The sequence below is a fragment of the Nerophis ophidion genome, linkage group LG10, assembly GCF_033978795.1.
Source record: "Nerophis ophidion isolate RoL-2023_Sa linkage group LG10, RoL_Noph_v1.0, whole genome shotgun sequence".
Lineage (NCBI taxonomy): Eukaryota > Metazoa > Chordata > Actinopteri > Syngnathiformes > Syngnathidae > Nerophis > Nerophis ophidion.
In genome coordinates this window covers 46,902,852-46,974,940 of record NC_084620.1, presented here as the reverse complement: position 1 = coordinate 46,974,940, position 72,089 = coordinate 46,902,852, and the positions used below count along the sequence as shown (strand labels likewise).

General features: G+C 40.5%; 3 protein-coding genes across 5 annotated transcripts; 1 reads left to right on the top strand and 2 right to left on the bottom strand.

The window, feature by feature from the left end:
• Positions 1-18,353: 18,353 nt before the first annotated feature.
• LOC133560910 (uncharacterized) lies at positions 18,354-31,064 on the top strand. 3 transcript variants are annotated; one of them, XM_061913944.1, is made up of 5 exons: positions 18,354-18,583; positions 21,059-21,184; positions 23,695-24,335; positions 29,820-29,908; positions 29,984-31,064. In XM_061913944.1, exons 3-5 carry the CDS (start codon positions 23,732-23,734, stop codon positions 30,947-30,949), a joined length of 1,659 nt encoding a protein of 552 aa, XP_061769928.1. In that variant the 5' UTR covers positions 18,354-18,583; positions 21,059-21,184; positions 23,695-23,731; the 3' UTR covers positions 30,950-31,064. The 3 variants fall into 3 exon arrangements, with proteins under 3 accessions (XP_061769928.1, XP_061769925.1, XP_061769926.1); XM_061913941.1 differs by having other exon boundaries at positions 29,820-31,064; XM_061913942.1 differs by lacking the exon at positions 21,059-21,184 and having other exon boundaries at positions 29,820-31,064.
• An 8,582-nt stretch (positions 31,065-39,646) lies between these two features.
• Positions 39,647-56,960, bottom strand: LOC133560909 (large ribosomal subunit protein bL27m-like). The gene is made up of 4 exons (XM_061913940.1): positions 56,837-56,960; positions 56,569-56,697; positions 42,501-42,568; positions 39,647-39,917 (listed from the first exon to the last, which is right to left on the bottom strand). The coding sequence occupies exons 1-4, from the start codon at positions 56,871-56,873 to the stop codon at positions 39,711-39,713; spliced, it is 441 nt and encodes a 146-aa protein (XP_061769924.1). The 5' UTR covers positions 56,874-56,960; the 3' UTR covers positions 39,647-39,710.
• A 7,770-nt stretch (positions 56,961-64,730) lies between these two features.
• Positions 64,731-71,717, bottom strand: LOC133560908 (membrane progestin receptor epsilon-like). Its single transcript, XM_061913939.1, has 2 exons — positions 66,123-71,717; positions 64,731-66,039 (listed from the first exon to the last, which is right to left on the bottom strand). Exon 1 carries the CDS (start codon positions 71,326-71,328, stop codon positions 70,291-70,293), a length of 1,038 nt encoding a protein of 345 aa, XP_061769923.1. The 5' UTR covers positions 71,329-71,717; the 3' UTR covers positions 64,731-66,039; positions 66,123-70,290.
• Between the last annotated feature and the right edge of the window lie 372 nt (positions 71,718-72,089).

Below are 72,089 nucleotides of genomic sequence, written 5' to 3'. Positions count from 1 at the left end.
ATAAACACATGCTTACCTTAGCTAAAGCTAAATATTACTCAAATCTCATCCACCGTAATAAAAACGATCCTAAATTTTTGTTTGGTACGGTAGCATCGCTAACCCAACAAGGGACTCCTTCCAGTAGCTCAACCCACTCAGCTGATGACTTTATGCAATTCTTTAGTAAGAAAATTGAAGTCATTAGAAAGGAGATTAAAGACAATGCGTCCAAGCTACAACGGGGTTCTATTAACACTGACACGATTGTATATACGGCGGATACTGCCCTCCAAAATAGTTTCTCTCGTTTTGAGGAAATAACATTAGAGGAATTGTTACAACGTGTAAATGGAATAAAAAAGACAACATGTTTACTTGACCCTCTTCCTGGGAAACTGATCAAGGAGCTCTTTGTATTATTAGGTCCATCAGTGCTAAATATTATAAACTTATCACTCTCCTCGGGCACTGTTCCCCTAGCATTCAAAAAAGCGGTTAGTCATCCTCTCCTTAAAAGACCTAACCTCGATCCTGACCTCATGGTAAATTACCGACCGGTGTCTCACCTTCCCTTTATTTCAAAAATCCTTGAAAAAATTGTTGCGGAGCAGTTAAATGAACACTTAGCGTCTAACAAGCTATGTGAAACCTTTCAATCCGGTTTCAGGGCAAATCACTCCACGGAGACAGCCCTCGCAAAAATGACTAATGATCTATTGCTAACGATGGATTCTGATGCGTCATCTATGTTGCTGCTCCTCGATCTTAGCGCTGCTTTCGATACCGTCGATCATAATATTTTATTAGAACGTATCAAAACACGAATTGGTATGTCAGACTTAGCCCTGTCTTGGTTTAACTCTTATCTTACTGATAGAATGCAGTGTGTCTCCCATAACAATGTGACCTCGGACTACGTTAAGGTAACGTGTGGAGTTCCCCAGGGTTCGGTCCTTGGCCCTGCACTCTTCAGCATCTACATGCTGCCGCTAGGTGACATCATACGCAAATACGGTATTAGCTTTCACTGTTATGCTGATGACACCCAACTCTACATGCCCCTAAAGCTGACCAACACGCCGGATTGTAGTCAGCTGGAGGCGTGTCTTAATGAAATTAAACAATGGATGTCCGCTAACTTTTTGCAACCCAACGCCAAAAAAACGGAAATGCTGATTATCGGTCCTGCTAGACACCGAACTCTATTTAATAATACAACTCTAACATTTGACAACCAAACAATTAAACAAGGCGACACGGTAAAGAATCTGGGTATTATCTTCGACCCAACTCTCTCCTTTGAGGCACACATTAAAAGCGTTACTAAAACGGCCTTCTTTCATCTCCGTAATATCGCTAAAATTCGCTCCATTCTGTCCACTAAAGACGCTGAGATCATTATCCATGCGTTTGTTACGTCTCGCCTCGACTACTGTAACGTATTATTTTCGGGTCTCCCCATGTCTAGCATTAAAAGATTACAGTTGGTACAAAATGCGGCTGCTAGACTTTTGACAAGAACAAGAAAGTTTGATCACATTACGCCTGTACTGGCTCACCTGCACTGGCTTCCTGTGCACTTAAGATGTGACTTTAAGGTTTTACTACTTACGTATAAAATACTACACGGTCTAGCTCCATCTTATCTTGCCGATTGTATTGTACCATATGTCCCGGCAAGAAATCTGCGTTCAAAGGACTCCGGCTTATTAGTGATTCCCAAAGCCCAAAAAAAGTCTGCGGGCTATAGAGCATTTTCCGTTCGGGCTCCAGTACTCTGGAATGCCCTCCCGGTAACAGTTCGCGATGCCACCTCAGTAGAAGCATTTAAGTCTCACCTTAAAACTCATTTGTATACTCTAGCCTTTAAATAGACTCCCTTTTTAGACCAGTTGATCTGCCGTTTCTTTTCTTTTTCTTCTATGTCCCACTCTCCCGTGTGGAGGGGGTCCGGTCCGATCCGGTGGCCATGTACTGCTCGCCTGTGTTTCGGCTGGGGACATCTCTGCGCTGCTGGTCCGCCTACGCTTGGGATGGTTTCCTGCTGGCTCCGCTGTGAACGGGACTCTCGCTGCTGTGTCTTGGATCCTCTTTGGACTGGACTCTCGCGACTGTGTTGGATCCATTGTGGATTGAACTTTCACAGTATCATGTTAGATCCGCTCGACATCCATTGCTTTCCTCCTCTCTAAGGTTCTCATAGTCATCATTGTCACCGACGTCCCACTGGGTGTGAGTTTTCCTTGCCCTTATGTGGGCCTACCGAGGATGTCGTGGTGGTTTGTGCAGCCCTTTGAGACACTAGTGATTTAGGGCTATATAAGCAAACATTGATTGATTGATATATATACATATATATATACATATATATATATATATATATATACACATATATATACATATATACATACATATAGATACATATATATACATATATATATGTGTGTGTGTATATATATATATATATATATATATATATATATATATATATATATATGTATATATATTCTTCGCGCACTAATCTAGCACGCACTTGCCGCTGATGATATGAAGTTATAGATAGGGAAATGCATTTTTCGACAATATGATTTGCCTTAGGAGAAAAATGGCTTAGAAAAAACAGATTTAAAAAGAATTACAATTAAAAATTAAATAATATAATTATTTGATTTTTTTTAACTCGGGACTTCCCGCGTGTCCGGCCCGCGGGCCATAGTTTGGGAACCCCTGGTGTAAACTGTACTGTGCATTCTCTTCCTTTGCAATCTGCTCGTAAAAGTTTCAATCGATCAATCCAACAAACTCCAAATCAGATGAAAAATTCGAGGCAACATTGTTTGGGGGGTATTGATAATAAGCTGATAGGGAGAAGGTTTTATTTACACGATCAGTCCGCCAAACCCCTGAGGCCGACTCACCGAACCCCTAGGGTTCGATCGAATCCAGATTAAGAACCACTGCTAGAGCATATACGTGTAGTTGTCTGGGACAGTGATATTTTTCATTGACAAGTTGATGTATTTAGTCATTGGGCACACCAATGCTTCCTTATACTTTTTTAAGGAATCCGGCATCGATATTGTAGTGGTTCTTAGCTTTGGATTTCTACAAGGTGTGTGTTTGATAGTAAAATTATCTGTTTTATGAGTGAGAGTCTTTTGGGTATTAGTCATTCAATTACGAGTGAAAGGATGGGTTTTGAAACACTTTTGTATCTATTCCACAGGGCGCCAAAAGTATAAGTTTAGTTGTTCCGCTAAAAGAGCAGGGTCTTTCACCAGCTGATTTTCAGTGTTGGGATAGTTACTGAAAACAAGTAACTAGTTACAATTACTTTGTTTCAAAAGTAACTGTTATGATCCGCTGCCCGGATCATAGTCTGTTTACGTTTTCTCGTCACTTGTGTTTTCAGCACCTCTTGATTTTGTTTGTTTCAAATTGCACTCACCTGCCTCTGGTTAGTGTTCGGGACGCTCACCTGTTGTCCAGGCACTAATCAGAAGGCTATTTAGTCTATGCCCTGGCCTCACTCGGTCTGGCTTCCTAATTTGCTTTATGAAACAGATGACGACTTTTGATCCCTGGTACCTGTAGATCAGTGGTTCTCAAATGGGGGTACGCGTACCCCTGGGGGTACTTGAAGGTATGCGAAGTGGTACGTGAGATTTTTTTTTAAATATTCTAAAAATAGAAACAATTCAAAAATCCTTTATAAATATATTTATTGAATACTACTTCAACAAAATATGAATGTAAGTTCATAAACTGTGAAAAGAAATACAACAATGCAATATTCAGTGTTGACAGCTTGATTTTTTGTGGACATGTTCCATAAATATTGACGTTAAAGATTTATTTTTTTTGTAAAGAAATGTTTAGAATTAAGTTCATGAATCCAGATGGATCTCTATTACAATCCCCAAAGAGGGCACTTTAAGTTGATCATTACTTCTATGTGTAGACATCTTTATTTATAATTGAATCAATTGTTTATTTCTCAACAAGTTTTTAGGTATTTTTATATCTTTTTTCCATGCTAGTCCCCTTTGGTTTTTGCCGTCCGTACTTTGAGCACGTTTTGGTTTGTTCCCGTCTGATTTATTTTTAAAATAAATAATTTCCTACCTACACGCTGTGTCTGAAGTCCGATTGCATCCTGGGAGAACAAACCCCGCATCACCATGCGACCGGGTCGTCACAGTAACTCAGTTACTTTCACCAAAAAGTGAAACGTAAGAAGAGTCAGGTGGCAACAACGAGTTGAACGCCGCCCCAATTGGCGAGGCGTTCACCCATTGAACGACCACATCCGTGGCCGAAGAGAGGTTGGTGGTGCCCTCTGCTGGCCTCACCGGAGAGGATGGCGCCGTCTCTTGCAGACCCACCGAAGAGGATGGCGCCGTCTGTTGCAGACCCACCGAAGAGGATGGCGCTGTCTGTTGCAGACCCACTGGGGTGAGAAGTAGCTGTGCCTCCCCAGCTGCACAGCTACTCATAGCCCCCCCACCTCCAAGGGACGGATCCCAGACGTCACCAGATAGGCCTACGGACGACAGTGATGGGTGGGAGAGGTCTTGAAATGAGGCCAAACTATCTCTCAACTTAGCCATCTGGACATTCACAATATCATGTTAGACCCGCTCGACATACATTGGGGGTTGGGGGTCAGTGGGAGGGTTTCTCATGGTCATTTTCATCGATGTCCCACTGGTGTGAGTTTTTCCTTGCCCTTTTGTGGGCTCTGTACCGCGAATGTCGTTGTGGCTTGTGCAGCCCTTTGAGACACTTGTGATTTAGGGCTATATAAATAAACATTGATTGATTGATTGATTGATTGATTGATTGATTGATTGATTAAAAACCTGACACTGGAGAATAATACAATCTGTTGATCTATTTGACATGCATTTGTATCACTGAACTCTGCTAAGCAATGTGGTCTACATACAACACACAAATCAATCAATCAATCAATGTTTACTTATATAGCCCTAAATCACTAGTGTCTCAAAGGGCTGCACAAACCACCACGACATCCTCGGTAGGCCCACATAAGGGCAAGGAAAACTCACACCCAGTGGGACATCGGTGACAATAATGACCCAGTGGGACGTCGGTGACAATGATGACTATGAGAAACTTAGAGAGGAGGAAAGCAATGGATGTCGAGCGGGTCTAACATGATACTGTGAAAGTTCAATCCACAATGGATCCAACACATTCGCGAGAGTCCAGTCCAAAGCAGATCCAACACAGCAGCGAGAGTCCCGTTCACAGCGGAGCCAGCAGGAAACCATCCCAAGCGGAGGCGGATCAGCAGCGCAGAGATGTCCCCAGCCGATACACAGGCAAGCAGTACATGGCCACCGGATCGGACCGGACCTCCTCCACAAGGGAGAGTGGGACATTGAAGAAAAAGAAAAGAAACGGCAGATCAACTGGTCTAAAAAGGGAGTCTATTTAAAGGCTAGAGTATACAAATGGGTTTTAAGGTGAGACTTAAATGCTTCTACTGAGGTGGCATCTCGAACTGTTACCGGGAGGGCATTCCAGAGTACTGGAGCCCGAACGGAAAACGCTCTATAGCCCGCAGACTTTTTTTGGGCTTTGGGAATCACTAATAAGCCGGAGTCCTTTGAACGCAGATTTCTTGCCGGGACATATGGTGCAATACAATCGGCAAGATAGGATGGAGCTAGACCGTGTAGTATTTTATACGTAAGTAGTAAAACCTTAAAGTCACATCTTAAGTGCACAGGAAGCCAGTGCAGGTGAGCCAGTACAGGCGTAATGTGATCAAACTTTCTTGTTCTTGTCAAAAGTCTAGCAGCCGCATTTTGTACCAACTGTAATCTTTTAATGCTAGACATGGGGAGACCCGAAAATAATACGTTACAGTAGTCGAGGCGAGACGTAACAAACGCATGGATAATGATCTCAGCGTCTTTAGTGGACAGAATGGAGCGAATTTTAGCGATATTACGGAGATGAAAGAAGGCCGTTTTAGTAACGCTTTTAATGTGTGCCTCAAAGGAGAGAGTTGGGTCAAAGATAATACCCAGATTTTTTAGGGTGTCGCCTTGTTTAATTGTTTGGTTGTCAAATGTTAGAGTTGTATTATTAAATAGAGTTCGGTGTCTAGCAGGAACGATAATCAGCATTTCCGTTTTTTTGGCGTTGAGTTGCAAAAAGTTAGCGGACATCCATTGTTTAATTTCATTAAGACACGCCTCCAGCTGACTACAATCCGGCGTGTTGGTCAGCTTTTGGGGCATGTAGAGTTGGGTGTCATCAGCATAACAGTGAAAGCTAATTCCGTATTTGCGTATGATGTCACCTAGCGGCAGCATGTAGATGCTGAAGAGTACAGGGCCAAGGACCGAACCCTGGGGAACTCCACACGTTACCTTAACGTAGTCCGAGGTCACATTGTTATGGGAGACACACTGCATCCTATCAGTAAGATAAGAGTTAAACCAAGACAGGGTTAAGTCTGACATACCAATTCGTATTTTGATACGTTCTAATAAAATATTATGATCGACGGTATCGAAAGCAGCGCTAAGATCGAGGAGCAGCAACATAGATGACGCATCAGAATCCCTTTTTGCGAGGGCTGTCTCCGTGGAGTGATTTGCCCTGAAACCGGATTGAAAGGTTTCACATAGATTGTTAGATGCTAAGTGTTCATTTAACTGCTCCGCAACAATTTTTTCAAGGATTTTTGAAATAAAGGGAAGGAGAGACACCGGTCGGTAGTTTACCATGAGGTCAGGATCGAGGTTAGGTCTTTTAAGAAGAGGATGAATAACCGCTTTTTTGAATACTAGGGGAACAGTGCCCGAGGAGAGTGATAAGTTTATAATATTTAGCACTGATGGACCTAATAATACAAAGAGCTCCTTGATCAGTTTCCCAGGAAGAGGGTCAAGTAAACATGTTGTCTGTTTTATTCCATTTACACGTTGTAACAATTCCTCTAATGTTATTTCCTCAAAACGAGAGAAACTATTTTAGAGGGCAGTATCCGCCGTATATACCATTGTGTCAGTGTTAATAGAACCCCGTTGTAGCTGGGACGCATTGTCTTTAATCTCCTTTCTAATGACTTCAATTTTCTTACTAAAGAATTGCATAAAGTCATCAGCTGAGTGGGTTGAGCTACTGGAAGGGGCCCCTTGTTGGGTTAGCGATGCTACCGTACTAAACAAAAATTTAGGATCGTTTTTATTACGGTGGATGCGATTTGAGTAATATTTAGCTTTAGCTAAGGTAAGCATGCGTTTATAAGTTATTAAACCATCACTCCATGCTTGATGGTACACCTCAAGTTTGGTCGTGCGCCATTTGCGTTCCAGCTTTCTACATAATAATTTCTGAGCTCTAGTTTCTTCTGTAAACCATGGGGTGCGCTTTTTTGGAGCCTTTTTTAACTTTAGCGGTGCTATGTTATCAATGGTTTCGCGCAGGGCGTCGTTAAAGTTGTTAGTGAGGTTATCAATAGAGCCCTCATACTTTGGGAATGGTGCCATTACCGAGGGCAGTAGGTCAGCAAGAGTTGTCGTTGTGGCCGTATTAATGTTGCGGCTGCTATAGCAGTTATTATTATTATTAGTTTGACGAACATGCGTCTGAACCTCGAATTTTATAAGGTAATGATCAGACAATACTTTAGTATACGGGAGTATCGTAACTTTGGAAACGGTGATACCCCTGACAAGCACTAAGTCTATCGTATTACCGTTGCGATGCGTGGGTTCATTTATTATTTGTGTGAGACCACAGCTATCAATTATAGTCTGGAGCGCTACGCACGGTGGGTCCGATGGGGTATTCATATGGATATTAAAGTCCCCCATTATGATTATATTATCGGCGTGTGTCACTAGATCAGCAACGAACTCTGAGAATTCATTGATAAAGTCCGAATAGGGCCCTGGGGGGCGGTAGATAACAACTAGGTGTAGAGGCAGCTGTGTGACAGACCTCATAGTAAGCACCTCAAACGATTTATATTTATTATTTATGTTAGGACTAAGGTTAAAGTTTTCGCTGTATATTAGTGCGACCCCCCCACCCCTTTTAAGCGGACGGGCAATATGCGCATGTGTAAAGTTAGGAGGACATGCCTCATTTAGCGCAAAAAAGTCGTTTGGTTTAAGCCAGGTTTCGCTGAGACCGATGACGTTAAGATTGTTGTCTCTGATAATATCATTAACTAATAACGTTTTGGGAGACAATGATCTTATGTTTAAAAAACCTATATTATAGGTAGTGGGCTGTTTTAGGGAGTTTTTGATCAAATTAGCCGTAGTAGCAATATTAATAATGTTGTGTTTATTATGCCCAGTGCATTTAGTATAGTTACGACCATATCTAGGAATTGATACGACAGGAATTTTCCGATTGTTTGATTGTTGCTTTGATAAACTGCACGCATCATGGTTAGCCACTTCAGTAACGGGAATTTTCCAATTGTTTGTTTGTTGCTTTGATAAACTGCACGCATCATAGCTAGCCACCTCGTTAGAACACATGTCCAACTCTGAAACACTCAAAGCAGAAAAAACGTGTTCTAATTCAACTGACTCCTTACCCAGTCCAGTAGTCTCGCATTTTCCATTTAAATCCGTCTTCAGGATGGAGGGAAGTGGTGTTCTGTGGGGATTAGCCTTCTGCTTTGTTTTTAGCCCCGCTCGACATCCGCGTTTCCGATCACACCGCTGGCGTCTGCTCCGTAGACGGCCCCCGCTGCTACTATACTCCCCTGCTTCACAGGCCGCTGGATGTAGCCACCGACATATTCCCACGCTAGTTAGCACGTTTAGCACGCACGCGTCTATCAGTCCAAAACGGCCCGATATGTCCACATCCAGAAGTGTCTGGCGGTCGTACGTGATCACGGAGTGACCACGATGTGAGCCAGCCATAAAGTTTGTAGAATTGTCCGGTATTTCTGCCAAATTTTCCATCTTTAGCAAGAGCCCCTCGAGGATATGTTTCGAAGGGCCAATTTATTTCAGGCCAGGACAATTGAAAACACTATTTTGAATAGCTGCAACAAAACGTATATAAGTAACAAACCGCATAATAATAAGAATATAGCTGTAAACCTGGTTTTACCCAAGGAAGGTACACATAACATACTCAGGGCCTAACCAGGCATTTTTTTTTCTCTCAAGGAATTCGGAAATAAATTCATGTCTTCAAGAGATCAATTCTGTTCTGAAGCCCGGAACACTCGATGAATTTTCCCAGTTTTAGTTTAGAGATAAGGAAAGATTGGCCTGGCCCACGAGGATCCCTCTTTATGTTTGTGAACTTTATAGTCTATACATTTAGAGTGATGTGACAATCAAACACACTAGAAGTCTAGAATGAAAGAGTATATAAGAGAATTGACAGAGTGTGTGTACCTTCGGTGCTGAATGATGAGCAGAGGCAGAGTTTGGAGCGCTTTCTTTAGCTCACTTTCCATGTTTATGTGCTCACTGTCCACTGTGTCCAGCTGCCTGAAAGCGGGTGACTCCACTGTAGAAATAGCCTGCGGGAAGTCCTGTGGGGAGTGCTCAGAGAGTATGGGGTATCGGACTGTCTGATTGTGGCAGTCCGCTCCCTGTACGATCAGTGTCAGAGCTTGGTCCGCATTGCCGGCAGTCAGTCGGACAGGATTGCAGTGAAGGTTGGACTCCGCCAAGGCTGCCCTTAGTCACCGATTCTGTTTATAACTTTACGGACAGAATTTCTAGGCGCAGTCAAGGCGTCGAGGGGATCCGGCTTGGTGGCTGCAGGCTCAGGTCTCTGCTTTTTGCAGATGATGTGGTTCTGATGGCTTCATCTGGCCAGGTGCTTCAGCTCTCACTGGGTCGGTTCGCAGCCGAATGTGAAGCGACCGGGATGAGAATCAGTGGTTCTGGCCCGGAAAAGGGTGGAGTGTTATTTCCGAGTTGGGGAGGAGTCTCTGACCCAAGTGGAGGAGTTCAAGTGCCTCGGAATCTTGTTCACGAGTGAGGGAAGAGTGGATTGTGAGATCGACAGCCGGATCGATGCGCCGTCTTCAGTAATGCGGACGCTGAATCGAACCGTTGTGGTGAAGAAGGAGCTGAGCCGTAAGGCAAAGCTCTTGATTTACTGGTCAACCTATGTTCCCATCCTCACCTATGATCTTGAGCTTTGGGTTATGACCAAAAAGGACAAGATCACGGGTACAAGCCACCGAAATGAGCTTCCACTGCCCGGTGGCGGGTCCCTCCCTTAGAGATAGGGTGGGAAGCTCTGCCATCCGGGGGGAAGCTCAAAGTAAAGCCGCTGCTCCTCCACATCGAGAGGAGCCAGATGAGGTGGTTCGGGCATCTAGTCAGGATGCCACCCGAACGCCTCCCTATGGAGGTGTTTAGGGTACGTCCAACTGGTAGAAGGCCACAAAGAAGACCCAGGACACGTTGGGAAGACTATGTCTCCCGGCTGGCCTGGGAACACCTCAGGATCCCCCGGGAAGAGCTGGACGAAGTGGCTGGGGAGAGGGAAGTCTGAGCTTCCCTGGTTAGGCTGCTGTCCCCACGACCCAACCTTGGATAAGCGGAAGAAGATGGATGAATGGATGGCAATCAATCAATCAATCAATCAATGTTTATTTAGATAGCCCTAAATCACAAGTGTCTCAAAGGGCTGCACAAGCCACACCGACATCCTCGTTTCAGAGCCCACATCAGAGCAATGAAAAACTCACAACCCAGTGGGATGTCAATGAGAAGGACAATGAGAAACCTTGGAGAGGACCGCAGATGTGGGTGAACACCCCCTTTAGGGGAGACCGGATGCAATGGACGTCGAGTGGTTCTAGCATAATATTGTGAAAGTCCAGTCTATAGTGGATCTAACATAATAGTGAGAGTCCAGTCCATAGGGGCCAGCAGGAGACCATCCCGAGCGGAGACGGGTCAGCAGCGCAGAGATGTCCCCAACTGATGCACAGGCGAGCGGTCTGCCCCGGGTCCCGACTCTGGACAGCCAGCACTTCATCCATGGTCACCGAACCTGTGCCTCCCCCCCTTCAACAAGGGAGAAGGGGGCAGAGCAGAAAAGAAAAGAAACGGCAAATAAACAGGTCTAAAAAGGGGGTTTATTCAAAGGCTAGAGTATACAAATGAATTTTAATATGGGACTTAAAGACTTCTACTCAGGTAACATCTCTAGCTGTTACCGGGAGGGCATTCCAGAGTACTGGAGCCCGAATAGAAAACGCTCTATAGCCCCCAGACTTTTTTTGGGTTTTGGGAATCACTAATAAGCCGGAGTTCTTTGAACGTAGATTTTTTGCCGGGACATATGCTAGGGAGCATTGCAAAGTCCAGAGGATAGTAGGTGTAAAGCGGGAGTCAATGCATCTTTTGATTACCGCTCCACTGGCCTCCTGGACCTTTTTTTTTTTTTTTTAATGATTAAAAATGGAAAAAGATGGCGGGGGAAACATTTTTTTGTTTTTGTTTTAGTATGTTTTTTGTTTGAGGACAAACATGACACAATATGTCGTGTGTATGCTTACCTGATGAGAGCATTTGATGGACATCGTTTTGTCCTACTAATTTTGGCGGTTCTTGAACTCACCATAGTGTGGGCTGTGACGCAACAGTTTGTTTACGTATGAAGTTTGTCATATATAGAAGTAATAAATGTAATAAATATGTCATATGTAGTTTGTTAACATGTGAAATCTTCCACTCATTCTTTGTCTCATTTTGTCCACCAAACGTTTTATCCTGTGCGTGAATGCACAGAGGTGCGCTTTGTTGGTGTTATTGACTTGTTGGAGTCCTGATCAGGCATATTTGGTTACAGCATGACTGCAAGCTAGCCAATGCTAACATGCTATTTAGGCTAGCTGTAGCTACATATTGCATCATTATGCCTCATTTTGTAGGTATATTTGAGCTCATTTAATATCCTTTACTTTTATCCTCTTTGTATATAATTTAGTTTTGCATGAATGTGAGTGTGAATTTTGTCAATCTATCTGTGTCGGCCCTGTGATGAGGTCGCGACTTGTCCAGGGTGTACACCGCCTTCCGTCCGAATGCAGCTGAGATAGGCTCCCTTCTTCTTCCTGCTTGCTCCTTTTGTTTGGTCTTGTCTACATTTTTTTGAAGCACGTGACGTCTACTAAACCAGTTGTAAAAAAAATAAAAAATAAAAATAAAAAAATTCAAAAAATGAGGGTGCGGTCGGTGGAAGCTTCCGGAAGGAGAGACGCGGAACTACCAAACATTTGGAGTGAATTTGGCGGCGGCTAGAGTGTCTAGATCTGTTTTGGCGGTTGAGCATAAGCTGTTTTGTGACTGGATCGAGATGCAAGGGGATAGTGACGGGATGTATGAGGATAGTATGGAAATGGATAGGACTAGAGGGGAGAGAGAAAAGAAGGGGAGAGGAGGGAGTGAAGGAAAGTCGAGTGCTAAAAGAGTGCATGAAGACGATGAAGAGGTTGATAAGAGGAAAAGGGTTATGGTGGATGAATATAAGATAATGTATACATTTAAATCAAACCAAGATATGAATGACATTAGTTTGATGACACTGGTTAAGGGATTAAAGAAGGACATTGGAGAGGTGGAGATAGCGAAGGTGCTCAGGGACGGACGGCTGTTGATTAAATGCAAAAATGGAGAGCAAAAGAACAAAGCAATGCGATTGCAAAAACTGTGCAACAAAATAATAAAGGAAAAAATCGAAGTGGGAGAACGAAAGGGGGCAAGAGGAGTCGTGACAGGAATCCCAAGAGGAGAACATTTAGATGATCTGAAAAGAGAAATAAAAGGAGGAACTGTCACTATGATGAAAAGAATGATGGCATTTAAGAACGGTGAAAAGACTGAGAGCGAATCCGTGCTAGTGCAATTTGCAGAGGAAGTCCTACCAGAGAGAATCATGATTGGGTATTTAAGCTTCTATGTTAGAGCTTACGTGCCACCCCCAGTACGTTGTTTCAAGTGCCAACGCTATGGGCACATAGCTAGTGTTTTTCATGCTAAGATGAGATGTGGACGGTGTGGAGGGGAGCATGAATATGGACAATGTGGAGAAAATGAACAGGTCAATTGTTGTAATTGTGGCGGGAATCACACAGCAGCGTATGGGGGCTGCATCATAAGAAAACAGGCAACAGAAGTACAGCAAATCAGAGTTGAAAGAAATATTACATACGCAGAGGCAGTTAAAATAAGAAATCAAGAAAGTGCAGAACAGGACAGAAGTGAAAATAGTTCAAGAAATAAAAAACAAGAGGCAGCAAATACAGGAATTTCCATGGATAAACTAGTTGTATTCCTGGCTTATGTAATAAATTGTACAGAACAGGCTAGAAACAAGACTGAGAAAATCAAAATAATTGTCAAAGCAGGAGCAAAGTTTTTAAATTTAAAAGAACTATCCTGGGAACAGGTGCAAGATGAACTACAGAGAGTAGACGAGACCGAGTCATGTTACCACAATCCAACGCCATGTTAATTGTTCAGTGGAATGCCAGAAGTTTGATAGCAAATGGACAGGAATTAAAGGGATATTTTAATAATATGAAAAATAAACCACATATAATATGTATTCAAGAAACATGGCTGAAGCCAAAATTAAACTTTATAATAAAAGGATATATAACGATACGTAAAGATAGGAATGATGGGCAAGGAGGAGGATGTGCCATATTTATTAAGGAAGATATGCATTATTCAATATTAAAAGTAAAACAAGAACTAGAGATAGTAGGAGTAGAAGTATGGAATAATAAAGAAAGATACAAAGTACTAAACTTCTATAATCCATGCAAGAAATTAGAAATTCACCAACTAGAAACAATAATCGAGCACTGGAGTGGCAATATTATTTGTTGTGGTGACTTTAATGCACATAGCACAATGTGGGGTGAAAGGGATGACTGGAATGGGGATACATTGGAAGCACTTTTGGAGGAAAAAGAACTGGTGTGTGTGAATGATGGGTCGGGAACAAGGTTAGATGTCGTCACGGGTAAAGAAATAGCAATAGATTTAACACTAGTGTCACAAGGGTTAGCAGGAAAGGTGGAGTGGGAAGTAAATAAATACAGCACAATGGGAAGTGATCACTATCCAATCTTCATTCACATAAACATAAATCATAGGACAGAAAGCACTAGAATAGAAGGAAGACGGAAGTATAATCATGGTGACTGGGGGAAATTTAGGGAAATTACCGACATAACTTTAAAGGAAGTAGATATAAATCAAGATATTGAACAATTAAATACAGATATTACAAAGTGCATAATAGAAGCAGCCGAACAGAGCATACCAAGGAATAGTATAGGGAGAAGAAGGAAGATAGTGCCGTGGTGGACACAAGAGTGTACAGATGCAATACAAGAACGGAATAGAGCATTTAGAATACTGAGAAGAACACATAATTTCCAAGACATGATCCAATATAAAAGGCATCAAGCTAGATTAGATTAGATTAGATTAGATAGTACTTTATTTATTCCGTCAGGAGAGTTCCTTCAGGAAAATTACAATTTTCAGCACAATCCCATTGAAGATCAGACAAACATTACAGGGAGATAGAACAGGATCGCTGACGGGTCTGCCGGCTTCCAGCGCCCCTTACAAAAAAGATGACATACAGGTAAACATGGGGGGCGGGGGGAAGAAAAGAATAGAAGATTAAAATAAAATAAAAAAAAATCGGTCTTAGCCTGGGCCCTGGAGTGGGGGTGCAGACTGAGGCCAAGGGAAAAAATATTAAAAAAAAATAAAAAAAAAAAAATAAAAATAAAAAAAACAACAACTCATAGCCATAGTACACATCCCTCTTCCATGTGTGTAAGAGGGAAACATCAAAGAACACAGAGGACATTAAAGACATTAAAGCAGCAGATACAACCAGACACTTCTACATACAGCTATGAATAAAAAGTAAAATAAACATATACACTGTGGTGGCCTCTGCGGTGTTCCACGCCATTGTCCGCTGGGGAGGAGGGAGCATGGCCAGAGACAGGAGCAGACCCAACAAAGCAACCAAGACAGCCGACTCCACTCTCGGCCAATGTCCAGTCCGCATGGATGAGCGATGATACGTCCAAGGTGACTGATGTGTCCGACACCTGCTCACCCAGTCAAGACACCGCGAAGCCTCTCCGTCCCAGCGCTCAGTGCTAGCTCCGCAGCCCTGTCCCCTCATTCGCATCTCTTCCAGTCCCTCCAAACCGACTCCGGTGTAGCAGAGACCCAGCAGCTGGTCTCCATGGCCAAAAGGCTCCCGGGAGGCAGATCCAGAAGTCCACAAAAAAAGCACCACAGAGGTCACAAAAGTGACACCCCTTGTCACTCAGTCCCAAAGGGTCCCGGACCAAAATGCAAAAAAATATAATAACACATGAAAACAAGAGGGAAACACAAAAGGATGACACAAGAGCACAGAGCTCCTGCCTACAGCAGCCACTACAGCAGCGCCATCTTGGAAAAAAAAGAGTAAGGTATGTTATTAAAAAAACAAGAAAACACCATTGGAGAACTTTTTGTGAAACACTAAATAGAACAACTCCTTTAAGCCAAGTGTGGGGAATGATCAAGAGAATGTCAGGGGTCAGAAAAGAACATACAAATCATGTGATGAAAGATGGAACGCGGAGTGTGGTAGGAAATAAAGAAAAAGCAGAACTTTTAGCAAAAACCTTTGTTAAAGTGCACAGTAATGATAATTTGAGAAATGTAGAAAAACAAAAGAGAGAAGAAACAATTAGTTTAAATATTAAGGAAATGAAGGAAGACAACAATAATAGTTTTACCAACACTATGGATATGACATTTTCTTTGGATGAAATGGTTCGAATTTTAAAAAAAGTTAAAAATACGACGCCAGGGGAAGACCTGGTGAGTTATCAAATGATCAAAAATTTAGGTAGCATCGGCAAAGAAGTGGTTTTGAAATTATATAATAGGATATATGAAGAAGGAAAATTACCAGATGAGTGGAAAACAGCTGTAATAATTCCAATATGCAAGCCAGGGAAAGATCCGGAAGAGGCAGGAAATTATAGGCCGATAGCATTGACCTCAAATTTGGGCAAAGTAATGGAAAAAATGATTAATGAAAGATTAATATATTATTTAGAGTCAAAAGAAATTGTAAAAAACTACCAAAGTGGTTTTCGCAAAGCAAGAAGCACAAATGACCCAGCAGTGCAGCTGGAAGAGGACATTAGAAAGGGACAAATAAATAAAGAAAGTATAATTGCGGTATTTTTTGACACAGAGAAAGCGTATGATATGTTGTGGAAACAGGGGTTGCTGATGAAACTAAATAAGATTGGGATTAGAGGAAGAATGTGCAGATGGATAAAATACTTTTTAACAAGTAGAACATTATTAGTAAAAATAGAGAATGAATATAGCAGAGAATACGAAGTGGAAAATGGGACCCCACAAGGGAGTATAATAAGTCCAGTACTATTTTCCATCATGGTAAATGAAGTTTTTAGTGAAGTGGAAGGGTTAGTGGAGGTGGCATTGTTTGCTGATGATGGAGTGATGTGGAAGAGAGGTAGAAATACAAATCATATAGAAAAGAAGATTCAAAAAGCCGTAAATAATGTTCAAGACTGGGGGACGGCTTGGGGTTTAAGATTCTCTGTTGGAAAGACAAAAGTCATAAATTTCACGAAGAGGAAAGTACAAAACAAGGTCCAAATAAAACTCTATGGAGAAAACATAGAAGAGGTACAAGTATTTAAATATTTAGGAATATGGTTTGATAAAAATATTAACTGGTCAACCCACATCAGCAAAATAGTGGAGAAAAGTAAAAAGGTGTTAAATATAATGAGGGCTTTGAGGGGTAAAGATTGGGGGGCTGATAGGTTGACATTTAAAACAATATATATCACTTTAATTCGATCTGTTATTGACTACGGATGCATTATTTATCAATCTGCTTCAAAAACACTACTTGGGAAAATAGACCGGATCCAGTCGCAGGCGTTAAGATTATGTTGTGGAGCTACTAAATCTACTCCAGTGGCAGCATTACAAGTAGAAATGAACGAAAAACCTTTGAACATGAGGAGAGATCAACTCTCAGCAGTTTATTGGGCAAACTTAAAAGGATCCAAGCAAGGACATCCAACCCGTCAAGTGCTACTAAACTGCCAAGAAAAAGAGAAGAAAAAAATGAATAGTTTTGGGTGGATAATAGGAGATATATGTATCAAAGCACAAATTGACAATATTAAAGTGAGCCCTACAGTACCAATTCCTGCAATACCACCGTGGATGTTTGAAAACCCAAAGGTAGACATGCAGTTACTGAAGAATAGAAATTTAAATAGTTACCAGATAGAACATTGGATTGAGGAAATGTTTTTTGATAACATCATGATATTCACAGATGCATCAAAAGCTATAAATAGTAAAGTAGGAGCTGCTGCAGTTATCCCACAGAGAAATATAGTGTTAAATAAAAGAGTCAGTGATAAACTATCTGTTTTTACGGGGGAATTGGTAGCAATTTATATGGCAGTTAACTGGATAGAGGAAAACAAAGCAAGGAAAGCAGTCGTGTGCTCGGACTCCAGCAGTGCATTGATGAGCATAAAAAACATAGCATCAGAAACAAGACTAGATATAGTTTATGAAATAGTTCAGGCAATCTACAGGATAAATAAAACGGGAGGTGTGGTAACATTTCTCTGGGTTCCTGCTCATGTAGGAGTTGAGGGAAATGAGTTAGCTGATAGATACGCAAAACAAGCAACCACTAAAACAGAAGTAAACATGGAGATTAGGCACAGTAAAGAAGAAGTGAAGAGCATAATTAAGATAGAACACAATAAAAAGTGGCAGAATAATTGGAATAAGGAAACAAAAGGTAGAGAGTTTTACAAAGTCCAGAGGAGAGTAGGTGTCATGAGAGGAGGGGGTAGAAATAGGAAAGAAGAATACATTATTACTAGAATGAGATTAGGCCATACATATCTAAATAGTTCACTAAAATTGATAGGCAAACATACTACAGGGCTGTGTGATTTTTGCCACCAGATAGAAAATGTTGACCATGTCTTAATACAATGTAGGAAATATAATAGAGAAAGAGAAATACTGGAAAATAAGTTAGCAAAAGAAAATATTAGGTTAGAAGTGGGAAGTATATTAGGATTGCATTCAGAAAACATAGGATAAAAAGCAATATACACATATTTAAAAAACACTGGGTTAAATAAAAGAATATAGAGTAGGGATCCACCTCGGTCCACACTCCATTACAGTAGATGGCGGTAATGCACACCAGAAGGTTGATTGCCAACCGCCATAAAAACAAAAGAAGAAGAAGGCTACGCATGCGCATGCGTGAACCGAGCTTGCTTTCCGGATGGCGAATCAACTTTACCCTGTTTAAAAGACGTGAAGGGAAGTACTGCTAAACTTCCTTTATTTTGTTTTTAAACAAGCACAGCGGCACACAGGTTATCTACTTGTTTTTTATAATTCATCAAGGAACGTAAACCAGAAGCTTTCCAAGCTTCCCGACTAAAATAAGTAAAGTTTGAGTACATTTTGTGTCCAGGCGCCAAATGGTAAGTCTTTTTTTTTTTTTTTTTTTAAACGTCTATTTTGTTAGTCTATTAACTATCTCTTATTTCAGTGTGTAGACTGTGACAAACACACGTATACTATTCATATAAAACACAGAATAAGTTTACAAACCGTCACATCGGCCCAATTATCCAACTCAACATAATAATCCAACTCAAATTTTGAATTTTAAAATGACGGCATAAGGTGGCGACTTGTCCAGGGTGTACCCCGCCTTCCGCCCGATTGTTGCTGAGATAGGCGCCAGCTCCCCCCGCGACCCCAAAAGGGAATAAGCGGTAGGAAATGGATGGATAGCATAACGTAGTTTCAGCTACCGGAAGTGGATTTTTTTTTAAACGTTAATTTAGAAATTTCCACATTTACAGACAGACGAGAAACAATAATCAAAATAAGTACAAAACAGTACAAAATAAAACAGCGCCATCGGGTTGTAAATTCAAAGTAACTAAAATAGAATGCAAATATATACATATATATATATATACATATGTATATATATATATATATGTGTGTATATATATATATATATATATATATACACCGTATTTCCTTGAATTGCCGCAGGGCATATAGTATGGTCAAACTCGTGACGTCACGAGTGAAACTTCCCCTGTCATCATTTTCAAAATGGAGGAGGCTGATTTCAATACCGGTAATTTGAAATGGCTTAAAGGGTAGAAGATTAAGAGCTGTTCAGTAGGATTTAAGGTCCAAGCTTACATCACACTCAAATTTTTACTGCATGCCTTTGGTAAGTTCCAGAGTGAGAAGAGGTTTTAAAATAATTTGCGCATGCTTACTTACCCCTTGTTTACCTGTATCTCACCTTTTTTGTAAGGGGCGCTGGAAGCCGGCAGACCCATCAGCGATCCTGTTCTGTCTCCCTGTAATGTTTGTCCTATCTTGAAAGGGATTGTGCTGAAAATGTTAATTTTCCTGAAGAAACTCTCCTGACGGAATAAATAAAGTACTATCTATCCATCTATCTATCTATCTATCTATCTTTTACCGCATGCCTTTGGTAAGTGCAGGAGTGAGAAGAGGTTTTAAATTAATTAGCGCCCTGACGGCAATTCAAGGAAATACGGTATATATATATATATATATATAAATGTACATATGTATATATATATATATGTATATATATGTGTACATATATAAGTATATATGTATATATGTATGTATATATGTATACGCATATGTATATATATATATATATATGCATATATGTATGTATATATGTATGTATGTATGTATACGCATATGTATATATATATATATATGTATGTATATTTATGTATGTATGTATGTATACGCATATGTATATATACATGTATGTATATATATGTATGTATGTATGTATACGCATATGTATATATACATGTATGTATATATATATGTATGTATGTATACGCATATGTATATATACATGTATGTATATATATATGTATGTGTATATGTATTTGTATGTATATATATATGTGTATATGTATATATATGTATATGTATTTATATATATCCATCGAGCCATCGATCTTCTTCCGCTTATCCGAGGTCGGGTAGCGGGGGCAACAGCCTAAGCAGAGAAACCCAGACTTTGTGTATATATATATATATATGTATGTGTGTATATATATGTATACATGTATATATATATATATATATATATATATATATATTAGGGATGCACCGAAATGAAAATTTGTGGCCGAAACCATATAAAATTTAAGCGCTTGGCCGAATACCGAATAATGAATGCAGTTTTTCACAACTTTTTTCAATTGCATAAATAGCCTAGAATACATTTTTAGACATGTTTTTCAAGTAAAGTAAATTTTTATTGAATATTGATATTTTTTTAATATTCCAGTAGCCTTTGCTTTTCAAAAAAAGCACAGTTTTTCATTTATATTAGGCCTTCAAACAAAACATGCATTCCAAAAAAATAATGAAGTGCATTAAAGTGGATAAACCCACCACAAATGAATTATTGTCCTTTTGGCAAAAGTCTGCTTAGCCATAGTAGATAGGCTAATAATGTAAACAGAAGGCTCAAGTAAATCTCAATTAAGTGTGTGCTTGTAACCTCTTACACTTATACAGCTAGCCTACACAACAGGCTAATAATGTAAACAGAGGCCCCACTAAATCTCAATAAGTGTGTGCTTGTAACCTCATACACTTATACAGGTACACAACATATCCCAGGCCGGAACAGATTTGTCAATAACAGTACTTCAGCTTCAGAATAAAAAGAAGGAAACTAACTATGTATAAAACAATTTTAATGTAATTTATTTTAATATAAATAACTTTAGCCCGGTCTATTTGCCACATTTCAAACATCCTGGTGAATGCGTCGGATATGGCTGCTGCCGTATGGGACCCTCTGAAATCCTGTGAGTGAAGTACAATGTTTTGTAACCTGAAATCCTCGTCTACCCATTGTGCAGTTCAACTCAGCATGCTGGTGGGGCTGACATCCGCGCTCCATATGTCTGTCTTGAAGCTGAAGTGAATATCATTATCTTTAACCAAGAGCTCGTGGACGCGGGCTGCAACACTGTCATACATCTCCGGTAAGCACACATCAGAAAAATACTGTCTGCTCGGTATCGTGTAACGGGGCTCAATGTGCTCCATGAGTCTCCGAAAGCCGATGTCCTCCACAACACAAAACGATTGATCATCCAAAGCCATAAACTCCATTACCTTCTTTGTAATTCCGTTTGCTTTGGCACTGTCAGTCGCAAACTTTTTCAGCCGCAGACGTCTCTTTCTCGTACTCGATATGCTTTTCTGGGTGTTTGGCTTTTAAATTATAAATTAAAGCAGTAGTGCTGAAGGTCTTTGCTGAGGCACTTCCTCAAGACAGTTTGGCTGAACATTCGTTGCAAACTGCAATTATTTTGTCACTTTCCGACACTTTAAAATATCTCCACACTGCTGACATTTTTCCGAAGGCGCCAGGTTACAACGTCACCGCGTCACTGCACGTTGGTTGATTGCGTCACTGCGTCAAAAAATTGCGTCAGTGCGTCACACGCCACTATTCGGCCTTGCTTTTAACTCATTCCACCGAAGGCCAAATGTGGCTTTTTTTGCCATATTCGGCCGAATATATTCGGTTACTGATTAATCGGTGCATCCCTAATATATATATACATATATAATAAAGTACAAAGCCATAGGCTCACTCAATTTCAGTAAATAACTTAAATTTGGAACACAGCATCATCGTTTTCACAGTTATTTTGTTGTTATAGATGGATAGAAATTTATTTAAAAATAAAAGATTAAAATTAAATTAAAGAAAATCTGTCTAAGCCTGGGCCTCTGGAGAGGGGGTCCAGACTGAGGCCAAGGGGAAAAAAATTAATAATAAAAAAAAAAACCCTCATAGCCTTAGTACACATCCCTCTTACATGTGTGTAAGAGGGAAACATCAAAGAAAACAAAAGACATGAAAGACATTAAAGCAGCAGAGCTGATACAACCAGCCACTTCTACATACAGCTATGAATAAAAGGTAGAGCGTGTTTTAATGTAGAGTTTTAAATATTTTTTAATGGCACAAAAGACAGGTCGGGTATTGAGAAACTTACATTTATGAATACAAACCTTAGCCAATAGAATAATGAGGTTGCAAAGGTAAAGCATGATTTGTGTATAACTCAACTTAAGTTAGTTTGCAACATCACAAGTGATAAATTGACCTTCCAAACAAAAACTTGGCCATTTTTTTTTCACTCTTGCATTTAAGCAAGAACTTTGGTCAGATATCCGTAATCATGTTTTCAGATTAGTAGACATAACACATGATATTAATGCAGGGGTGTTAAACTCGTTTTTTTTGTTTTGTTTGTTTGAGATAATTTTTTGAAATTTCTTATGCATTTTAGTATTAAAAATATTTTTTCACGTACACTGTGAAAAAAATAAAATAAAATCTGTATATTTCCCATTTAATTTCTGGTCACCATTTAAAAAAACAACTACATTATAACATAGCAGGGCTGAGCAATATGGACACAAAAAAGTATATCTCGATTAGTGTTGTCCCGATACCGGTACCAAAATTATTTTGCTAGTTTTCGGTACTTTTGTAAATAAAGGGGACCACAAAAAATTGCATTATTGCCTTTATTTTAACAAAAAAAAAATCATAGGGTACATTAAACATATGTTTCTTATTGCGAGTTTGTCCTTAAATAAAATAGTGAGCATACTAGACAACTTGACTTTTAGTAGTAAGTAAACAAACAAAGGCTCCTAATTTAGTCTGCTGATGTATGCAGTAACATATTGTGTCATTTATCTACCTATTATTTTGTCAAAATTATTAAGGACAAGTGGTAGAAAATGAATTATTAATCCATTTGTTCATTTACTGTTAATATCTGCTTAGTTTCTCTTTTAACATGTTCTATCTACACTTCTGATAAAATGTAATAATCACTACTGATTGGCACCTGGCCACAGCTGAGGGGAAACAGCGCTCAGGGAGACAAGCAGGAAACTACCAAAAAAAGAGTGCTGACAGGAAATAAAACAAACACAGAAGAAAAACTAAAACATAACCAAACTGTCAGGGACAAGCCTGACAGTTATTACATGATATAGGTACACTTGCAGTGGGTATATTAAAGAAATTACATATTGTTATGAAGGTGTCTGTTACAACATGATATATGTACACTTTTGGTGTGTCTATAAAATATATTACATATTGTTATGAAGGCCTGTGTTACTACATTGTGTATGTATATGTATATGTATATATATATATATATATATATATATATATATATATATATATATATATACACATACTTGCAGTGTGTATATTGTACATAAATATTGTTATGACAGTGTCTGTTACTACATCATATACACTCGCAGTGTGTATATTGTACGTATTACATATTGTTATGAAGGTGTCTGTTACTACATTATATATATACTTGCAGTGTGTATATAAAACATTACATATTGTTATGAAGGTGTCTGTTACTACATTATATGTACACTTTTGGTGTGTCTACAGCTAATATTCTTTCTTTGCCCCGTTTTTTTTTTTTTTTTACAGAATTAACTGAAGTCGTACAGAAGACTCCTTACTAGCAATGCGTCCTGGATTTTTAGGCACTAAAGAAAAGGCCTGTCCTGCGTTCCAACAATCGACTGCCATTGCTCCGCTCTCTTCACCTCGGAACAGTCATGTCATGAGTGATTCAGCGGGTCACTCGGAGGACGAACTGCTCAACACCGCAGAAGCAAATCGGTCTGAGCGACACTGTGAAGGCAGTCATCTAGCCAGCCTCCAACAGGAACAAACCGGAAGCCAAGCAAACGCAGCAATTGGACTGGTCCAGAGATCTCACCGACGACCGGGGACATCAGAGACGGTCAATGAAAATGGCAAATCATTTTTAGATTCTCCCATTTCATCAACGAAGACAAACGCCAGCTACCACCCAACGCAGCAGCCATCGCATAATTCACAGAGGGCTTTGGATTTTGGACAAATGAGAGCGCAAAATCTCAGCTTTGCCCCTTTGACCGTTGGTGGGAAACAGATGTGTTCTACCCCGTTAAAATGTGGACATTCGCCAAGACGAGGACAAAAGCCGCCAACAGATGAACAAATACAATCCGTGATTGAAGAAAGGCTTGCGTACTTTACGACTTTAAACAACAGTGATCATGGATCTGCAGCCACTACCAAAGGTACAACAGTCACACAACAAATATAAAGTTCAAGTACCAATGATTGTCACACACACACTAGGTGTGGCGAAATTATTCTCTGCATTTGAGCCATCACCCTCGATCACCCGAAAATGTTGGTGATTTAACCCACAATTCCAACCCTTGATGCTGAGTGCCAAGCAGGGAGGTAACGGCTCCCATTTCTATAGTCTTTGGTATGACTCTGCAGGGGTTTGAACTCACAACCTACCCATCTCAGGGCGGACACTAATAGCCAACCTTCGTCTGGATTGTAAACACTTTCAGCAGTTGTGGAGCGGGTGCAGCCCGTAGAAGTGAAGTTAAGTGAATTATATGTACAAACCCCGTTTCCATATGAGTTGGGAAATTGTGTTAGATGTAAATATAAACGGAATACAATGATTTGCAAATCCTTTTCAACCCATATTCAACTGAATACACTACAAAGACAAGATATTTGATGTTCAAACTCATACATTTTTTTTTTGCAAATAATTAACATAGAATTTCATAGCTGCGACACGTGCCAAAGTAGTTGGGGAAGGGCATGTTCACCACTGTGTTACATCACCTTTTCTTTTAACAACACTCAATAAATGTTTGGGAACTGAGAAAACTATTTGTTGAAGCTTTGAAAGTGGAATTCTTTCCCATTCTTGTCTTATGTAGAGCTTCAGTCGTTCAACGGTCCGGGGTCTCCGCTGTCGTATTTTACGCTTCATAATGCACCTGGGGATAGGTTGATTGGCAACCCTAAATTGGCCCTAGTGTGTGAATGTGAGTGTGAATGTTGTCTGTCTATCTGTGTTGGCCCTGCGATGAGGTGGCGACTTGTCCAGGGTGTACCCCGCCTTCCGCCCGATTGTAGCTGAGATAGGCGCCAGCGCCCCCCGCGACCCCGAAAGGGAATAAGCGGTAGAAAATGGATGGATGGATGGATAATGCGCCACACATTTTCGATGGGAGGCAGGTCTGGACTGCAGACGGGCCAGGAACGTACCCGCACTCTTTTTTTACGCTCTTGTAACATGTGCTGCATGTGGCTTGGCATTGTCTTGCTGAAATAAGCAGGGGCGTCCATGAAAAAGACGGAGCTTAGATGGCAGCATATGTTGTTCCAAAACCTGTATGTACCTTTCAGCATTAATGGTGCCTTCACAGATGTGTAAGTTACCCATGCCTTGGGCACTAATGCACCCCCATACCATCACAGATGATGGCTTTTGAACTTTGCGTCGATAACAGTCTGGATGGTTCGCTAAACCTTTGGTCCAGATGACATGATGTGGAATTTTTCCAAAAACAATTTGAAATGTGGACTCGTCAGACCACAAAACACTTTTCCACTTTGCACCAGTCCATCTTAGATGATGTCAGGCCCAGCGAAGCCGGCGGCGTTTCTGGATGTTGTTGATAAATGGCTTTCCCTTTGCATAGTAAAGCTTTAACTTGCACTTACAGATGTAGCGACAAACTGTATTTAGTGACAGTGGTTTTCCGAAGTGTTCCTGAGCCCATGTGGTGATATCATTTAGAGATTGATGTCAGTTTTTGATACAGTGCCGTCTGAGGTTTCGAAGGTCACTGTCATTCAATGTTGGTTTCCGGCTATGCCGCTTACGTGGAGTGATTTCTCCAGATTCTCTGAAACTTTTGATGATATTATGGACCGTAGATGTTGAAATCCTTAAATTTCTTGCAATTTCACTTTGAGAAACGTAGTTCTTAAACTGTTTGACTATTTGCTCACGCAGTTGGAGACAAAGGGGTGCACCTCGCCCTATCCTTTCTTGTGAAAGACTGAGCATTTATTGGGAAGCTTTTTTTATACCCAATCATGGCACCCACCTGTTCCCAATTAGCCTGCACACCTGTGGGAGGTTTCAAATAAGTGTTTGATGAGCATTTCTCAACTTTATCAGTATGTATTGCCACCTTTCTCAACTTGTTTGTCACATGCTGCTTGCATCCAATTCTAAAGTTAATGATTATTTGCACACAAAAAAAAGTTTATCAGTTTGAACATCAAATATGTTGTCTTCGTAGCATATTCCACCGTATATGGGTTGAAACATATTTTCCCAACTCATATGGAAACAGAGTTTGTATACAGCGATTTACAGTGTAAAACCCTTTTATCTAAGTTATATTTTTAAACCAGTGTGGGTGACACCGGGAGCAAGTGGATGAAGCGTCTTGCCCAAGGAAAACAGCTGTGACAAGGATGGCAGAAGCAGGGATTGAACCTAGAATTTAGCCGCTCTACCAACCGAGAAACACTGCCCCAAAATAGCATGCGATAATTTGAATACCGTATTTTCCGGACCATAGGGGGCACAGCCGATGAATGTTCTATTTCAATTTTTTTTTCATATATAAGACGCACCAGATTATAAGGCGCATTAAATGCCTACTGAAATGAGAGTTTCTTATTTAAACGGGGATAGCAGGTCCATTCTATATGTCATACTTGATCATTTCGCGATATTGCCATATTTTTTCTGAAAGGATTTAGTAGAGAACATCGTCGATAAATTTCGCAACTTTTGGTCGCTAATAAAAAAAGCCTTGCCTGTACCGGAAATAGCAGACGATGTGCTCGTGACGTCACGGGTGTGAGGTCTCCTCACATCCTCACATTGTTTATAATGTGAGCCACCAGCAGTAAGAGCAATTCAGACCAAGAAAGCGACGATTTCCCCATTAATTTAAGCGAGGATGAAATATTTGTGGATGAGGAAAGTTAGAGTAAAGCACTAATAAAAAAATTTAAAAAAAGGAAAAGGTGACGGCTCCAGGCGGTGGCTTTTTTTCTTTTCTTCTTTTTTTTTCTTTTTCATGAAAAAGGGAGGTTTTTGTGGTTGGTGCACTAATTGTAAGTGTATATTGTGTTTTTTATGTTGATTTAATAAAAAAAAAAATATATATATATTTTTTTTAAATAAGAATTAATAAAAAATTATTCTGCGGCCCTGTACCAATCGGGCCATGGCCCGGTGGTTGGGGACCACTGCTTTACACCACTGCATCCCACGCTTTGCATTTGACTTGGTGATTTATGGATTAGATGCAGCTGACCGGCCATGGAAACCCATTCCATGAAAACTCTCTGCGTACTGTACGTGGGCTAATAGGATGGTCACATGAAGTTTGGAGCTCTATAGCAACCGACTGTGCAGAAAGTCTTTGCACTATGCGCTTCAGCATCCGCTGACCCCTCTCTATAAGTTTATGTGGCCTACCACTTGGTGGCTGAGTTGCTGTTGTTCCCAAACTCTTCGCTTTTCTCATAATAAAGTTGACTTTGTTATATTTAGGAGCGAGGAAATTTCACGACTGGATTTGTTGCACAAGTATCATCCTATGACTGGAAATCACTGAGATCGGCCCATTCTTTCACAAATGTTTGTAGAAACAGTCTCCATGTCTAAATGCTGGATTTTATACACCGGGCCAAGTGATTAAGGCACCTGATTCTCATCATTTGGATGGGAGGCCAAATACTTTTGGCGATATAGTGTATCACTAAACTTAGTTGTAAAAATTTGCTTCTGCGTCTGTCCTTGACACCCTTATTTCAGGCCGGCCCCTCTGGAAACACTGTGGAAACACTCCCCACCCACACTGCTTGGTGCCACGTCTGAACTGCTGTGACTTAGATTACCATAGTAACTAATTAGATTACCATAGTAACTAATTATATTACCATAGTAACTAGTATATCATGCAAAACCGCATATTTCAACCAATGAAATACTTTGTATACTTCAAGACTTATGGTCATTTGAAAACATCACTGCACATCATAATGGCAGCTATACTTTCCATGTTAAAGATATAAAAATATTTTGGAAATGTGCGACGGGCCAGATTGAAAAGCTTAACGGGCCACATGTGGACCTTAATTTCCTTAGGACTGGTCTATAGGAACTGCTTGGGGTCATAAATACAAACATGTCAAAAACATATGTCATGAGGAATACTTGGAATCATACTTGCCAACCCTCCCGATTTTCCCGGGAAACTCCCAAACTTCAGTGCCCCTCCCAAAAACCTCCAGGGGCAACTATTTTCCCAAATTTCTCCCCATTTCCACCCGGACAACAATATTGGGGGCGTGCCTTAAAGGCACGCTTGTAGCGTCCTCTACAACTTGTCGTAACGTCCGCTTTTCCTCCATACCAACAGTGATACAATATATGCGGATTTTACACACACACACAAGTGAATGCAACGCATACTTGGTCAACAGCCATACAGGTCACACTGAAGGTGGCCGTATAAACAACTTTAACACTAACAAATATGCGCCACACTGTGAACCCACACCAAACAAGAATGACAAACACATTTCGGGAGAACATCCGCACCGTAACAACATAAACACATCAGAACAAAGACCCAGAAACCCTTGCAGCACTAACTCATCTGGGACGCTACATCATACACCCCCTGCTACCACCAACCCCCCACCCCCCAACTCCCGAATTTGGAGGTCTCAAGGTTGGCAAGTATGCTTGGAATATGAAGATATCACAACTCTTTGTTTTAAAGATTTTGAACCCAGTTATTGCGAAAATTAATTTTATTTGAAATGGGGTCATTTTTGCCTTAACACACAACCTTTTGGGTGTGACGTTAGACTTGGCTTAGCTGCACCGATACATAAATAAGAATAAGCTAAAAGGAAGCCGCTCGTCTTTAACCCTTGTGTGGCGTTCGGGTCTGTGGGACCCATTTTCATTTTTTTATGAAAAGAAAAATTATACAATTAAGTATTCCAACTGAAACTCACTGACTTTGGCTAATTTTCTGTGAATAACATATCAATACATATTTAATGACCTCCCCCTTGCACATTTCTATTACATTTAAGATGTCCGGGTCCACTGGACCCGGGGTTAATAGAAGTGTGGAAATTGATGTTCTGTGTACCACATACACTCACAGCAGGCCTAGACAGGAGGAGGACAGAGTGTAGGTACACAAAACATCAGCGGGTCAAATGTGCGAGAAAATGAGAGCAACCTTGTGTGGGAACGGCAGGTGCAGAAACACAAAAGAAGAATCCCTGTGGGATGCAGGAACTGGCAGAGAAATTTTCTGGGCAATGTTCATATTACTCAGCCAGCGTTTGAACAGATGCTGAACAGATGTTTACCTTATCTCAATAAACATCTGTTGAGTATTTTAACATAAAAGTGTTTGATTGTGAGGCATTAAAAGCCACAAAATGCAATGGGTTCATCGAACCCACAGACGCTGGCTGAGTAACAACAATATGACCACTACACAAGGCTTAAACCCACGGTTAGCGTGGACCAGCTGAAGGAGCTCTGTGGAGTTTCCTAACTGGAAGAAAGCAAAAATGATTTGGAAAGGAGGGGTCGGTTCCCCTGTAGTAGTTCCAAGCGCCCAAAACCCTATCCCAGAGTCAGAAAAAGATACGATGGATAACGACTGTCCCTTTTATGCCCACAGAATGTCAGGAAGTGATGATGGAAGTCACCGCGACCTCCACCAAGCATCAAGAGCAGCCAATTGTTACAAAGCGCCACCCTTTTTTCAAGGTCAGAAATGGCTCATTACGAAATCTAAATAAGTCTTTTGGCTCCAATATGAGCAATAAACCAAAACGTTGCCAGGATCCTCATGCCAAGCTGGTCAAATTTGCAAAAAGTGGAAGTAAGGGTGAGAGGACACCCACTGGACAAAGTCTAGAGGAAGCACAATACGAAGACATTTCAGACGATGACGGAGAAAGGATCAAAGTATGTTGCAAAACACCCCAGTACGAAGACATTAGCGATAATGAGACATTTGAGATGCCATCGCCGACTGAATCCAGAATGGCACCGACACAAAGTGACACCTACCCACAGCGGGGCCAGACTGATGCTTATTGTGTTATTCCTCTAAACCTTTTGTCCCTGAAATATGAAGCCCCAAAAGCCCAGCGGGACGTTGATGAAGGTGCAACAAAAGAGACTAGGGAGCAAGGTCAACCAGCGCCAGCTTCGATACCGTCATCAGTCCCCAGTTTAGAGGTCTACGACTCGTCGGAAACGTACCAACAGGTCAACGCCATGCAATTCGCCGAGCATTTCGTCGTGCTTGACGACGAAATGGATGAGATGAAAGAAACCTTACAGGAGGAAGGTTTTGCATCCGTTGAGCTTGACAGCGGTGAAACTGAAGACAGTTGCGATTACTCCTCTGGATCGGAGCACAACTATATGACCGTGTCGGAGCATCTGCTGAATAGATCAGCCCCGTCGTGTTCTGAGGATGTTCATTCTGACCACAAAATTAAGGTAGAACATCGGCAAACATCTGTGGGTTTTAAGGGAGTTAAACACAAAACCAAAGAACCAACCGACAACTTGATAACAAATAAGATTATTATCGTTGATTCGTCAGATGATGAAAATGAGGTGCAACTGATTGACAGCACAGATTCTCTGCATGTCCACATCAGTACCTGCAGATCTATCACACCAGGAGGTGGTATCAGCCTGGACTGTAACGGGAGAAAACATCCCAGGAACAAAAGACTCTTGTCTGGGTCACTGGTTCCTCGGAAAAAAGCATTACTTGAAAACGACCTTTGACAGTACATGACTTTTGTGTGTGTACACATGTCACCTGAACAGTTTTGTGTTATTTAGACGCAATATGTTCAACTTGCAGGCAGTATTTTTATTTTCAATAAAAGTCATTCCAAAATGTTCTTCTCTAAGTCAGTGTTTAACCATGGGTCCAAGAGCCGGACCGTTGTTGGGCCGTGAGTACCCCCTACAGGTCTGCCAGAAAAAAAATTCACAGCTGTGGTCCATATGGTCTACAGTGGTACAGAGTTGAAAATACACGTTCCCACCACTTTTGGCAGTGATCCGTCAGTCTGTTGACCGAACAGTGCATGACCGTGGTCGGGAGCAAAAATCATGAAGATGTTGTCTTAATGATGATTATTAATCACAGGCAGGTCAGGTTGACAGGAGCCCCTCACAGCAGTCAGAGCCGAGGGGAGTCCCACAACCCCGCACATCCAGACTGGAAATGAAATGTGCCTGGGCAAAGCTGCCGCTTGATTTATCAATCAATCAATCAATCAATGTTTACTTATATAGCCCTAAATCACTAGTGTCTCAAAGGGCTGCACAAACCACTACGACATCCTCGGTAGGCCCACATAAGGGCAAGAAAAACTCACACCCAGTGGGACATCGGTGACAATGATGACTATGAGAACCTTGGAGAGAAGGAAAGCAATGGATGTCGAGCGGGTCTAACATGATACTGTGAAAGTTCAACATGATACTGTGAAAGTTCAATCCATAATGGATCCAACACAGTCGCGAGAGTCCAGTCCAAAGCGGATCCAACACAGCAGCGAGAGTCCCGTTCACAGCGGAGCCAGCAGGAAACCATCCCAAGCGGAGGCGGATCAGCAGCGCAGAGATGTCCCCAGTCGATACACAGGCGAGCAGTACATGGCCACCGGATCGGACCGGACCCCCTCCACAAGGGAGAGTGGGACATAGAAGAAAAAGAAAAGAAACGGCAGATCAACTGGTCTAAAAAGGGAGTCTATTTAAAGGCCAGAGTATACAAATGAGTTTTAAGGTGAGACTTAAATGCTTCTACTGAGGTAGCATCTCGAACTGTTACCGGGAAGGCATTCCAGAGTACTGTAGCCCGAACGGAAAACGCTCTATAGCCCGCAGACTTTTTTTGGGCTTTGGGAATCACTAATAAGCCGGAGTCCTTTGAACGCAGATTTCTTGCCGGGACATATGGTACAATACAATCGGCAAGATAGGATGGAGCTAGACCGTGTAGTATTTTATATGTAAGTAGTAAAACCTTAAAGTCACATCTTAAGTGCACAGGAAGCCAGTGCAGGTGAGCCAGTACAGGCGTGATGTGATCAAACTTTCGAGTTCTTGTCAAAAGTCTAGCAGCCGCGTTTTGTACCAACTGTAATCTTTTAATGCTAGACATGGGGAGACCCGAAAATAATACATTACAGTAGTCGAGGCGAGACGTAACAAACGCATGGATAATGATCTCAGCGTCTTTAGTGGACAAAATGGAGCGAATTTTTGCGATATTACGGAGATGAAAGAAGGCCGCTTTAGTAACGCTTTTAATGTGTGACTCAAAGGAGAGAGTTGGGTCGAAGATAATACCCAGATTCTTTACCGTGTCGCCTTGTTTAATTGTTTGGTTGTCAAATGTCAGAGTTGTATTATTAAATAGAGTTCGGTGTCTAGCAGGACCGATAATCAGCATTTCCGTTTTTTTGGCGTTGAGTTGCAAAAAGTTAGCGGACATCCATTGTTTAATTTCATTAAGACACGCCTCCAGCTGACTACAGTCCGGCATGTTGGTCAGCTTTAGGGGCATGTAGAGTTGGGTGCCATCAGCATAACAGTGAAAGCTAATACCGTATTTGCATATGATGTCACCTAGTGGCAGCATGTAGATGCTGAAGAGTGCAGGGCCAAGGACCGAACCCTGGGGAACTCCACACGTTACCTTAACGTAGTCCGAGGTCACATTGTTATGGGAGACACACTGCATCCTATCAGTAAGATAAGAGTTCAACCAGACAGGGCTAAGTCTGACATACCAATTCGTGTTTTGATACGTTCTAATAAAATATTATGATCGACAGTATCAAAAGCAGCGCTAAGATCGAGGAGCAGCAACATAGATGACGCATCAGAGTCCATCGTTAGCAATAGATCATTAGTCATTTTTGCGAGGGCTGTCTCCGTGGAGTGATTTGCCCTGAAACCGGATTGAAAGGTTTCACATAGATTGTTAGACGCTAAGTGTTGATTTAACTGCTCCGCAACAATTTTTTCGAGGATTTTTGAAATAAAGGGAAGGTGAGACACCGGTCGGTAGTTTACCATGAGGTCAGGATCGAGGTTAGGTCTTTTAAGAAGAGGATGATTAACTGCTTTTTTGAATGCTAGGGGAACAGTGCCCGAGGAAAGTGATAAGTTTATAATATTTAGCACTGATGGACCTAATAATACAAAGAGCTCCTTGATCAGTTTCCCAGGAAGAGGGTTAAGTCAACATGTTGTTTGTTTTATTCCATTTACACGTTGTAACAATTCCTCTAATGTTATTTCATCAAAACGAGAGAAACTATTTTGGAGGGCAGTATCCGCCGTATATACAGTCGTATCTGTGTTAATAGAACCCCGTTGCAGCTGGGACGAATTGTCTTTAATCTCCTTTCTAATGACTTCAATTTTCTTACTAAAGAATTGCATAAAGTCATCAGCTGAGTGGGTGGAGCTACTGGAGGGGGTCCCTTGTTGGGTTAGCGATGCTACCGTACTAAACAGAAATTTTGGATCGTTTTTATTACGGTGGATGAGATTTGAGTAATATTTAGCTTTAGCTAAGGTAAGCATGCGTTTATAAGTTATTAAACCATCACTCCATGCTTGATGGTGCACCTCAAGTTTAGTCGTGCGGCATTTGCGTTCCAGCTTTCTACATAATAATTTCTGAGCTCTAGTTTCTTCTGTAAACCACGGGGTGCGCTTTTTTGGAGCCTTTTTTAACTTTAGCGGTGCTATGTTATCAATGGTTTCGCGCAGGGCGTGGTTAAAGTTGTTAGTGAGGTTATCAATAGAGCCCACATACTTTGGGAATGGTGCCATTACCGAGGGCAGTAGGTCAGCAAGAGTTGTCGTTGTGGCAGCATTAATGTTGCGGCTGCTATAGCAGTTATTATTACTATTAGTTTGACGAACATGCGTCTGAACCTCGAATTTTATAAGGTAATGATCGGACAATACTTTAGTATACGGGAGTATCGTAACTTTGGAAACGGTGATGCCCCAGACAAGCACTAGGTCTATCGTATTACCGTTGCGATGCGTGGGTTCATTTATTATTTGTGTGAGACCACAGCTATCAATTACAGTCTGGAGCGCTACGCACGGTGGGTCCGATGGGGTATTCATATGGATATTAAAGTCCCCCATTATGATTATATTATCGGCGTGTGTCACTAGATCAGCAACGAACTCTGAGAATTCATTGATAAAGTCCGAATAGGGCCCTGGGGGGCGGTAGATAACAGCCAGGTGTAGAGGCAGAGGTGTGACAGACCTCATAGTAAGCACCTCAAACGATTTATATTTATTTTTTATGTTAGGACTAAGGTTAAAGTTTTCGTTGTATATTAGTGCGACCCCCCCACCCCTTTTAAGCAGACGGGCAATATGCGCATGTGTAAAGTTAGGAGGACATGCCTCATTTAGCGCAAGAAAGTCGTTTGGTTTAAGCCAGGTTTCACTGAGACCGATGACGTTAAGATTGTTGTCTGATAATATCATTAACTAACAACGTTTTGGGAGACAATGATCTTATGTTTAAAAAACCTATATTATAGGTAGTGGGCTGTTTTAAGGAATTTTTGATCAAATTATCCGTAGTAGCAATATTAATAATGTTGTGTTTATTATGCCCAGTGCACTTAGTATAATTACGACCATATCTAGGAATTGATACGGCGGGAATTTTCCGATTGTTTGATTGTTGCTTTGATAAACTGCACGCATCATGGTTAGCCACCTCAGTAACGGGGATTTTCCGATTGTTTGTTGCTTTGATAAACTGTACGCATCATAGTTAGCCACCTCAGTAAAACACATGTCCAACTCTGAAACACTCAGAGCAGAAAAAACTTGTTCTAATTTAACTGACTCCTTAACTTGTTCTAATTTAACTGACTCCTTACCCAGACCAGTAGTCTCGCATCTTCCATTTAAATCCGGCTGCAGGATGGAGGGAAGTGGTGTTCTGTGGGGATTAGCCTTCTGCTTTGCTTTTAGCCCCGCTCGGCATCCGCGTTTCCGATCACACCGCTGGCGTCTGCTCCGTAGACGGCCCCCGCTGCTACTAGACTCCCCTGCTTCACAGGCCGCTGGATGTAGCCGCCGAATTATTCCCATGCTAGTTAGCAAGTCTAGCACGCACGCGTTTATCAGTCCAAAACGGCCCGATATGTCCACATCCAGAAGTGTCTGGCGGTCGTACGTGATCACGGAGTTTACAGAACAAGATGAAAATGTTTCTTTAGTGTGGCACTCAAAAGACATGTACCCTGAAGGAAATGGTTAGTGTATGCTTTGACAAGACGCTCCGTGACCTGCTAAGAACTCTTCCCCTTGAGAAGCAACGGAACTGGTCCAAATACCTACCATGAGTCACATTGGCCTACAACACTACCATTCTTTTCAGTCCATTGGTGAGTTTGCACATTTCCTTACCTTTATATTCCCCATCAACATCCTCCTCAGCCAGGTTTCAGACACCAGCAAGGGCAGAGTCGAAGACTGGGTGATCTGCTAAGAACTCTTCCCCTTAAGAAGCAACGGAACTGGTCCAAATACTTGCCACGAGTCACATTGGCCTACAACACTACCGTTCTTCAGTCCACCGACGAGTTTGAACATTTCCTTACCTTTATCTTTCCATCAACTTTCTCCTCAGCCAGGTTTCAGACGCCAGCAAGGGCAGAGTCGGAGACTGGGTGACCTTCAAAGAACTGTTCCCCTTGACAACAACGGAACTGGTCAAAATACTTACCACAAGTCACATTGGCCTACAACACTACCGTTCTTCAGTCCACCGGCAGCTCACTTACCAGTGAGCTGCCTCTATTTTTTAAAATTGTATTTATTTACGAGCAAGCTGGTCTCGCTTTGCTCGACATTTTTAATTCTAAGAGAGACAAAACTCAAATAGAATTTGAAAATCCAAGAAAATATTTTAAAGACTTGGTCTTCACTTGTTTAAAATAAATTTATTTATTTTTTTACTTTGCTTCTTATAACTTTCAGAAAGACAATTTTTGAGAAAAAATACAACCTTAAAAATCATTTTAGGGTTTTTATACACATATACCTTTTTACCTTTTAACCTTTTAAATTCCTTCCTTTTCTTTCCTGACAATTTAAATCAATGTTCAAGTAAAAAAAATGTTTTATTGTAAAAAATAATAAATAAATTTGAATGTAATTCATTTTAGCTTCTGTTTTTTCGATGAAGAATATTTGTGAAATATTTCTTGAAACTTATGATTACAATTTAAAAAATTATATCCTGGCAAATCTAGAAAATCTGTAGAATCAAATTTAAATCTTATTTCAAAGTCTTTTAATTTTTTTTTTACATTTTTGTTCTGGAAAATCTAGAAGCAATAATGATTTGTCTTTGTTAGAAATAAAGTTTACAATGATGCACGGAGGTATGTAACAATTTGATAGACAAGTTATACTATTTATAGTCACAGTGAAGTGTTTTTTTAATAAATCAGCGCAACGTCCCAATCCCATCGTTCATGTTAATGAGCCAGTCAATAAAAAAAGTGATTGTTATAACATATCTTTTCATTCAAATTGACAAAGACAAACAATGCAGAAAAAAATTGACATCCAGCCCTTTTTTTTTTTTTTCAAAACAATGTGAAGAACTGGTCGGAATTTAACCACTTTATGGAGTTATTTTTCAAACAACACTAAAAAAAAAGCCAATGGATCACCACCACCTCTGCAGTCTTGCAGCTGACCGTCAAGCATTGGTCCGAATTCTGCATTTGGGTGTGGAAGCATATCTTGAAGAAGTAACTCATGCCAGCAGAGGTGACCACGTGTTGCCCGAGAATGTCCTATTGCGTTCGGGAGAACACCTCGGAAGCCAGTTTTGATCACACAGACCCCTTTTTTGGAGATACATCCAACTACTTGTGCTTGATTTAAGTGGCTTACACCAAGATTGATCAAGACTGACATATGTCAGGTAAATAGGGTAGGACTACAAACCCCGTTTCCATATGAGTTGGGAAATTGTGTTAGATGTAAATATAAACGGAATACAATGATTTGCAAATAATTTTCAACCCATATTCGGTTGAATATGCAACAAAGACAACATATTTGATGTTCAAACTGATAAAAAAATTTTTTTTTTGCAAATAATCATTTACTTTAGAATTTGATGCCAGCAACACATGACAAAGAAGTTGGGAGAAGTGGCAATAAATACTGATAAAGTTGAGGAATGCTCATCAAACACTTATTTGGAACATTCCACAGGTGTGCAGGCTAATTGGGAACAGGTGGGTGCCATGATTGGGTATAAAAACAGCTTCCCAAAAAATGCTCAGTCTTTCACAAGAAAGGACAGGGCGAGGTACACCCCTTTGTCCACAACCGCGTGAGCAAATAGTCAAACAGTTTAAGAACAACGTTTCTCAAAGTGCAATTGCAAGAAATTCAGGGATTTCAACATCTACGGTCCATAATATCATGAAAAGGTTCAGAGAATCTGGAGCAATCACTCCATGTAAGCGGCATGGCCGAAAACCAACAGTGAATGACCGTGACCTTCGATCCCTCAGACGGCACTGTATCAAAAACCGACATCAATCTCTTAAAGGATATCACTACATGGACTCAGGAACACTTCAGAAAACCACTGTCACTAAATACAGTTGGTCGCTACATCTGTAAGTGCAAGTTAAAACTCTACTATGCAAAGCGAAAGCCATTTATCAACAACATCCAGAAACGCCGCCGGCTTCTCTGGGCCCGAGATCATCTAAGATCGACTGATGCAAAGTGGAAAAGTGTTCTGTGGTCTGACGATTCCACATTTCAAATTATATTTGGAATTATTCAACATCGTGTCATCCGGACCAAAGGGGAAGCGAACCATCCAGACTGTTATCGACGCAAAGTTCAAAAGCCATCATCTGTGATGGTATGGGGGTGCATTAGTGCCCAAGGCATGGGTAACTTACACATCTGTGAAGGCACCATTAATGCTGAAAGGTACATACAGGATTTGGAACAACTGCTGCCATATAAGCGCCGTCGTTTTCATGGACGCCCCTGCTTATTTCAACAAGAGAATGCCAAGCCACATTCAGCACGTGTTACAACAGCTTGGCTTAGTAAAAAAGAAAAAAAAAAGAGAGTGCGCATACTTTCCTGGCCCGCCTGCAGTCCAGAGCAGTCTCCCATCGAAAATGTGTGACGCATTATGAAGCGTAAAATACGACAGCGGAGACCCCGGACTGTTGAACGACCGAAGCTCTACATAAAACAAGAATGGGAAATAACTCCACTTTCAGAGCTTCAACAATTAGTTTCCTCAGTTCCCAAACGTTTATTGAGTGTTGTTAGAAGAAAAGTTGATGAAACACAGAGGTGAACATGCCCTTTCCCAACTACTTTGGCATGTGTTGCAGCCATGAAATTCTACGTTAATTATTATTTGCAAAAAAAAATAAAGTTTATGAGTTTGAACATCAAATATGTTGTCTTTGTAGTGCCTTCAATTGAAAATGGGTTGAAAAGGATTTGCAAATCATTGTATTCAGTTTATATTTACATCTAACACAATTTCCCAACTCATATGGAAATGGGATTTGTCGTTATTCTTTTGATTGTTACTACTTCGTAGTTCTGGGTTCAATCCCGGGCTCGGGATCTTTCTGTGTGGAGTTTGCATGTTCTCCCCGTGACTGGGTGGGTTCCCCCTGGGTACCCCGGCTTCCTCCCACCGCCAAAAACATGCACCTGGGGATAGGTTGATGAGCAACATTAAATTGGCCCTAGTTTGTGAATGTTGTCTGTCTATCTGTGTTGGCCTTGTGATAAGGTGGCGACTTGTCCAGGGTGTACTCAGCCTTCCGCCCGAATGCAGCTGAGATAGGCTCCAGCACCCCTCGTGACCCCAAAAGGGACAAGCGTTAGAAAATGGATAGTTCCAACTCATCAGATTAATGCTGGCTTTCTAAGCCATTTTGGAACCTTTTGACCAACCTCCATGGTTTAGAAGTGTTTTGCGGTCTGAAATACCTCATTTCAGCCAACTTGGAATCAAATATGTGCCCAGGAACATGTTCGAGGCCACGACCCGGTCCTAGTCAAAACAAAAAAAGACAATTGTTTATTATCTCGATAAAATAACGGCACAATTTGTACTTTTTTTTTTTTTTTACTTAATTAGCTCATCAATTAAGTTGATATAGGTCTTCACAGCAAAGGAAAAGTTGTACAGCATGTATCAGACATACACAAATTGAAGAAATTTGTCATATTTTAAAGTACAATGACTCACCCGAGATGACTGAATGGGGAGCAGGATTTAGTGATACTGTCCCCTAGTGACATTTTCTAGGTGCTGAGTGCACAAAACCAAAACAGCTTTAATACACTTAGAGTTCTGTCAACTTTTGCCAGAATAGATGAAAGGTCCAACTCTATGATTTGAATACAATTTAATTGCAAATATTATGTGATGAATACAAAGCACAGGTTTTTGTGTTTAGAAGAGTCCCACCAATTTAAAAGCTGGCTCCTGCTTGAGCGGACGCACGTTGACAAAGGTTTTGTAAAGTAACGATCCCGCAGCCAGCTTGACGATGACTTGGTTAGCCTCTGGACTGCGGGGCGGGGGAACGTAGATCTCCTTGGTGAGACAAACGTGACCGTCCTCAAGCGCGTAAATAGTGTTATTTGTTCCCATGCCAACCTTTTGGAAAAACAAAGTGGCGTTAGATATGTTCTATCACTATAAAAACAGTGATTCCACCATGCAACTTGAAATGTCTTAGGAATTGATTTATAATTTTACATGATCCTTTGTAACTGAGCTACTGTGTGGAACAATTTCCCTTGTGGATCAATAAAGTTTGTCTAAGTCTAAGAATGTCGCTTTTGAGCTCAGACTGGCAAAAACTCTTAGGAAGTCAGCCATATTGACTGGAAGTCTTCATTTTTGTCACAACAACATGAAGTAGATAAACAAATAAATAAAATAAAAGTTAATTTTTCAAATAAGATTACACTTTTAAATTTGAATTGGTCACGGGTTATTACATGCTTGCATAATTTTAATTAACATATACACACATACTGCATATATATATATATATATATATATATATATATATATATATATATATATATATATATATATATAAATATACTCACACATACAGGATTGTCTCAGAAAATTACAATATTATGATAAAGTCCTTTATTTTCTGTAATGCAACTAAAAACATGAAAATGTCATACATTCTGGATTCATTACACATCAACTGAAATATTGCAAGCCTTTTATTATTTTAATATTGCTGATCTGGCACCTGCCCACAGTGCCAAAACCACCAGTAACCGGTGTACTGACCATGGCATTACATTCCTCGATTGGCCTGCCAACTCCCCTGACCTGATCCCCGTAAAGAATTTGCGGGGTATCGTGAAGAAGAAGCTGAAAGACACCAGACCCAATAATGCTAATGAGCTAAAGGCCGCTATTGAAGCATCCTGGGCATCCATGACACAGGCTGATTGCCTCCATGCCACGCCACATTGATGCGGTAATTTGTGCAAAACGATTCCCAACCAAGTACTGAGGGCATTGATTGACATTTTCAAATGTTTGATTTGTTTTGCTGTTATAAATCTTTTTTTTTCACTTGGTCGGAGGAAATATTCAAATTTTTTGAGGTAGGAATTTTGAGTTTTCTTAAGCTGTATGCCATAATCAACAATATTAAAATAATAAAAGAGTTGCAATATTTCAGTTGATGTGTAATGAATCCAGAATGTATGACATTTTCATGTTTTGAGTTGCATTACTGAAAATAAAAAGGACTTTATCACAATATTCTAATTTTCTGAGGCAGTCCTGTATACATACATACTAGGGTGGTACGGTACTAATAAAGTACCGCAATACTAATCAATTGAAATCAGTACTATAGTGCCTTTGAAAAATACCAGTTCCGTTCTTACATTCGAATGACTACAGAGCCGAGGCGCATGATTTTGAGTGTGTCAAAACGCACACACAGTGAGCATACAAGCAATCACATCGTGGAGAGGAAGTATGGCAATAAAACTGCAATTCTATTGGTTAATAAAGAGGGTGCGTGAAGCGCAATATGAAGGTATTTGGGCTTTAAAACTAACAAAGCCGCTGCGCTGTAAGTGTTGCTTCAAAACATGCCTCACCAAACGTGTTTGTTTTAAACAATTAATTAATAAGCAATCAGATCTGCAAAAGGAGTTATAAAGAGTGACAGGTTATAATGTAGTTTTTACACCTGTCCTGCTGTTCTGTCCGGTGCAGACCCTAGTTGAGGAGCACAGGGCAGATGTTCCTTACACGGCCAATGTTTTTGTCGAGGGTAACACCCTTCACTTCACCCCGCAATGCATCTGCTAAGCTCCGCTTTTTGGTCAGAATTGGAGGCCGCCGATTCGCGAAAATCTCGTTGCATTATTGTTACGTTTTGCAGGACTCAACCAGACCCGTTTGTCACTCTACTGCGCAGTGCATGCGCTGTCTCTCACTCTCTTTACTCGCCCACTCACTCAGTCAACACACATACGCTACTTTCATAAGTTAACCAACTCTTCTGGTGTGCACATGTAGATGTGCACACCAGCAGCTTGGCTTGATGCCAAATATTAGCAGAGCTAAAACAGCCCAATTAGCGTCAAGTAATGCAAGCTAAATGACTGAATTTTGTAACAAAATGCTACAATTTGTGTTTTATATTTAACTGTGTGTTTTCCTGCTACATGTCTTATCTGTGCACTTTTATCCAGTTTTATTTTTAGTACTTACTAATAATTTTATTTTTCTTAAAGCAAATACCAGGATTGGTAACCATAAATCATGAAGCATTTGATGTAATGTCAGGAAAACTTTGTTCTATTCTAACCTAATCCTTGATTTTGGCAGACTATATATAGGTAATGTAGAAAATTTTAATTTTTTCTTTGAGTACAACAAGAAAAGCCCAATGTGTTATTATTATTATTGTATTGTGAGATGTTATGTTAAAATAAAGCCAATATTGAAAATGTTCATAGTTCCCTTTATTTGGAAAATTATCTATATACTTTTTGGTACCGGTACCAAATTATAGGTATCGGTACAACCCTAATACATACATACTCACACACATACACTGTATATATACATATATACACACATGTACACATTCATACATATATATCCATATTTTATATACACATACATACAAATATTTTCAACTTTTATTAACACAAATTTTAAACATTTTAAGTGTTTACTTACATGAGCTCCTGGGTGATACCTTATAGCTCTTTGTGTTGCCAAGATGTTTCCAGCATGAACAAAGTGACCTTGAACATAACAAAGACAAACAACATGTGTTATTGATGGCTGGTGTCCAAAATGAAGTGCAATAAAAAGTTGTTGTGCCAAAAACGGATCCATTTGATTAGCTGCCGTGCTATGGTCACCCTTGCATAATAACAGAAAATAAGACACATACCGCACTGTAAAACATATAATACACAATAGCATAATCCACATTAAATAAATAAGAATTACATTTATGGGAATTGCTCGTTTTGGGGGAATTTTGCCTAAAGTTTACAATAATATTTTACAGAGACAAGAATGAATGTTTTTATGAAATTCTAACTTGGAAATAAGCGTAAATAAAAGTCTGCTTACAGTAGAGCCAATGGGAGCTATGAAGTTGTCTTTTTTATTGTATCTTTTTCCACCATAAAACCTGATAAACAACCATCCAAAAATAATTAACAATACGCCATTAAAATTTTATGACCTCAATTAGAACCAAATATTAGTGATATTTTTGTTATAAGCTATTTCTGGGCGATATAGCCTGAAAATAAAAAATCTTTACGATTTTTTCCCCCCTACTTTCCAGCTGAGTGTAATTGTAATGAATAAAAACACAGTGATGGATGTGTGTGGTCTTTACAAAAAGATGACATCACTGCATTGGCAAACATAGTTTGGAGACTTAGGTGTTAGGATTTGTGTGTGTTGGCAGAGCAGCGCAAAAAAGGGGATTTTTGCGATTTCTGATCATTTATGAGGGCACCAACGAGACTTAGGTGTTAGGTTTTGTGTGGTGTTCGGGTCTGTGGGACCCGCTTTCATTTTTCATTGAAAGAAAAATTATACAATTAATTAATTTTTCAAACTGAGACTCACTGACTTTAGCTCATTTTTGGTGAATACCATATCAGAATAGATATTTAATGACCACACACCATACATGCCCCCCTACACATTTCTATTACATATAAGAGGTCCGGGTCTGGACCCGGGACCAATAGAAGTGACGGAGTGTAGGTACACAGAAAATCAGAGGGTCAAATGTGCAAGAAAATGAGAGCAGACAGTGTTGACAAAGAATGTTGCAACCTTCTGTGGGAACCGCAGAGGCAGAAACGCAAAAGAAGAATCCCTGTGGGATGCAGAAACTGGCAGAGAAATTTTCCATGCAACGTTCATATTGTTGTTACTCAGCCAGCGTTTGTGGGTCTGATGGACCGGTTGCATTTTGTGGCTTTTAATGCCTCACAATCAAACACTTTTTATGTTAAAATACTGAACAGATGTTTATTGGGATATGATAAACATCTGTTCAGTATTTTAACAGTGTCTTTCTCAAAAGTGCATTTTGTGGCTTTTAATGCCTCACAATCAAACACTTTTATGTTAAAATACTGAACAGATGTTTACCATTTCCAAATAAACATCTGTTCAGTATTTTAACATAAAAAGTGTTTGATTGTGATGGACCAGTTGCATTTTGTGGCTTTTAATGCCTCACAATCAGACACTTTTATGTTAAAATACTGAGCAGATGTTTACCATATCCAAATAAACACCTTTTCAGTATTTTAACATAAAAATGTTTGATTGTGAGGCATTAAAAGCCACAAAATGCAACCGGTCCATCAGACCCATAAATGCTGGCTGAGTAACAACAATATCAACGTTACACAAGGGCTAAGACTTCAAAAGCAGTTGTTGATAAAAGACTTGTGAGGTGTCACATCATGTTGTGGAAGTGTACAACCTCTTGTGCTAATAAAAAAAACAGTAATAAAAAATAGTTTTTCTCTACATCTTAATTTACGTCAATCAACTATAGTACCGATAAGAGTACCAATATCGATAAGGGCACAGTATCGATAAAATCCTAACAATATACATCCCTAAGAATGAGTGGTAATCAGTGCCGATTCTGAGGGGAAAAGCAATTTGATAAGTCTAAAAATGTAGTAGTAGCAGCTTGAGTGCCAACACCACAACAGGGAGCTCCATTATGAACTGCCGAATTCGGTTGTATCTCCGTTCAAACTGGACAACGTAATCCACCATTGTAACGCCAGTCTTCGGTTATACAGTCAAAGTACGGGTAAGCCTCGTATTAGCGGTTGTTTTCTTCTTTTAAAAACACAAGAGACGAGTTTTTTCAGACGTGTAGTCATGCTATCGTCTTTGCTCAAATCCCCAGCCAATATTTCCAGCGCGCCGTCCCTCGCTCTTCCCATTAGCGACAAAGCAACCGCCAAGACCTGCTTCTTCTTATATAAATCGGAAACCAGTCTCCAGATTATTACCTATGTTTTCCAGCTTTCATAAGATTTCTTCTCATTAAACGCTGGCGGAACTTAATTACCAACAGCCATCATGTGCTACATTAGACATAGACAAACTTAAATGATCCACAAGGGAAATTGTTCTACACAGTAGCTCAGTTACAATGATGGAAAGTGTAACGATGGAAAGGACAATGCCGGTATAAGTAGACTAAATACAGCGATATAAAATATAACGTGTGTATGTAATATTTACAAAATATATGTACAGTATATTATACATACTGATATATTAAATTATGTCTATATCATATGTTCAATATATGGGAATTACCATGTACAATATTACAATATATGTGACAGCTGCAGCATAAAATAGAGTAAATCCAGCTGTTAGATGTTGGCTCAAAAACTACGACGACAACTGTACGTTTGAATGACTTTACTGCAAAACGACAACAATGGTTCACTCTCGATAAACAACACACCACTTCCGCTTACCAATATCATTCACGCGTGCGCAGAGAGGAATGTAGCACCTCACAGATTTGATGGGTCAAAAAAACATCTGACTGGGCCAGGAAACTGGGCACACCTTGGACGCTGTGCTTCATTGACTATGCCAATGGGTACTTTATTTTGAAGGTTTCCCGGCCCGGTCAGCTGTTTTTAGGCACGTCACACTAGGGCTGGGCGATATGGTCTTTTATTATATACATCGATATTTTTAGGCCATGTCACGATACACAATATACATCTCGATATTTCTGCCTTAGCCTTAAATGAACACTTGATGCATATAATCCCAGCAGTATGATGATTCCATGTGTCTACATTAAAACATTCTTGTTTATACTGCATTAATATATGCTACTTTTAAACTTTCATGCAGAGAGGGAAATCACAACTAAGTCAATTGACCAAACGTGTATTTATTAAACAGTTATTAAGCAGTGGCACAAACATTCATGTCATTTCAAATCAGAAAGTGCAAGATTGTCAGACATTTAAAAAAAAAAAGCTATTAGTGACATCATGCACAAAAGTGCACTAAGATGACATATCAAAACAACACTAAATTAAAGTGCACTTTTTGTATAGAACGCCACTACAATATTTTAAAACAAATAAAGAGCACTTTTGTGCATGTCACACAAGATATTTCAAAACTGTAAAATAAAAATGAGCGGCATAACAGGAAATCAAATAGTGTATGTCCTTCGCTATGAGGTAGGTTACTGCAGACATTATGTCCTTCTGTTGACTATTTTTTTGTTGATGTGGAAATGGAAGACGTCAGGCTGAATTGGGTAAGTGCTGGTTGCTTCGACATTTTGCGGGTGTGGCACCGGCCGAGATGTTGACCTGCTGAGTTTCAAGCACTCTTCATTCCCTAGCGGGTGACTTTTCAAACGATGCTACGAATTAGTAGTGCTGCTACTTTTTGTAACAACGCTTTTGCCACATACTCGACATATTACGGTTCTCTTTTCAACATATTCCCGCTTGAAGCCAAACCACCGCCAGACGATGGACCGCGTGCTGTTTTTCTTGGAATTAATTCTTCCTTCATTTGTTACCATATTCACACCTTCTTTCTTTAGTATTATCACCCCGCTAGCATCACAGCTAATGTTACCCATTCCTCTACCCCTCTGCTCCGCGAGAGCGTATGACGTTGCATGTGCGACAGTATGTGACGTATGTAAGAAGGTGCGCTTGTTTTACGTCTCTGTGAGAAGGAGAGACAAGAAAGAGCGAGAAGAGCCTGAAGTGTAATGCCCGCAGCTATAAGCAACTATGTGAGAACGTATACTCGAATACTCACGATATAGTCATTTTATATATCGCACAGAGACAAACCCGCAATATATCGAGTATATCAATCAATGTTTACTTATACAGCCCTAAATCACTAGTGTCTCAAAGGGCTGCACAAACCACAACACAAACCACTACCACATCCTCGGTAGGCCCACATAAGGGCAAGGAAAACTCACACCCAGTGGGACGTCGGTGATAATGATGACTATGAGAACCTTGGAGAGGAGGAAAGCAATGGATGTCGAGCGGGTCTAAAATGATACTGTGAAAGTTCAATCCATAATGGATCCACACAGTCGCGAGATGCCAGTCCAAAGCAGATCAGACGCAGCAGCGAGAGTCCCGTTCACAGCGGAGCCAGCAGGAAAACATCCCAAGCGGAGGCGGATCAGCAGCGCAGAGATGTCCCCAGCCGATACACAGGCAAGCAGTACATGGCCACCGGATCGGACCGGACCCCCTCCACAAGGGAGAGTGGGACATAGGAGAAAAAAGAAAAGAAACGGCAGATCAACTGGTCTAAAAAGGGAGTCTATTTAAAGGCTAGAGTATACAAATGAGTTTTAAGGGGAGACTTAAATACTTCTAATGAGGTGGCATCTCGAACTGTTACCGGGAGGGCATTCCAGAGTACTGGAGCCCGAACGGAAAACGCTCTATAGCCCGCAGACTTTTTTTGGGCTTTGGGAATCACTAATAAGCCGGAGTCCTTTGAATGCAGATTTCTTGCCGGGACATATGGTGGAATACAATCGGCAAGATAGGATGGAGCTAGACCGTGTAGTATTTTATACGTAAGTAGTAAAACCTTAAAGTCACATCATAAGTGCACAGGAAGCCAGTGCAGGTGAGCCAGTACAGGCGTAATGTGATCAAACTTTCTTGTTCTTGTCAAAAGTCTAGCAGCCGCATTTTGTACCAACTGTAATCTTTTAATGCTAGACATGGGGAGACCCGAAAATAATACGTTACTGTAGTCGAGGCTAATGATCTCAGCGTCTTTAGTGGACAGAATGGAGCGAATTTTAGCGATATTACGGAGATGAAAGAAGGCCGTTTTAGTAACGCTTTTAATGTGTGACTCAAAGGAGAGAGATTAGATAGTATTTTATTTATTCCGTCAGGAGAGTTCCTTCAGGAAAATTTAAATTTTCAGCACAATCCCATTCAAGATCAGACAAACATTACAGGGAGACAGAACAGGATTGCTGACGGGTCTGCCGGCTTCCAGCGCCCCTTACAAAAAAGATGACATACAGGTAAACGGGGGGTATGGGAAAAAAGAATAGAAGATTAAAATAAAATTAAAAAAAAAAAATCGGTCTTAGCCTGGGCCCTGGAGTGGGGGTGCAGACTGAGGCCAAGGGCAAAAAAAACAAAACAAAAAAAAAACAACAACTCATAGCCATAGTACACATCCCTCTTACATGTGTGTAAGAGGGAAACATCAAACATCAAAGAACACAGAGGACATTAAAGCAGCAGATACAACCAGACACTTCTACATACAGCTATGAATAAAAAGTAAAATAAACATATACACTGTGGTGGCCTCTGCGGTGTTCCACGCCATTGTCCGCTGGGGAGGAGGGAGCATGGCCAGAGACAGAAGCAGACCCAACAAAGCAACCAAGACAGCCGACTCCACTCTCGGACAGTGTCCAGTCCGCATGGATGAGCGATGATACGTCCAAGGTGACTGAGGTGTCCGACACCTGCTCACCCAGTCGAGACACCGCGAAGCCTCTCCGTCACAGCGCTCAGTGCTAGCTCCGCAGCCCTGTCCCCTCATCCGCATCTCCTCCAGTCCCTCCAAACAGACTCCGGTGTAGCAGAGACCCAGCAGCTGGTCTCCATGGCCAAAAGGCTCCCGGGAGGCAGATCCAAAAGTCCACAAAAAAAAAAAAAAAAAAAAAAAAAAGCACCACAGAGGTCACGAAAGTGCCACCCCTTGTCACACAGTCCCAAAGGGTCCCGGACCAAAATGCAAAAAAATATAATAACACATGAAAACAAGAGGGAAACACAAAAGGATGAAACAAGAGCACAGAGCTCCTGCCTACAGCAGCCACTACAGCAGCGCCATTTTGGAAAAAAAGAGTTGGGTCGAAGATAATACCCAGATTCTTTACCGTGTCGCCTTGTTTAATTTTTTGGTTGTCAAATGTTAGAGTTGTATTATTAAATAGAGGTCGGTGTCTAGCAGGACCGATAATCAGCATTTCCGTTTTTTTGGCGTTGAGTTGCAAAAAGTTAGCGGATATCCATTGTTTAATTTCATTAAGACACGCCTCCAGCTGACTACAATCCGGCGTGTTGGTCAGCTTTAGGGGCATGTAGAGTTGGGTGTCATCAGCATAACAGTGAAAGCTAATGCCGTATTTGCGTATGTCACCTAGCGGCAGCATGTAGATGCTGAAGAGTGCAGGGCCAAGGACCGAACCCTGGGGAACTCCACATGTTACCTTAACGTAGTCCGAGGTCACATTGTTATGGGAGACGCACTGCATCCTATCAGTAAGATAAGAGTTAAACCAAGACAGGGCTAAGTCTGACATACCAATTCGTGTTGTGATACGTTCTAATAAAATATTATGATCGACGGTATCGAAAGCAGCGCTAAGATCGAGGAGCAGCAACATAGATGACGCTTCAGAATCCATTGTTAGCAATAGATCATTAGTCATTTTTGCGAGGGCTGTCTCCGTAGAGTGATTTGCCCTGAAACCGGATTGAAAGGTTTCACATAGATTGTTGGACGCTAAGTGTTGATTTAACTGCTCCGCAACAATTTTTTCGAGGACTTTTGAAATAAATGGAAGGTGAGACACCGGTCGGTAGTTTACCATGAGGTCAGGATCGAGGTTAGGTCTTTTAAGAAGAGGATGAATAACCACTTTTTTGAATGCTAGGGGAACAGTGCCCGAGGAAAGTGATAAGTTTATAATATTTAGCACTGATGGACTTAATAATACAAAGAGCTCCTTGATCAGTTTCCCAGGAAGAGGGTCAAGTAAACATGTTGTTTGTTTTATTCCATTTACATGTTGTAACAATTCCTCTAATGTTATTTCATCAAAACGAGAGAAACTATTTTGGAGGGCAATATTCGCCGTATATACAGTCGTATCTGTGTTAATAGAACCCAGTTGTAGCTGGGACGCATTGTCTTTAATCTCCTTTCTAATGACTTCAATTTTCTTACTAAAGAATTGCATAAAGTCATCAGCTGAGTAGGTGGAGCTACTGGAAGGGGTCCCTTGTTGGGTTAGCGATGCTACCGTACTAAACAAAAATTTGGGATCGTTTTTATTATGGTGGATGAGATTTTAGTAATATTTAGCTTTAGCTAAGGTAAGCATGCGTTTATAAGTTATTAAAGCATCACTCCATGCTTGATGGTGCACCTCAAGTTTAGTCGTGTGCCATTTGCGTTCCAGCTTTCTACATAATTTCTGAGCTCTGGTTTCTTCTGTAAACCACGGGACGGGGTACCCTTTTTTGGAACCGTTTTTAACTTTAGCGGTGCTATGTTATCAATGGTTTCGCGCAGGGCGTCATTAAAGTTGTTAGTGAGGTTATCAATAGAGCCCACATACTTTGGGAATGGTGCCATTACCGAGGGCAGTAGGCCAGCAAGAGTTGTCGTTGTGGCCGTATTAATGCTGCGGCTGCTATAGCAGTTATTATTACTATTAGTTTGACGAACATGCGTCTGAACATCGAATTTTATAAGGCAATGATCGGACAATACTTTAGTATACGGGAGTATCGTAACTTTAGAAACGGTGATACCCCTGACAAGCACTAGGTCTATCGTATTACCGTTGCGATGCGTGGGTTCATTTATTATTTGTGTAAGACCACAGCTATCAATTATAGTCTGGAGCACTACGCACGGTGGGTCCGATGGGGTATTCATATATCGAGTATATTCGATATATCGCCTAGCCCTACGTCACACCAAGAGCTATGACAGCTCTGACGAAGGCTGAAGTAACATCAGGTAAGACAACACAAAAATATTTCCCCAATAGTGGCAATTGTCCCAAAATTTGGTGAGGCTTAGATTTAGGTGTGTTCTACAGCCCGGAAATTATGATTAAAAATGTGTTTATCTCATGGGTTTTAAAACTATGAGGCCAACCTAGGGCTGGGCGATATATCGATAAATACGATATATTGCGGGTTTGTCTCTGTGCGATATATAAAATGACTATATCATAATATTCGAGGACTTTTAGCTGTGGGCGTACACTTCAGGCTCTCCTCGCTCTTTCCTGTCTCTCCTTCTCACAGACAAGCAGGCGCACATTCTTACATACGTCACAAACTGTCACGTCACATACACGCCTTCGCAGGGCAGAGAGCTAGCATCGTGGCTAACGTTAGCTGCTAACGTAGCCGTACGAGAGAAAGATGCTCTGGTAACAAATGAAGAATGACTTAATTCCCAATAAAAACGGCAGGGTTTCCATCGTCTGGCGGTGGTTTGGCTTCAGGTGGGAATATGTCGAACAGACAACCGTAATTTGTCAAGTGTGGGGGGAAAAAGCGTTGCTATAAAAAGTAACATTACTGCTAATATGTAGCATTGTTTGTAAAGTCACTGGCTAGAGAATGAAGAGAATTTCATAACCTTAGTAACATACCACATAGTGAAGGATGAATACTATTTGATTTCCTATTAAGCAGCTCATTTTTATTTGACACTTAAAATGTCTCTGACAATCTTGCAATTTATGTTTTGGAAATGACTTAAACATTAGTGCCATTGCTTGATAACTTTAATAAATATACTTTTGGTCAATTGACTTAGTTGTGATTTCCCTCTCTGCATGAAAGTTTAAGATGAGCACATATTAATGCAGTATGAAGAAGAATGTTTTAATGTATACACATAGAATCATCATACTGCTGTGATTATATGCATCAAGTGTTCATTCAAGGCCAAGGCAAAATATGGTAATATATATCGTATATTGCGATATGGCATAAAAACATTGCGATATTAAAAAAGGCAACATTGCTTAGCCCTAGGCAAACCATTAAATATTTCATCTGTATGTACATTGTACTTAGACAGCTGATATAGATTAATCATGAAATACTTATAGTCTAACACTTTTAATGGCTAAAAAGAACATACAACTGTTATATATTCTTCACCTTTAAAATGTGCAAACTGTCTTTTATGACAGCGCTTTCAAATTGTACTCCAAAATGTTGTCGCCACCTTCTGAAGTACACTGCATTTTTCTTTGTTTTTGGCCTTGGTAAATACCTGATACCCATTATTGGCCTTGGTAAATACCTGATACCCATTACAAACGGGTCACAGCAAGAGATATGTTTGCAGCACTAATGACGGTTGTAATTGTGTGTGATGTTTTATTGATGTTCTAAAATCATAGTCGAAATGACTGCTGTGTTTCATTTTTTCAAACGACTCAATGAATTAGCTATTATGGCTAACCTACACATTAACATTTAGGACTACAGTTTAACATTTATTACCATGTATACAAGTATGTTTGTTGCCATTATTATTATTATTAAGTCTACATTGTGTTCCGTGTCCATCGCAAAACGCACGTAATTAATAAGCCCATAAAAATGTAAATTTTGAACAAACAGTTGACTCATACCCCTCCAAGACCCCACTGCCTGCTTGACATTATCCTCCAATTTCAGATCAACATCTGTAATAATAGCGACTGTAATTATTAGAATAGATTCACCTTACTATCTCTTCAATTGCAGGTTCATTGGCGACGGACGCTAACAAGCTAAATGCACATTCCAGATTTAAGCCATAAATATGCCTCACGCCATAGTAACACTGCAGCCATCTTGCACTGACATTAGATTATTATGCATTGTGTAGCTAATGTATGCTGGGAAAAAAAAAACATTTTATGATTTTTTTTCAATATTTTTTTTTTCATACAGTCAAACCTGTCTATAATGACCACTCAGTAAATTTCGATACCAGTGACAGCACTACGGACTAAAAAAAACTAAATAACCAGCTTATGACCACATTAAACAGGTGGCCACCACAAACAAGGTTTACAATAAGTCTCGGCCGATAAAAACATTTTGCTCAGCGATATTGACCTACAGATTACTTACTGTCGATAAACGCTATTAATATCCTAATTATTTTGAGACCAAATGTATTTTAACGCCGTTAAAAAAATACGGTGTATGGACAGGCGTGTTGGAAACGGAAATATTGCCACAACTTGTTTATAAGGTCTTAGAAGAGATTATTAGTATTATTATCAATACATAATAATATCGTAAGTTTACCCTTTTAAAAGGCAATAAACTTGTATTTCCTATGTATCTCAACATTGTAATTGGAATGTAAACTTTTAAACCTCCAAGATAAATACAAACAAACAAATAAGTAAAAGTTTGCACTTGAAGAAAAATCAATGGCAAATAAAGTAAAGCAATAAAGTAGGCTCTGTCTCTGTAAAGGCTTAATGGCTGGCTGTTCTTGTCAACAAACGGGGTATTGTTTGGATGGCAAGTTTCTCACTTCATTCATTGATTTATTAGTTCATTATTCCCATCATATACATGTGTGTATGTTGTCTGCTGTGTCACAGTGTGCTGGTGCCTCTTCCTATTTGATGTCAAGTTCATTTTAGTGCGGTGCTGCTTGTAGCTTTCACCCATAAAAAGAGATTTCCTGCATTGACCTTGCTGCACATATGACACTGTCTTGTTGTTGACATAACACATTGCTGGAGACTATCTCAGCTGCATTCGGGCGGAAGGCGGCGTACACCATGGACAGGTTGCCACCTCATTGCAGGGCCAACACAGATAGACAGACAACGTTCACACTCACATACTAGGGACAATTTAGTGTTGCCAATCAACCTAGCCCCAGGTGCATGTCTTTGGAGGTGGGAGGAAACCTGAGTATCCGGAGGGAACCCATGCAGTCACTAACGGACATAAAAGTAATTATATAGATTACTTGTTACCAGTATTAAAAAACGTTGTTATTGGAAACACTACTTGTGGAATTATAACATGTTTAATCAGAAACATGGCTATGTACTACATGTGCAGTGAAGTGTACTTTATTTCTAAAATCAGCGCACACAAGTCTCCATGTGAGCAGAGAGTTTTGGAACTCTTCCCCTTTGTCAGAGTTTGCAAAAGTATGTGTTTGCTTGTGAACTACAGGCCTAAAAGCAGAGAAAGGTATGCATTTATTAAGTGTACGTGTTCATCTGGACTCGGGATGTAACGGTAAACAGTATAATGACAAACAGCGGTGAAATTCCGGACGGTTAGTAATACTGTTTACATTTTTATTTACCAAAAAACGTCATTTATTGATGTATTTTGGGCAACACTGCTTACTTCCCGGAAACGGTCACAGCAGCGCCGGAGCATACGCACTAACGTCGTTTGGCTTGAAACATAGCGGAAAGCAACTATACAGACCTTGCTTCGTAGAGTTCCTCTCGGACTAAACGGAGCCGGGCGCTTCGTTTAACTTCCTTTCCCCTCGTTTCATTTCTGCGGCGTCTCGGCGTTCAAGAGCGCACTGTGCTATTAGATGACTTAACAGGTGTGGACAAGACAGACGCATTTGTTTGTCCCACGGTAAAAGTAAACCGTGGAGGCAGGGCTGGGCAATATCAATCAATCAATTAATCAATGTTCATTTATATAGCCCTAAATCACTAGTGTCTCAAAGGGCTGCACAAACCACAACACAAACCACTACGACATCCTCGATATACTCGAAATATCGGTGGTTTGTCTCTGTGCGATATAGAAAATGACTATAAATGATTAATGATAAATAGGTTGTACTTGTATAGCGCTTTTCTACCTTCAAGGTACTCAAAGCGCTTTGACACTACTTCCACATTTACCCATTCACACACTGATGGAGGGAGCTGCCATGCAAGGCGCTAACCAGCACCCATCAGGAGCAAGGCTGAAATGCCTTGCTCAGGACACAACGGACGTGACAAGGGTGGTACTAGGTGGGGATTGAACCAGGGACCCTCAGGTTGCGCAAGGCCAATTTCCCACTGCGCCACGCCGTCCCATATTATATTGTCTATATTACTATATTGTCCTATTGGAGTAAAGGTTCTCATGCTGCTGGCATTACACTACAGGCTCTTCCCACTCTTTTTTGTCTCTCCTTTTCACAAACACCAAGCGCACCTTCTTACACAGGTCACATACTGTCACGTCATATACGTATACGCCCTCGCGGAACAGAGAGGTAGCATCATGGGTAACGTTAGCTGTGTTGCGAGTGGTAATACGAGAGAAAAAAGGTGCCTATCTGGTAAAAAAAAATTAAGGAAGAATTAATTCCCAAGAAAAGCAGCACACGATCCATCGAATAGCGTTGGTTTGGCTTCAAGTGGGAATATGTCGAACAGACAACCATAATTTGTCAAGTGTGGGGCAAAAGCGTTGCTACAAAAAGTAGCATTACTGCTAATGTGTAGCATCATTTGAAAAGTCACCTGCTCGAGAATGAAGAGTGATTACACCGCATATCAACATCTCCATTCGCTGCCACACCAATAAAATACCGAGGTAACCATTTCCACATCAACACCATATGAAAAAAATAGTGAACTACATAAGGAGATAACGTCTGCAGTAACCCACCACATAGCGATTTGATTTCCTATTTTGTAGCTCATTTTTATTTGACAGTTATTGAAATAACTTGTGTGACATTACGCACAAAAGTGCACTTTATTTGTTTTAAAATATCGTAGTGGCTTTCTGTACAAAAAGTACACTTTAATTTAGTGCTGTTTTGATATGTCATCTTAGTGAGATCATGCACAAAAGTGCACTCATAGCTTGTTTTAAAATGTCTCGGACAATCTTGCACTTACTGTTTTGGAAATGACATAAATGTTTGTGCCACTGCTTAATAACTGTTAAATAAATACAGATTTGGTCAAATGACTTAGTTGTAATTTCCCTCTATGCATGAAAGTTTAAAATGAGCATATACTAATGCAGTAGGAACAAAAATGCTAAAGCTTTTTTTAGGGATATTACGGGACCGGTAAAATTTTGAAAAAGACTTCAAAAAATACAACAAGCTACTGGGAACTGATTTTTATTGTTTTTAACCCTTTTGAAAATGTGATAATGTTCCCCTTTAAGTCTGTCTTAAGACCCACTTTTATTCTTTGGCTTTTAACACTACGTGAGTTGTGTGGTCCTCTGTCCTCTGTGTTTTTATACATTTTGATTTCTATTTTATTGTTTTAATTGATTTTGCCCTTTAAATTTGTTTTTAATCATATTTATTTTTATATTGGTTTTATATTTATTTATTTTTTGTTTTTATTCAGTCATTGGTGGAGCATAATATATTTTTTTAATGTTGTTTTTAAGATGGCTGTGCAGCACTTTGGAAACGTTCTTGTGGTTTAAATGTGCTATGTAAATAAAGTGGATTAGTTTGGATTGGATTGATTTCGGAAAGGGCTCTGTCACGCCAAATTTCTTCTCCCTACAAACCCCCCCCCCCCACACACACACATTTACTTCCGGGGTAATGATTAATACAGACGTTTTGTTAACGCTATATTATAAAAAAAATTAAAAAACAATTTACAAACACAAGCTATGGGGTGACATAAGAGGAAACGTGACCCCGGAAGTAAATGCGTGATCCAATAGCTTGTGTTTTTAAATTGTTTTTTAATTTTTTTTATAATATAGCGTTAACAAAACGTCTGTATTTATATAATATAGCGTTATATTTTTATAATATGGAGTTAACAAAACGTTTGTATTAATCATGACCCCGGAAGTAAATGGGGGGAAGGTTTTTGAAGGGGGGAAGAAATTTGGCGTGACAGCTCCCATAAAAGACACATTCAAATGAAGCGTTGCTTTCCTACCTTCATATTTCTTGAGGCCGTACCTCCTGCCGGGGCTCTTCCCGCCGAGGTTTTTGCTGGAGCCGCCGGACTTCTTCGACGCGAACCTCAGAGACGTCAAAATAAACTGCTGACCTCCGTCTAACAACCCTAAAAAAATATATGACGTTCATAAGTTAAAATGTTCTGTGTATTCATCTATAACTACATGGTTGGCTAAACAATTAAGGGGTTATTTTAGTAATGAATAAAAAAAAAAACCAAGTTTAGATAATAAATAATACGATACCAGGTTTGCATTTGATGAAGTGTGCCAGCGACGCCATCTTGAGCGAATGTCGTTAGGGATTCTTCTTCGACGGCATACCGGAAGTCAACGAGATTTTCTTCTTCTTCTCTAGTGTAATTTAACCTTGTGGCGCGCATTACCGCCACCCTTCGATATGAATGCTGGACCGAGGTACCCCGCCAAGGTTTCTCATTCATTGTCATCTCATACCATGAATTGATTTACGTGGACCCCGACTTAAAGGCCTACTGAAATAAGATATTCTTATTTAAACAGGGATAGCAGGTCCATTCTATGTGTCATACTTGATCATTTCGCGATATTGCCATATTTTTGCTGAAAGGATTTAGTAGAGAAATTGGACGATAAAGTTCGCAACTTGACGTCACCGGTGTGAGGGCTCCTCACATCCTCACATTGATTACAATCATGGCCACCAGAAGAAAGAGCGATTCGGACCGAGAAAGGGACGATTTCCTCATTAATTTGAGCGAGGATGAAAGAATTGTGGATGAGGAAAGTGAGAGTGAAGGTCTAGAAGAAAAAAAGAAAGAAAAAAAAGACAGGGCAGTGGGAGCGATTCAGATGTTATTAGACCAGGGGTCACCAACGTGATGAGTCACCCGCTGGCCTGTTCTAAAAATAGCTCAAATAGCAGCACTTACCAGTGAGCTGCCTCTATTTTTTAAATTTTAATTATTTACTAGCAAGCTGGTGTTGCTTTGCTCAACATTTTTAATTCTAAGAGAGTCAAAACTCAAATAGAATTTGAAAATCCAAGAAAAAATTTTAAACACTTGGTCTTCACTTGTTTAAAAAAAATCATTTATTTTTTTACTTTGCTTCTTATAACTTTCAGAAAGACAATCTTAGAGAAAATACAACCTTGAAAATGATTTTAGTATTTTTAAACACATATACATTTTTACCTTTTAAATTCCTTCCTCTTCTTTCCTGACAATTTGAATCAATGTCCAAGTATTTTTTTTAATTTTTTATTGTAAAGAATAATAAATACATTTTTATTGAATTCTCCATTGTGGCTTCTGTTTTTTCGACAAATAATATTTGTGAAAGATTTCTTCAAACTTATTACGATTAAAATTCAAAAAAAATCTTCTGGCAAATCTAGAAAATCTGTAGAATCAAATTTAAATCTTATTTCAGATTGGATTTTAACCTATTTAAAACATGTCATCAAAATTCTAAAATTAATCTTAATCAGGAAATATTACTAATGATGTTCCATAAATTATTTTTGTATCTTTTTCAAAAAGATTCGAATTAGCTAGTTTTTCTCTTCATTTTTTTCGGTTGAATTTTGAATTTTAAAGAGTCGAAATTGAAGATAAACTGTATTTGAAATGTTCATTTTCATTTTTTTCGTGTTTTCTCCTCTTTTAAACCATTCAATTAAGTGTTTTTTTCATCATTTATTCTCTACAAAAAAACGTCCGTAAAAGGAAATAAAATGTACGACGGAATGACAGACAGAAATACCCTTTTTTATATATATATATACATAGATTTATTTATTAAAGGTAAATTGAGCAAATTGGCTATTTCTGGCAATTTATTTCAGTGTGTATCAAACTGGTAGCCCTTGGCATTAATCAGTACCCAAGAAGTAGCTCTTGGTTTCAAAAAGGTTGGTGACCCCTGTATTAGACCATTCTTGCCAACCTTGAGACCTCCGATTTAGGGAGGTGGGGGGCTGGGGGCGTGGTTTGGGCGGGGGCGTGGTTAAGAGGGAAGGAGTATAATTCACCAACTCGAGTATTTCATATATATATATATATAAATATATATATATATATATATATATATATATATATATATATATATGGGCTTCACGGTGGAAGAGGGGTTAGTGCGTCTGCCTCACAATACGAAGGTCCTGAGTAGTCAGGGTTCAATCCCGGGCTCGGGATCTTTCTGTGTGAATTTGCATGTCCTCCCCGTGACTGCGGGGGTTCCCTCCGGGTACTCCGGCTTCCTCCCACCTCCAAAGATATGCACCTGGGGATAGGTTGATTGGCAACATTAAATTGGCCCTAGTTTGTGAATGTGAGTGTGAATGTTGTGTGTCTATCTGTGTTGGCCCTGCGATGAGGTGGCGACTTGTCCAGGGTGTACCCCGCCTTCCGCCCGATTGTAGCTGAGATAGGCGCCAGCGCCCCCGCGACCCCAAAAGGGAATAAGCGGTAGAAAATGGATGGATTTTCAAGGCTCCAGTTATTTCAAATATTTCACTTTAAAATGTCTTATGCGGTAAATATTGCATAAATTATGCAGATTCCATATAAAAACATCAAAGGTTTTTTTTTGACAAAAGAGCATAAAACAAACAAAAGTTCAGACGTAAAATCGACAGATATACTGTATCTGAAGTTGATCTCGTAACTTAAGCGTTGAAAGTAAAAGAAAAACCTAATAAAAATGTATAATTTTCTGAGTGGGGCACCTTTTGGATCCCAAATATATTTAGTGTTATTGTATTTATCTTCTGCGATGAGGTGGCGACTTGTCCAGGGTGTACGCTGCCTACCGCCCGAATGCAGCTGAGATAGTCTCCAGCGACCCCCCGCGACCCCGAAAGGGACAAGCGGTAGAAAATGGATGGATGGATGTATTTATCTTTTCACTGTGATTACTCAAAAATATTAGATAATTAAAATCATTGGTGTCCTGCATTATTGACCTTTTAGGGCTCTAATTACTAAATACTGCATATTTCAGTTTTACTATAAAAAAACTAAGTTGTTTTTGACAGAAAAGCCATAAAACTTAATTTTTTTTAAACTTGAAGTTGATATAGAGATTTATTGTAAGCGTTAAATAAAAAATAATAATTTGACTTATTTTTTAACATTTTAATGACTGAGACCCTTTATGGTCCCCTGAACCCCAAAGGTAAAATACATTTTAAAAAATCCATATATTTTATTATGTTTTGAAAATGAAAAATATCAAAATGGCCCTCACATGCTTTATTTTTTCTGTGTGCAGCCCTCAGTGGAAAAGTTTGGACACCCCCGATTTACGTGGACAAGTTGAAAAACTTATTCGGGTGTTACCATTTAGGGGTAAATAGTACAGAATGTGTACTGTACTGTGCAATCCACTAATAAAAGTTTCAATCAATCAATCGATGGATCAATCAATCATCCCATTGGGTTGAGTTTGCTCTTGCCCTGATGTGGGATCTAAGCCGTTGTGGCTTGTGCAGCCCTTTGAGACACTCGTGATTAAGGGCTCTTGCAACTCACCTGGTCTTTCCCTGGTAGTATTTCTAACCTGTTTTATTATTTGAACCCTTTTATTCATAGAAAATTAAATATGTATGGTGTTTCTGAATCCAGAGGTTTGAAAGGTGGGTTGTGGCGCATATTGAAGCGTCCCGGAAGAGTTAGTGCTGCAAGGGGTTCTGGGTATTTGTTCTGTTGTGTTTATGTTGTGTTACGGTCCGGATTTTCTCCCGAAATGTGTTTGTCATTCTTGTTTGGTGTGGGTTAACACAGCGTGGCGCATATTTGTAACAGTGTTAAAGTTGTTTATACGGCCACCCTCAGTGTGACCTGTATGGCTGTTGACCAAGTATGCATTGAAGTGAAGTGAAGTGAATTATATTTATATAGCGCTTTTTCTCTAGTGACTCAAAGCGCTTTACATAGTGAAACCCAATATCTAAGTTACATTTAAACCAGTGTGGGTGGCACTGGGAGCAGGTGGGTAAAGTGTCTTGCCCAAGGACACAACAACAGTGACTAGGTTGGCAGAAGCGGGAATCTAACCTGCAACCCTCAAGTTGCCGGCACGGCCACTGTACCAACCGAGCTAAACCGCCCGTAAATCATAGTGAAGTGAATTATATTTCTATAGCGCTTTTCTCTAGTGACTCAAAGCGCTTTACATAGTGAAACCCAATATCTAAGTTACATTTAAACCAGTGTGGGTGGCACTGGGAGCAGGTGGGTAAAGTGTCTTGCCCAAGGACACAACGGCAGTGACTAGGATGGCGGAAGCGGGAATCGAACCTGCAACCCTCAAGTTGCTGGCACGGCCACTCTACCAACCAAACTATGCCGCCCCATTCACTTGTCTATTCGTTAAAGCTGCATATATTGTGTGGCAGAGCCGGCACGCTGTTTTATTGGAAGGAAAAGCGGGCGTGACGACAGGTTGTAGTGGACGCTAAAGGCAGTCTCTTAAAGGCACGCCCGGAGAGTGTTGTCCGGTTGAAAATCGGGAGAAATTCGGGAAAATGATTGAACGGAAGATTTTTGGGAGGTGCACTGAAATCAGGGAGACTCCCGGAAAAAGCGGGAGGGTTGGCAAGTACAAAAGCGACATCAGTGTGTAAAGGATATCACCACATGGGCTCAGGAACACTTCATAAAACCACTGTCAGGAACTACAGTTGGTCGCTTCATCTGTGAGTTAAAGGTAAAACTCTATTATGTAAAGCCAAACCCATTTATCAACAATACCCAGAAACACCGCCGGCTTGGCTGGGCCCGAGATCATCTAAGATGGACTGATGGAAAGTGGAAAAGTGTTCTGTGGTCTGACGAGTCCACATTTCAAATTATATTTGGAAACTGTGGACGTGATGTCCTCCGGAACAAAGAGGCAAATAACCATCCGGATTGTTATAGGCGCAAAGTTCAAAAGCCAGCATCTGTGATGGTATGAGGGTGCATTAGTGCCCAAGGCATGGGTAACTTACACATCTGTGAAGGCACCATTAATGCTGAATGGTCCACACAGGTTTTGGAGCAACATATGTTGTCATCCAAGCAACGTTATCATGGACGCCCCTGCTTATTTCAGCAAGACAATGCCAAGCCACGTGTTACAACAGCGTTGCTTCGTAGTAAAAGAGTGCGGGTACTTTCCTGGCCCACCTGCAGTCCAGCCCTGTCTCCCATCGAAAATGTGTGGCGCATTATGAAGCGTAAAAAACGACAGCAGAGACCCCGGACTGTTGACCGACTGAAGCTCTACATAAAACAAGAATGGGAAAGAGTTCCAATTAGTTTCCTCAGTTCCCAAACGTTTATTGAGTGTTGTTAAAAGAAAAGATGATGCAACACAGTGGTGAACATGCCCTTTCCCAACTACTTTGGCACGTGTTGCAGCCATGAAATTCTAAGTTAATTATTATTTGCAAAAAAAAATAAAGTTTATGAGTTTGAACATCAAATATCTTGTCTTTGTAGTGCATTCAATTGAATATGGGTTGAAAAGGATTTGCAAATCATTGTATTCCGTTTATATTTACAAACGGGGTTTGTATATGATCATGACTGTGCACTTTAACAAATGTTTTTCCTCTATCTTTATGTGCGACCACCAGAGGTGTGGATTTGAGTCACATGACTTAGACTCGAGTCATGAATTTGATGACTTTAGACTCGACTTGACAAAATGTTAAGAGACTTGTAACTCGACTTAGACCAGATACTTGCCAACCATCCCAAATTTTCCGGGAGACTCCCGAATTTCAGTGCCTCTCCCGAAAATCTTCCGGGACAACCATTCTCCCGAATTTCTCCCGATTTCCAATCGGACCTGAGTGAGGACAGCCTGTCGTCACGTCCACTTTTCCTCCATATAAACAGCGGGCCGGCCCAGTCACGTTATAACATCTACGGCTTTTGGAGAGTGCACAACTGCACACACAACAAGAAGGAGACTATTATATATGTCTCCGTTATCCACAGGTTTATCTATAAACCCATAAAGTAGGTAGGCATGGAGCTATTTCTCAGCGTGTGTCTATTCCAGCTGGCACGATAATACACTGACACACAGCATCCTGATTCCCATCATGCATTGCTTCAAAACTACGGCAAGTAGTAATGTCGAAAAAATATACTGACTGAGAATAGAACGAGGTTGGATAATTCAACCCTAAACTCACGCCTTTCCTGCAAATGAAATTACACATTTGCTGCCCATACCTATGCTCCTTCAAAGGCTGTGCTACAGGCTGCAAAACATTGCACTTTCGAATACAACAATGAGAAGAAAGCAGTGCTATGTGTGTGTATATGTGTAAATAAATGAACACTGAAATTCAAGTATTTATTTTATATATACGAAAAGATGCCCGTTGCTGGGGGAGTTGTGACGGCACAGAACCATAAGGGGGCAGTTGAGCTCTATGATTTATCCATCCATCCATTTTCTACCGCTTGTCTCTGTTGGGGTAGCGGGGGTCACTGGAGCCTATCTCAGCTGCAATCGGGGGGTAGGCGGTGTACACCCTGGACAAGTCGCCACCTCATCGCAGTATATATATATATATATATATATATATATATATATATATATATATATATATATACACTCCCCCTTTTGTGTCCACCGAGGCACTATCTTCCTTCTTTTGTTTCCTATCCTGGGTATAATCTGTTTGGCTTCTTCCATTATCCTTTTTGTAATATTTGTATTAAGTAGCCTAATAAATCTTGATAATGTCCTGTTTGTAATTTCTCTAAAGTGTTGGCAGTCTCTGTCCTTTGGTTTATGGTCATGTGAATAAAAAATTAGGAAGTGATGACTTCCTTTATTTACTTCCCACTCCACCTTTCCTGCTAACCCTTGCGACACTAGTGTTGAGTCTATTGCTGTTTTTTTTTCAGCTCAACTACATCTAATGGTTTACACCAGGGGTCACCAACACGGTGCCGAGATGAGTAGCCTGCTAGCATGTTCTAAAAATAGCTCAAATAGCAGCACTTACCAGTGAGCTGCCTCTATTTTTTAAATTGTATTTATTTGCTAGCAAGCTGGTCTCGCTTTTCTCGACATTTTTAATTCTAAGAGAGACAAAACTCAAATAGAATTTGAAAATCCAAGAAAATATTTTAAAGACTTGGTCTTCACTTGTTTAAATAAATTCCTTTATTTTTTTTACTTTGCTTTTTATAACTTTCAGAAAGACAATTTTTGAGAAAAATACTTGGGGATTTTTAAACACATATACCTTTTTACATTTTAAATTCCTTCCTCTTCTTTCCTGACAATTTAAATCAATCTTCAAGTATTTTTTTTTATTGTAAAAAATAATAAATACATTTTAATTTAATTCTTCATTTTAGCTTCTGTTTTTTCGACGAAGAATATTTTTGAAATATTTCTTCAAACTTATTATGATTAAAATCTAGAAGATCTGTAGAATTAAATTCAAATCTTATTTCAAAGTCTTTTGAATTTCTTTGAAAATTTTTGTTCTGGAAAATCTAGAAGAAATAATTATTCATCTTTGTTAGAAATATAGCTTGGTCCAATTTGTTATATATTCTAACAAAGTGCAGATTGGAGTTTAACCTATTTAAAACATGTCATCAAAATTCTAAAACTAATCTTAATCAGAAAAAATGACTAATGCTGTTCCATAAATTATTTTTAAAATTTTTCAAAAAGATTCGAATTAGTTAGTTTTTCCCTTCATATTTTTCGGTTGAATTTTGAATTTTAAAGAGTCAAAATTGAAGTAAAACTATGTTTCAATATGTAATTTTCATTTTTTTCGTGTTTTCTCCTCTTCAGTTCAATCAAGTGTTTTTTTCATCATTTATTCTCTACAAAAAACCTTCCGTAAAAGGCCAAAAAATGTACGACGGAATGACAGACAGAAATACTCTTTTTTTTTTTTATATATAGATTTATTTATTAAAGGTAAATTGAACAAATTTCTGCAATGTATTTAAGTGTGTATCAAACTGGTTGGTAGCCCTTCGCATTAATCAGTACCCAAGAAGTAGCTCTTGGTTTCAAAAAGGTTGGTGACCCCTGGTTTACACAAACAAATTTTCTTCCCTCCAAAAATGCTTCCATGAAGTCATCCTTTCACCACATAGTGCGGTGTGCATCAAAGTGAACACACCGAATTATATTTCCACTCCAATGCTCCCCCTATTGTTTCAAATCGAATGGATCTGTCATTTCTTGCACAGATTCAAGAAGTTAAGCACTTTGAATTTTTCTTTATTATCCCATATTTTAAGTTATTGTGTTACTTTTAATATTATATAATGCATTTCTTATAATATAATGCCGAAGAACTACTTTTAGCGGCCGAGGGTGGAGTCGACTCTCTTGGTTGCTTTGTTGGGTCTGCTCCTCTCCCTGGCCATGCTCCCCTCACCCCCAAAAGACGATGGCGTGGAAAACCACAGAGTCTACCACAGTGTACATTTTGTTGTTGTTTTACTTTTGTGGCTGTGTGTAGAAGCGGCCAGTTGCCTAGTGACCACGTTGGCCGAGTGGTTTAGAGTGTCCGCCCTGGGATCGGTAGGTCGTGAGTTCAAACCCCGGCCGAGTCGTAGCCAAGACTATAAAAATAGGACCCATTACCTCCCTGCTTGGCACTCAGCATCAAGGGTTGGAATTGGGGGTTAAATCACCAAAAATTATTCCCGGGCGCGGCCACCGCTGCTGCCCACTACTCACCTCACCTCCCAGGACGCAAATGCAGAGAATAATTTCGCCACACCTAGTGTGTTTATGACAATCGTTGGTACTTTAACTTTGCGTTCTTTGATGTTTCCCTCTTAAAACAAATGCGTATGTGTGCTATGGCTATTAGGTTTTTTTTCTTCCTTTGCCCTCAGTCTGAACCCCCTCTCCAGGGGCCCAAGCTCAGATTACATTTTTTTTCTCCCTCCCCAGCGTTTACCTGTCCCTCACCTTTTTTGTAAGGGGCGTTGGAAGTTGGCTGACCCGTCAGCGATCCTGTTCTGTCTCCCTGTCATGTTTGATCCAGTTCTGTCTCCCTGTAGTGTTTGTCCGATCTTTGGGGGGGATTATCCAAGTATTTCTTGATTCTGGTTCTTCTTTAATAAATATGGCATATGCCCCTTTTTGCCCATCATCCCTATCTTTACATATTGTTATATATCCTTTTATTATAAAGTTCAACTTTGGCTACAGCCATGTTTCTTGAGTACATATTACATCTGGTTTAATTTTCATACTATTAATAAATCCCTCCTGTCCGTTTGCTGTTAAACTTCTGGCATGTTTAAATCTTTCGATTAAGTTAAAATAATTATTTAGAATAAGTACCTCAGGCAGGTGTAAAAAAAACAAAAAAATTCGCCAACCTGTCATGGCACGGGCTTGAACCCGCTTTTCTCCGGCGGCTGGGTCTGCCAGCACTTCCGTTGGCAGCGTTGTGGGGGATCAGCAATCTGTACACATGGGACTGATGAGGGCGAGCTGTATAAAGAACAGAGGACCCAAGGATCCTTGCCGGAACTTATTAATTCGTTACCCTAGTAAGCACCCCTTGTCTGGTTTGTATCCTGCATATTCGCTCTTCCTCTTTTTTCCGTGTCTGATGTCCGTGTTGTCCTCCTGCAGTGCTTTCCTGAGTTCTCCCGCGATCCCCCGTAGTTTCTCTCTGTATTCTGGACTGCCTTCCTTCATCCTCGACCTCCGCTTGGACACGGACCTCTGACGCCTGGCCATTCTCCTATATCCGCCTGCTCACGGACCGCCTTCCAGCCTTTTTCCTTCTTGTCGTTCAACATTTGGTAAAACACAACACCCCAACACTCATCATACACATAGTCTTCCACCATACACCCCTTTGGATCTAGTTCCCACACGCCATTACCTTGATTTAAATTATATTGTTTATTATTGTATATATATATTTATATACATATAATAAATCATAGAGCTTTACTGCCCCCCTGTGGTTGTGTGCCGTCACAACTCCCGCAGCAACGGGAATCTTTTCGTGTCTTTCTCTTGATCTCATGGGTCTAAATTAAATGTCAATTAAAACCAACTTATTGGTTTATGGCCACAACTTTTTAATATCCAGGTGAGAGGAACAATTTATAATTTAGAACTAACTTTCATTAGCTCAGAGGTGATGCTCAACATGTCAATAGCTGCAACAGTGAACAACCTCCCTGTGATCACGGCGCCGCTAAAAGTCGTTATTCGGCATTCGCGCTCATAATACCGATATCGCTAATACTTGGCTAATATACAAGAAAATTTAGTATTTTTGGCACTTTTTGAATGGGAAAGTAGATGACTATCATTAGCTTCATTGTTAGCCACCTTGTACTTACCGTATGTGACAAGTTAGAGTGCATAAAAAAGAAATACGTATGTGCTCTTGTCTCAAATAAGGATAGCATTGATAGAAAAATGCGCTTTTATTTGGAATTTTCCTGACCTATCACAATCATTATGAGAGGTATGAGGACCGATGGATTAAAAAAATAAAATAAACATATATACAATTTCAATGGGAATTCCTCTATTCCGTCCATATAATCCATTAAAAAAACATCCAAAAACCGCCAACAATACTCCATTTACATTTGGTTACTTGAATATCAACAAGTTTTAGTGACATTGTTATTATAAATATTAACAAGTAATTAGTGATATTGTTATTATAAACGCTTACACAGACCAACTACAGTATTTAGATAGCCATTTAGGACCCGGAACTGGCAAGAAAGACACGAAAATTACGCTTGTAACCCCCACTCCGTTTCTTTGTGAAGATTATGAGTGATTCTTCATCTAAATGGGAATATATAAACATCCTGGCAGTCGGCGTCCTAACGACAGCAGACGTCGTACAGTAAGTGATGTTTTGTTATGTTGAGCTACTGCTCACTGCTCCCCTCACCTCCCAGGGGGCGATCAAGGGCGTTGGGTCGAATGCAGAAGTAATTTCGCCACACTTAGTGTGCGTGTGGCAATCTTGGTACTTTCACTTTTAATAAAGCAACAAGAGACAAATTCATCAATTCTCTTTTCTAAGGTAAATCTGCACAGCCGATATAGATCATCTACATCAACAAGAGGATTTGTCTGATTGAGGAAGAACATAAATAAATAAAAAAATAGATTTTTTTTTTTTTTTTTTAATTAAGAATAGCGATTCATTACAAACATCTTTTGACACCCTTAATACTCATATACTTTCAACATCAAACAAAAAAATCCATAACATAACTTTATCATTACAATAAATTATTGTATTTTTCTTCTTAAAATGCTGCATGAAGAAAGGCTCAAAAGGATCACGTAGCCGCTAAAAGTAGTTCTTCGGCATTAGCGCTAATAATACCAATATCGCTAATATTAATGTCTGGACATTAAAATGGAGTATCGTTGGCATTTTTTGAATGTTTTCTTGAAGGGGAAAGTAGATGACTATCATAAGCTTCATTGTTAGTCACCTGGAAATAGTCTCAAACTGCTTTGAATTCCTTAAAAAGAAGAAAAGCGCTATACAAGTATAATCCATTTACCATTCACTGCCCCCTTGTGGTTCTGTGCCGTCACAACTCCCCCAACAAGGGGCATCTTTTTGTCATTCTTGTGATCTCATGAGTCTAAATAAAATGTCAAATACAACCAACTTATTGGTTTATGGCCACAACCTTTTAATATCCAGGTGAGAGGAACAATTTATAATCTGGAATTAACTTTCACCAGCTCAGAGGTGACGCAGCATCTCAATATGTCAATAGGTGCAACAGTAGACTATCTCCCTGTGATCACAGCGCGGCTAAAAGTAGTTCAGCATTAGCGCTTATAATAACAATATCGCTAATACTCGGCAAATGTTCATGTCTGGACAAGAAAATGGAGTATCGTCTGTAATTTTGAATGTTTTTTTTAGAGGACAAAGTAGATGACTATTGTTAGCTTCATTGTTAGCCACCTCGTACTCACCGTTTATGACAAAATAGAATGCATAAACATAAAAAAGTATAAATGGGTTATACTTTAAAGCGCTTAGACACTATTTCCACATTCACACACTAATGGCGGGAGCTGCCATGCAAGGCCCTAACCACGACCAATCAGGAGCAAGAGTGCAGTGTCTTGCTCGAGGACACCATGGACATGACGAGGTTGGTGGTAGGTGGGGGATCGAACCAGGAACCCTCAGGTTGCTGGCACGGCCACTCTACCAACCGCACCACGCCGTCCCCTATTTGTGTTCCTATCTCAAATAAGGTTTGTGATTGATTGTCCCAGCTTCTACCAACCTAGTCACGTCCGTAGTGTCCTTGAGCAAGACACTTCACCCTTGCTCCTGATGGGTCGTGGTTAGCGCCTTGAACAGCAGCTTCCGCCGTCAGTGTGTGTGAACTGGTGAATATGGAAGTAGTGTCAAAGCGCTTTGAGTACCTTGAAGGTAGAAAAGCGCTATACGTACAAGTATAACCCTTCCGCTTATCCGAGGTCGGGTTGCGGGGACTTCAGCCTAAGCAGGGAAGCCCAGACTTTCCTCTCCCCAGCCCTTCCCGGGGGATCCCGAAGCTTTCCCAGGCCAGCCGGGAGACATAGTCTACCCAAAAGTGTCCTGGGTCTTCCCCATGCCTCCCTAGCCGTCGGAGGGGCCCTAAACACCTCCCGAAGGAGGCGTTCAGGTGGCATCCTGACCAGATACCCGATACACCTGATCTGGCTCCTCTCGATGTGGCGGAGCAGTGGCTTTACTTTGAACTCCTCCCGAATGGCAGAGCTTCTCACCCTATCTCTAAGGGAGAGACCCGCCACCCGGCGGAGGAAGCTCATTTCGGCCCCTTGTACCTGTGATCTTGTCCTTTCGGTCATAACCCAAAGCTCCTGACCACGTGTCAGGATGGAAACGTAGATCGATCGGTAAATTGAGAGCTGTGCTTTCCGGCTTAGCTCCTTATTCACCACAACAGATCGATACAGCCTCCGCATAACTGAAGACACCTCACCTATCTGCTTGTTGATCTCACGATCCACTCCTCCCATACTCGTGAACAAGATTTTGAGGTACTTGAACTCCTCCACATGGGGCAGCGTCCGCTCCCCGATCCTGAGATGGCACTCCACCCTTTTCCGGGCGAGAACCATGGACTCACCCATTTGCAAATTTTTGGTTTATGCATTCTACATTCTAAGTACGAGGTGGCTAACTATGAAGCTAACGATAGCTACTTTGCACTCTAAAAAACATTCAAAAAGTACGCCATCGAGCCAATGGGAACTCGTCTACTCCACCCATAAAATCCAATAAATAAACATCGGAAAACCGCCAACAATACTCCATTTACGTCCGTTGTGTCCTGAGCAAGGCACTTCACCCTTGCTCCTGATGGGTGCTGGTTGGCGCCTTGCATGGCAGCTCCCTCCATCAGTGTGTGAATGTGTGTGTGAATGGGTAAATGTGGAAGTAGTGTCAAAGCGCTTTGAGTACCTTGAAGGTAGAAAAGCGCTATACAAGTACAACCCATTATTTACATTTGGTGACTTGAATATTGACTAGTTATTGGTGATATTGTTATTATAAACTCTTACGCGATTATCATCTCCCTGTAGGTTTTCTGTAGATCATAAACCATACATCTCAGCATAGCGGCTAACGAGTTTTATCCATCATCAAATGGGAGTCGAAACTACGAGATCCGATCAAGAAATCAGTGACTTTTCTGGTGTTTGTTTGCTACTTGATTCCCGTAAAGACAGTTGGCATGCCAAGAAAACGCGACAATGATCGAGACGATGGTGGCCTGCAGGAAAAGCATGACCCCATAGGTGGCTCCGGCAGCTGGGCCGGGGGGCAGAGCTACGGACCCGGCCAGGATGGCCCTCACCTCCGACTTGATCATGTGGAGCTCGTCCAGGATGGACAAAAAGGTGCAGCAATGGAACCACTGGTGGCTGTGACCCCAGATGTCGAAGTGACCAGGGGACAACCTCTCCGGGACCTTGCTGATGTTGAACCCGGCCGCCGCCAGCAGCCAGAAGCAGTGGCGGTAGAAGAAGACGGAGGCGGTGGAATACGGCGTTCGGATGAGGAGGCGGTAAAAGATGGGTGTGGACGACACCAGAAACGGGAGGAAGAAAACCAGGGTCCGGATGGCGTACCGATAGCGCCTCCACTTTTGGCGAGTGTAGCAGCAGGACAGGTGGCAAATAATGGCCACGACACAAGCACTGGGGATGTAGAGGGTCTCGAAGAAGAGTCGGAACTCCGAAGGCTTCAGGTCCCTGTCGGTGTTTATCTGGTCCAGCCCGGGCCGGGGGTGGATGTAGTAATGGTACGCCAAGGACGACCCCACCGTGTAGGCGCTGATGGTCCCGTAGTCCACGAAGAAGCAGACTTCTCTCACCACCAGCGACATGGAGTTCAGCAAGTGGGCGAAGCTGCTGGACACCAGCAGAGATGAAACGCACAGGAAGTAGGTCCAGAGCGGGTAGAAAAACGGGTGCCACCCGGACGGCGCCTCGTCCCAGTCGAAGACCTCGGCGAAGTGGTAGGCGAACACAAAAACGGGGAGGAAGTGAGTCCAGAAGTTGCCCGTCTCATTGGTGGGCCGGAACGCCGACAGGACGCAATCTCGGAAGCTGTAATTGGGGAAGCGGTAGCCGGTCAGGATGAAGTTCTCGATGACCCGGGGCGGCACATCCGAGTAACTCAGAAGAGTTAAGGGATGGTCGCAGTTGAGCAGCATCACGACAAAATTATTCAAAAAATAAAATTACTAACAAAAACTAAAAATGCCTTGTGGTCCAAACCGGGTCCCTGACCCTTAGTTTGGGAACCCCTTGTTATATTATTAAAATACATTTGTGTTTCTTCCGGTGCGGATCGACTGTACCCTTTGATCCCGTCCGAGGTTGTGTAATCACGTCGGCTTTACAGTCCACACAGTAAAGACAAAATGTCCAGGAAGGGGAAAAAATGGTCAAATCTTTTTACTTCACCCCGCTAGGACCGCACCTTCCACGGAGTAAAACCAAGGCAGGTTCCACTTGGCGTGTTAAAAATCCTCCATTCAGCACCGTTACAATGTTGCGGCATCCGCCGTTTCCGGCCATTGAATAAGCAGGACACGCTCTGACCTACAAGCGGGTGATAACACGACCTATTCCGGTTATGATTTTCAAAATAAAACGACTTGTCATGATTACTAATGCGTTTTTTTTTTTGGGACGATTTAAACAATTATATAAGCTAAAGTTTACACGTAATACAATCCTTAAAAATACCAAATACTAGTATTTTAATGCAAACTTTCAAAATAACATCTAATTGGATTGGCATAACGCAGAATAATTGGAATTCAACAGCCCAAACCACGAGCAATGCAACTAATAAGAAAAAAATGCACTTTATATACTTCTGCACTTTAAATGAAGCTGCTAAAATACTCTAACTTGACCGCCCGCTATGTATTGTGCTTGATTTTTTAAAATGGCTTATGATTATATA

Bases quoted from the DNA above. Each gene is read 5' to 3' on its own strand.
- LOC133560910 (XM_061913942.1), top strand. From the start codon at position 23,732: ATGCGTCCTGGATTTTTAGGCACTAAAGAAAAGGCCTGTCCTGCGTTC. The intron at 24,336-29,819 runs GTACAACAGTCA...TTATGCCCACAG, and splicing joins ATCTGCAGCCACTACCAAAG to AATGTCAGGAAGTGATGATG.
- LOC133560909 (XM_061913940.1), bottom strand. From the start codon at position 56,873: ATGGCGTCGCTGGCACACTTCATCAAATGCAAACCTG. The intron at 56,698-56,836 runs GTATCGTATTAT...ATATTTTTTTAG, and splicing joins CTTCATCAAATGCAAACCTG to GGTTGTTAGACGGAGGTCAG. The intron at 42,569-56,568 runs GTAGGAAAGCAA...GTTATGTTCAAG, and splicing joins CGGCCTCAAGAAATATGAAG to GTCACTTTGTTCATGCTGGA.
- LOC133560908 (XM_061913939.1), bottom strand. From the start codon at position 71,328: ATGCTGCTCAACTGCGACCATCCCTTAACTCTTCTGAGTTACTCGGAT.